Raw genomic sequence first — 72,089 nt, forward strand, 5'->3', positions numbered from 1 at the left:
CCCTCTCTCTCATCCGCCCCCCCCCCCCTTTCTCTTTCTCTCTTTTCTTCTTCTTCTTCAAGCATCCAAACACCCCATCCATGGCTGCCCTTCCCCCACCTCTTCTCCTTCACATACACACACACACCCCCGCGCCCCCTCGGGTGCGGAAAAAGGAGGTGTGACAGCTCTGGCGACTCCGCTGGGGAAAACGACCTAGAACCACTAGTTCAGGGTTCAAGAATTCGAGCTTAGAATAATTGTTATATTTGGCTTTATTATCTGATATATATTGTATGTTCTGACATAACATACTAAATGTTGTCTTTTACCGCTTTGATATTATCTGAACTGTATATAAACTGTGCCGAAACCCTTCTCTTCTTACCTCCGGGAGAAGCTCGCTGGTCGAGGCTCCCTATTATGTTAGTGTCAATACCTGAAATAAGAAAGAGGACGGATAAGTTATGAAGCCGGATGGCATTTTGGTTCCCGGTAAGTTGCCCCCTCCTCGACTCGAGTTGTCTGCTCGGGTACACAGTCTAGAACATATACCCAGGTTATAAAACTAGTATAACGAAACCTCATGCAGGATCCCTAATAGGAACGATTATTTGCATCACGTTACATTTGACTTAGGGGACTCAACACAGGGGTTGGGTCCGTCTAGGACTAGCAACCTGAAATGAAAAGACCATTCTGATGCATCCTACTTGCTCTGTACATATATTTGTTCCGAACTTGCATGTTGACCGGTTTCTGAATCTCGGGAATGTTGGAAAATTGAAAAAAAAAAGGGAAAAAGAATATATCAGTTAGGGAGTTAATTGATTATTTTAGAAAAAATCAATGACCAATTACTGGCGAAACTCTGCCGAAATTTGAAAAAAAAAAGGAAAATATTTTATTTTGTTTTACTAAAAAATATATATAAAAAAAGTCTTTTATTTTTTTTCCGGAAAAATAGATTGTTTTATTGTTTGTTGAAAATGAAAAAAAAATCGTTATTTTGTCTTTTTCAAAAATAGAAAAGGAAAATAGATTGTCTTGCCAGGAAAAAAATAAAAATGAAAAAGAGTCATGTTTTAAAATAGTTCGGTTAATTTGCCCGAACTACGCGGGTTTGATTCTCACCGGATGTGAGATACGTAGGCAACCCTCATCGGGTCCAACCCCCTTTTTGCTAAAAAAAACAAATAAATAAAAAAAAAACATGTCAAGAATTTTAATTTTGCCATAAATAAGTCGGGTGTTTGCAATATTGAGTTTCCTAATTTGAAAAACGATAAAAAAAGAGTCATAAATAAGTCAGGTGATGTTGTTATGTCATAAATAGCCAAATATTCCCAAACGGGGCACCGGAGGGCTGACTTTGCATAAACAACCACCTTTGGTCGTATTTTGATTTTTGACCTTCACAGCCTTAAAATTTTTGCCCCTGAGGCGCAGGAAGGCCGTGTCGCAATATCGGGTCTTTTATCTAAAAATATTAGAATTAAGAATTGAGTTCTTCATTTAAAATATAGGGTTAATTTTGAGTCGATAATATAGATAGTAGTTTTTGGAGTTAAATAAAAGTTTTCTTTTGCTTAAACGCTTTAATAAATGTGCAGGATGAGCACAACAATAAATGAGCCTTTTTCAATAATGACCAAAATCCCTTTTGAGCTGCAATTGTGGTGGAATGATTTGGGCAAAGAAGGGCAAGACGAAGTGAGAAAATATTTGAAAGACCTTCCGGATTTATTAGACATTCAGCCTCGGGGGGATATCATCAGGGCATTGGTCGCCCATTGGGATTCGGCACATAATGTGTTTCATTTTTCAGACTTTGAACTCACCCCAACAATAGAAGAAATAGCGGGGTACATTGGAAGTGACCAAGCTCCATTGAGATTCAAATACTTGATTGCTCCTAGAGCCATTACCATACATCGATTCCTGGATTCCTTGAAAGTACCCCGGACAGTTCATCACCCAGATTTTGCAAAGGGTTTCTGCAGTTTCCGCTTCGTGTATGATAGATATGGACATGTGGGCGGGTTCAATAATCCAGACTTTAAGCTTTGCAGCAGAAATAGCCGACAAAAATGGGAGAAACACAGGCGAGTGGCATTTATGGTAGCTTTTTTGGGTCTCGTAATATTCCCAAGGAAAGATGGTAATATTGATTTGAAAATAGCAGGCGTCGTCAGTACTTTGCAAACCATGGGGAAAAGCACTTTAGCACCTATGATTGTGGCTGATATCTTCAGAGCTCTCACTGCGTGCAAAGCTGGGGGCAAATTTTTTGAGGGATGTAACTTATTGTTACAAATATAGATGATTGAGCATTTGTGCCCGCGCTCTCAGTTATTAAGTTATGGCTCGGCTGAGAAAACTTGTATAGGGGAATTTTGTACGAGAATCAAAGGGGTTGGTCTACCTGAAGGAGTCACAGCTTGGGCATTATTATTTCGGAACCTCGAGGCTAGCCAGATACAGTGGGTGCTTGGATGGTTGTCTGTCGAGGAAGTCATATATATGCCAGCAGCCCGACCGCATTTTTTGTTAATGGGACTCAAAAGCATACAACCTTATGCACCATATCGGGTTCTGAGGCAACTCGGTAGATATCAAGTAATACCGAGAGATGAAGATTTAAGTACCCAAGTGATCGAAATTAGTCCTGACGGTCGATTCCCCGAGGAAGAGGTTCGTCAAATTTGGAGTGAGTGTCAATATCTGATGGCAAACACTTGTGTGTCTGATAGGGTCAGAGGGGAAATTGCTCCAGGGTATCACGAATGGTTCAGAGGTGACGTGGCATATGGAAGACCGGCTAAAAGACCTCATCTCGAAGATTTCGCCAAGTCGTCCCAAGAGCAGTGGGATTGGTTAGCAAAGGAAGAAAGCTATCGGGTTGAGATTGGTAAATTAAAGCAACAAGTCGAGAGTCTGAAATTCGAGAGCAGTGTACAGGTTGCCGAGGATCAAGGTGAAAAGAATAGACTAGCCAGAGAAAATGACGCTCTTAAAGCCCAAGTCCGACAGTTGAAGATAACCATCGATAAGCAACCGAGGAGCCGATCCGATGAACAATTGGTAAAAAGATTGGAAAGCGAAGTCAGAGAATGGCGGGATGAGCTAGGAAAAGCTGAAAATGTCATGGCAGAACTCAAAGCACAATGGGCGACAAGAACCGAAGAGCGTCGCCAATACTTGAATCAGTTGAAGAGGGACCATGAGAAAATTGTTGCCAATTTAAAGAGAAAAGTAGTTGCCCTTGAAGGTAGAGCGGTTAGGCAGGCTAGAGACTTCGAAACTGAGAGCGGACATTGTTACAACTTGTTAGCCCAAATGGAGGCAGAAGTGCAACAGCTGCAAGACCAGCACTTGCAAGACTCCCGAGCTTTAAAGACGTGCAGCGATCAGATAAGACGCTTGCTCATAGAAAAGAAGCAAACAAAAGACAGGATTAGAGCCATTGCTCATGCTATTGTCAGGAGATGCCGGGTTTGTGAAGACATGACCCGTACTACTTTTATCTCAGCAGTGATGATCTATGTGAAGCGAACCATGAATGAGTTAGAGCAGCTTGAAAGGGATTTGGATCCTAGACCCGCGGCGAGGCCGAACGACGCCCCGCGGATACCTAAGTTTGAAGCACTAGAATATGCATAGTCCGTGTCTTTGAGTGTCTACCATGTCGAGTCAGTCTTTTGTACGTCCGGATTGAGTATGTTTGCAGCTTAGAGTTTTTGTTTGCTTTCAGATTGCGTTTGTTAGTTTCTTTCCAAAACAAAAGATGTCGAGTTTGTAAGAGTCTGTTTATTAATGAAAGTTGAGCATTTTATTTCCACCCATATTTTTACATTTATCTGCACGAACTACGCTTGGTCTGATTCGTGCGGGGTCACGATACGTAGGCAATCTCTATAGGATTCGACCGTAATTTTAAAAAAAAAAAAGAAGAAGAAGAATATATATTTGTTAGAGCAAAAATAAGCTGGGATGATGCATGAGGTCAGAGCAAAAGCATGTTAGAAATGATTAAATGCCTAGGAGCATTGCATCCCCCTAACGTGCAATTACAATATCTGTTAAGACTCTAACACTGACAAGTTTGTTGTTTTTCCAATATCAGTTAGTTGTTAGAGCGTACTGGCACCGTACCATTATCAAACAAGATCAAAAGGTCCTATACCAGAAAGCATGACTGGGTCAGACAACAGCGTTGAGTCAGAAAAAACGGCCAATCAGATGCTGAAGGAAGCCCTGGAGAAAATGGAAAAAATGAGGCTAGAAATGAATGAAATGCAGATAGCCTTAGCTAGAGCCCAGAAGGGGCAAGAACTACCCGTTACTCCTACCCTCCAACCAGTACACACGCCGGAATACCCCTCTCCCGGTCCTTCAACAAGTTTCCCAAGCCATCACTATTATCAGGGAAGAGAGGCTTATGATTCCCAAGCTCCACCTCCCACTCAAAACCCTCCTCCACCAAATGTTCCCGTCTTTGTGGCACCTCCCCCAGCTCCACTACATAGATCATCCAGTGAGCCGCTATTCCAAGCTCACGACACCCAATATTACCCTCCCGAACCCACTTTCAAAGCGCCTGAGCCATATACCTCCTCTCCCCATTTTGAAATCCCGGGAGAAGTTGAGAAACCGGTTAAGAATGCAGAACAAGAGGAGGTGATTCGTAAAGTCAAAAGCCTGGAGCAATCCTTCAGGAACATGCATGGTTTAGGAAACCAAGTTAGTGTCGCATACAAAGATTTGTGCCCTTTTCCTGATGTACAGTTGCCTGCGGGGTTTAAAATGCCGAAGTTTGACTTATATGAGGGGCACGGTGACCCAGTAGCCCATCTGCGTGGTTTTTGTAGCAAAATGAGAGGGGCTGGGGGAAAAGATGAGTTGTTGATAGCATATTTCGGGCAAAGCCTGAGCGGGTCAGCGCTAGAATGGTACACGAGGCAAGACCCCGGCCGATGGTATACATGGGATGATTTGGCCCAGGCATTCATCGGCCATTTTCAATATAACCTCGAAATAGTCCCTGATCGTCTGTCATTGTTGAAACTAGAAAAGAAGCCTGGGGAAAGTTTTAGAGAGTTTGGTTTCCGCTGGAGGGAACAAGCTGCAAGGGTTGATCCTCCCATGCGGGAAAGTGAGATGGTAGATTACTTCTTGCAAACATTGGAACCTACCTATTTTGGTCATCTAGTGACATCTGTCGGGAAGTCGTTTAATGAAGTGGTAAAGATGGGAGCCATGATTGAAGAAGGATTGAAATCTAACAAGATCTTGAGCTACTCGGCTTTGAAAGCAACCACCCAGGCCATCCAAAGCGGTACTGGTGGTGTGCTGGGAAAGAAGAAGAAAGAAGAAGTTGCTGCAGTTGAAGCTAATGTTTGGTCCAGGCACAATAACCGTCCACTCTACTACAACCAACCCAGACCCCATCACCCAAACTATCAATATACCTCATATGGTCCACCGCAACACTATTATCCACCACCAGAACCACAATTTTCTATTCACCACGCCCAGACCTACACTCAACCCCCAGTGCACTCGCAATGGCGTACACCAAGTCCCCAAAATACACAGCCACACCCACAAAACACCTATCCACCTCCCAGGGCTAACAGACCAGGAACCAGCTTCCGCCCAAACCAAGCTTTTAGAAATGAGAAGGCCCCAAACAAAAAAACATTTACCCCGCTGGGAGAATCTTACACTTCTCTTTTCCACAGATTGAAACAGTTGGGGATGTTGACCCCAGTTGAATCCAAAGCACCAAATCCTCTTCCCAGAAACCTGGACCACTCTGTTAGCTGCGAGTATTGCTCAGGGATGCCGGGGCACGATACTGAAAAATGTTGGAAGTTGAAAAACGCAATCCAAGAGCTCATTGATAATCGTCGTATTGAGGTACAGGCTCCAGAGGCCCCGAACATCAATCAAAATCCGTTACCAGCGCATTATGAGGCCAACATGATCGAACTGATACATAAGGGGGCAGAGCCTAAGAAACCTTCGCAGGTGGTTATGGTGATTCGTTCTACGGAAACCAAAGAAAAGACAGTGAGTGCAAGGCCAGTGGTTCAGTTAAAAGCAGTAGAAGACAAGCCAGTGCTAGTAATGGGAAAGGGATCGTTTGTGGCCGAGAAAAAGCAGGAGCCAGTCAAGATAGTGGTACCAAGGTCAGTATCCATGCCCGTGGTGGTCGTGAAGGGAGTCTATATAGAGCCGGTTGTCATAAAACCGGTAGTCCAGTTACCCATGGTTGATAGCAAAGCCGTACCCTGGAAATATGACAAAGTAGTGGTGACATACAAAGGAAAGGAAATTGAGGAAGAAAGTTGTGAAGCACAGGGACTGACCCGGTCAGGACGTTGTTTCGCCCCTGAAGAGTTGAGAAAAGCTAAGGGCGCAAAAGACAATCCAGTGCCAGTTAAAAAAGCTGTAACGGAAGAGGAAGCAGAAGAGTTTCTGAAAAAGATGAAAGGACAAGATTATTCCATTGTTGATCAACTGAGAAAAACACCGGCCCAAATCTCGTTGTTGTCATTATTAATTCACTCTGATGAGCATTGCCGAGCTTTAATGAAGATATTGAATGAGGCTCATGTGCCTGACAAAATCTCAGTAAACCATTTAGAGACAATTGCCAACAAGATCTTTGAAGTGAACAGGATAGCATTTTCTGATGATGAATTGCCTATGGAAGGCACAGAACACAACAAGGCTCTCTATTTGACGGTCAAATGTGAAGGTTCAATGGTTACTCGGGCACTAATCGATAACGGGTCGAGCGCTAATATTTGCACGTTATCCACATTGAACAAGTTAAAGATTGATGAGGATAGAATCCGCAAAAATAGCATTTGTGTTCGAGGGTTCGATGGAGGGGGAACAAACACAGTAGGGGATATTGTACTCGAATTGACTATTGGCCCAGTCGAGTTCACGATGGAATTTCAGGTGTTGGATGCTGCAGTATCCTATAATCTTTTGTTGGGTCGACCGTGGATTCATGCGGCAAAAGCCGTGCCCTCCACACTGCACCAAATGATCAAATTCGAGTGGGACAGACAAGAAATTGTGTTACATGGGGAAGATCCCACATGCGCCGTGAATGATGCCATTGTACCCTTTATAGAGACCGAAGATGATAAGGGGCCATGGGTGTATCAGATCCTCGACACGGTTCCGGTGAGCAGGTTGCCTGAGGGTAAAAGTATGCCATGTCCCAGGGTGTCAGCTACTACCGTCATGGTAGTATCAGAAATGTTGAATAACGGGTTCGTGCCCGGGAAGGGTTTGGGGGTTGAACTGCAGGGCATTACTCAACCTGTGTCTTTGCCCAAAAATCTGGACACCTTCGGGTTAGGGTTCAAACCAACAGCGGCAGATGTCAGAAAGGCCCGTAAATTGAAGAAGAAAGCTTGGGTGCTCCCTAAACCAATTCCTCGATTGTCCAGGTCCTTCGTCAGACCGAGTATTAAGAAACAATCATTGGCAAAGATGTCAGGTTCGTTAATTGAGGCGGATGGGAATTTGGATAAGGTGTTTGAGAAAGTATTTGCTGAAGTAAACATGGTTGAGGCCGGGGAAGGGTCAAGCAGAGCAGACATACAGTACATCGGACCACGTGCTAACATCAGCAATTGGGAAGCTACTCCTCTTCCAGTTCGGAGGGAGTCGTGGTAGTGGGTTTTGTTTTCCTTTTTGTCACCTGGATTATTCCAGGGTTTGTAATCCAGTTGTTATGTTCCGTCCGTTTGGATGAGTTAAAACCTTGTTGTCTTTACGTTTAATGAAATGCAATTTTCTTCGTCCCTAATTCTCTTTCCATTTTCGTTTCTTTTCTTTGTACAGTTCTCTTTATGCTGATATCAATGACATGACATGCATGAGGAATCTTCGGCCCAGCTTTAAAAGCCAATCTAATTCAGAAGTAATAATACAAGAGGTCGAGTGTGATGATGGGATGGATTGTAATAATGATGAAGCTTATGAGGAAATTAGTAAAGAATTAAGCCACTTTGAAGAAAAACCCAAACCTAACCTAAATGACACAGAAGCAGTTAATCTAGGGGACCAAGATAATGTACGGGAAACTAAAATAAGTGTTCATTTGGATCCACAACTCAAGGAGGAGATAATTAAAGTATTGCATGAGTACAAAGACGTTTTTGCATGGTCATATGATGATATGCCGGGTCTAAGCACCGATTTGGTGGTTCATAAATTGCCCACTGATCCAGCACTCCTCCCTGTCAAGCAGAAGTTGAGAAAGTTCAAAACAGACATAAGTGTGAAGATCAAAGAAGAGATCTCCAAGCAGTTTGAGGCAAGGGTCATTCAGGTTACACGGTACCCCACTTGGTTAGCCAATGTCGTGCCTGTGCCAAAGAAAGATGGCAAGACCAGGGTGTGCGTCGATTATCGAGACCTTAACAAAGCAAGCCCAAAAGATAATTTCCCACTGCCCAACATCCATATACTGATCGACAATTGTGCCAAACATGATATTGGCTCTTTTGTGGATTGTTATGCGGGTTATCATCAGATTCTAATGGATAAGGAAGATGCAGAAAAGACGGCATTCATCACGCCGTGGGGAACGTATTGTTATCGGGTCATGCCGTTTGGTTTGAAAAATGCTGGGGCAACTTATATGAGGGCCATGACAACTATCTTCCATGATATGATACATAAAGAAATTGAGGTATACGTGGATGATGTGATCGTTAAGTCTAGACAGCAATCTGACCATGCCAGAGATTTGAGAAAATTCTTTCAAAGGCTTCGCAGATACAATCTTAAGCTCAATCCTGCGAAATGTGCTTTCGGGGTGCCATCTGGGAAGTTGTTGGGATTTATAGTTAGCCGGAGGGGTATTGAATTAGACCCGTCAAAGATCAAAGCTATTCAGGAGTTGACACCTCCAAGAAACAAAACCGAGGTGATGAGTTTGTTGGGAAGACTGAACTATATCAGCAGGTTCATTGCTCAGCTCACGGCAACGTGTGAACCAATTTTCAAATTGTTAAAGAAAGATGCCGCGGTCAAATGGACTGATGAATGCCAGGAGGCTTTTGATAAGATAAAGAGGTATTTGTCAAACCCACCCGTGCTGGTCCCACCAGAACCAGGGAGACCTTTGATTCTATATCTGACAGTTGTGGACAGTTCATTCGGCTGTGTACTGGGGCAGCATGATGTTACGGGCAGAAAGGAGCAGGCTATCTACTATCTCAGTAAGAAGTTCACATCTTACGAGGTCAAATATACTCATCTGGAAAGGACATGTTGTGCCCTAACTTGGGTGGCACAGAAATTGAAACATTACTTGTCATCTTACACCACTTACCTTATATCTCGCTTGGACCCGTTGAAGTATATTTTTCAGAAACCCATGCCCACAGGAAGGCTTGCAAAGTGGCAGATCTTACTTACAGAGTTCGACATTGTCTATGTGACACGGACTGCCATGAAAGCACAGGCATTAGCCGATCACTTGGCTGAGAACCCCGTTGATGAAGATTATGAGCCTTTGAAAACTTATTTCCCTGATGAAGAGGTAATGCACATTGATGAATTAGAACAAGCTGAGAAGTCGGGATGGAAACTTTTCTTTGATGGGGCTGCAAATATGAAGGGTGTGGGAATAGGAGCAGTACTTATTTCGGAAACAGGTCAGCATTACCCCGTTACAGCTCGGCTTCGTTTCTACTGTACAAACAACATGGCAGAATATGAGGCGTGTATATTGGGATTGAGATTAGCTGTGGATATGGGTGTACGGGAAGTCTTGGTCATGGGTGACTCGGACTTACTGGTACACCAGATTCAAGGGGAATGGGAAACACGGGACTTGAAGCTTATACCGTATCGGCAGTGTCTGCATGAGCTTTGCCAGCGTTTTCAGGCCATAGAATTCAGACACATTCCAAGGATTCATAATGAGGTTGCTGACGCTTTGGCTACTTTGGCGTCAATGTTGCACCATCCAGATAAGGCCTATGTTGATCCATTGCAGATTCAAGTCCGTGATCAGCATGCTTACTGCAATGTGATAGAAGAGGAAATCGATGGAGAGCCATGGTTCCATGATATCAGAGAGTACATCAAAGCGGGAGTATATCCAACGCAAGCCACCGGTGATCAGAAAAGAACAATTCGACGGTTGGCAAGTGGGTTTTTCCTTAGTGGAGGAGTATTGTACAAAAGAACGCCAGAGCTCGGTTTGTTGAGATGTATAGATGCACGGCAGGCCACAACTATCATGACTGAGGTGCATTCCGGAGTTTGCGGACCGCATATGAGTGGGTATGTTCTAGCAAAGAAGATTCTCCGAGCAGGTTATTATTGGCTCACGATGGAGCGAGATTGTATCAGTTTTGTGCGTAAGTGTCATCAATGCCAAATACATGGAGATTTGATTCATGCTCCACCATCAGAATTACATGCGATGTCTGCGCCATGGCCTTTTGTCGCATGGGGCATGGATGTTATTGGGCCAATTGATCCAGCAGCGTCAAATGGGCACAGATTTATCTTGGTAGCTATAGATTATTTTACCAAATGGGTGGAAGCGAAGACCTTCAAGTCTGTGACCAAGAAGGCTGTAGTTGACTTCGTGCATGCAAATATCATATGTCGGTTTGGGATCCCAAAGGTAATCATCACAGATAATGGGGCTAATCTTAATAGTCATTTGATGAAGGAGACATGTGAGCAGTTTAAGATTGCTCACAGGCACTCTACTCCGTACCGTCCCAAGGCAAATGGTGCGGTTGAAGCGGCCAATAAGAACATAAAGAAAATACTCCGGAAGATGGTTGAAGGATCTAGACAATGGCACGAGAAATTGCCTTTTGCATTGTTAGGATATCGCACCACCATGCGTACCTCGGTAGGGGCGACTCCTTACTCATTGGTATATGGTACCGAGGCAGTAATACCCGCAGAAGTGGAAATCCCATCTCTGCGAATCATTGCAGAGGCTGAGATCGATGATGATGAATGGGTGAAAAGCCGTCTTGAGCAGTTGAGTTTGATCGATGAGAAAAGATTGGCATCAGTGTGTCATGGCCAACTGTACCAACGAAGAATGGCAAGAGCATACAACAAAAAGGTACGTCCAAGGAAATTTGAAGTCGGGCAATTAGTACTGAGGCGGATCTTGCCTCATTGGGCTGAGGCAAAAGGAAAATTTGCCCCAAACTGGCAGGGACCATTTGTGGTAACCAGAGTGTTGTCTAATGGAGCATTGTATTTGACAGATGTGGAAGGAAAATGTGTAGAAATGACCATCAATTCCGATGCGGTCAAGAGATATTATGTATGATTTCTTTATGTTCTGAATGTATCTTTTCATATTTGGCATATCTTAAAGATTGAAATGATGAAGGCATTTTGTTCTGCTATCCAAACACTCATATCCCTTGTTATCCCTTTCGAGCCTTACTTATTTTTCATACACCTCTTTCGGAATCAGCAGCATTATCAGAGAACACAAGAGAAGGAAAAATGAAAAAAAAGGGAAAGAAGAGAAAACATAACAACGTAGTCTCTATGAAGTGAACTACGTTTGACTTGATCCCGAAAGGGTACGTAGGCAGCCTTACTCCAAGGTTCAGTCATACCAAATAGAAATCCAAAAATCCCCAAGCAAGAAACTGGGGCAGAAGTGGTGATTGTTATGAAAGTTGGATTCCGAAAGTTGTAATTTGAACCCATTGGAATTGTTTTGAGCCTTTTATACCTTTCTTTCTAAATCAATCCAAAAGCCTACATTACGGACCGAAGAAAGACCTTATGATCAGTTTTGAGAAATGCCAAGATGAACAGGTAGGAATAACCCACGACAGGGGCAACACTCTGGTTCGAGCAAGAAGAACAAAAATAAATGAGAGAGTCTTATGGGTGAAAACCCTCACGGGCACCGTAAGGCGACGGGAGCTGAGAGAAAAATAAATGAGAGAGTCTTGTTGGTGAAAACCTTTACGGGCACCTCAAGGCGAAGGTGAGATAAGAAATGGAAAACTGAGAAAGGTATGTTGATAGAAACCGTTTCGCGGTACCGCAGGGAAACAAGGTTAAGGTCTAGATAAATCAAACAAGTGATGGAAGTTCTGGGCAATGAGGTACGGCAATTGAGAGTTGTTTGTTTGGACAGATTGGGCTGATTAATCCAAAATGCATGTCTTGACCATTGGTACTAGTTGTCTCGTTCAGATAAGTTTCTTTTCTTTCTCTTTTCAAACAGTCATCTGGTTTTGGATTCTTCTTATCCTTAACTCAAAAATCATTTCATTTTTCTTTTGAGGGTTTTTATCTAGCTGAGATGTTTCAGTGCCAGTTTTGTTCGATGCAAGCAGAAAGGACTTCAAAGTTCACTACCAGCTTCTAGAATTGTAAAGCACAACGTGGTCAGAGCATGTCAAAAACAACTTAATGTCAAGTGGAATACAGGGAATTAACGGAAGTTTCATCGGTGAAATGATTGGGAAATGTCGTGGGAAAGGCGAAAGCTCAAATAAAAGGTCAGAAAAGTGAAATAACAGCAGGGGTGTAAAGCATTTAGGTCGCCAGAGGTTGGGAAATTTAAAAGTTGGTCAGAAAGTCAAGCGGTTCAGGGTCAGTGCGTGGAAATTAGTCAACACAAAGCAAGGCAGTGGAAGGATTTTTCAGCAAGAATGCCATCAACTAACCACTGTTTTAAACTGACGAAATTTTCTTTGATTAAGCAGGGGGAGAAAAATTAGTTGTTGAAGAGGAATTCTCCAGGAGGGAAAAACAAGCACTAATTAGGATAAATGCAAGTTGTCAGGAGTCCGCCTGGAGAACAGAGACGTATTTTTCAAGTTTGACGTCAGGAGTCCGCTTGGAGAACAGAGACGTATTTTTCAAGTTTGACGTCAGGAGTCCGCCTGGAGAACAGAGACGTATTTTTCAAGTTTGACGTCAGGAGTCCGCCTGAAGAACGGAGACACATAGTTTAAATTTTAAAAGTCAGAAGTCTTCCTGGAGAATAGAGATATTACATTTCAAGCGTTGAAGTTGGGAGCCCGCCCAGATAGCAGAGGCATACATTCAGTCTTTTTATTTCAAGTGTTGAAGTTGGGAGCCCGCCCATAGAACAGAGGAATATATTTCAGTCTTTACATTCCAAGCGTTGAAGTTGGGAGCCCGCCCAGATAGCAGAGGCATACATTCAATCTTTTTATTTCAAGTGTTGAAGTTGGGAGCCCACCCATAGAACAGAGGAATACATTTCAGTCTTTATATTTCAAGCGTTGAAGTTGGGAGCCCGCCCAGATAACAGAGGCATACATTTCAGTCTTTTCATTTCAAGTGTTGAAGTTGGGAGCCCGCCCATATAACAGAGGAACACATTCAGCATTAATTTTCAAGTATTAAAGTTGGGAGCCCGCCCATCGAACAGAGGCATACATTTCAAGATCAAGTCACAGGACAATAAAACAGAGGGTTACAACAGGAATCCCCAGCAGAAAACAATAAAAATCCCCAGCATCAGGAAGCAGAAGGTTGCAATAAGAGGTCCCAGCAAAAACTCAAGTGCATGTGTCGAAAGGAAGAAAAGCATCGGAAGAAAAGCACCGGAAAAAATGCAAGCAGACAAGAAAGCAAGGCAACAAGAAAAATTGCAGTATAGCCTAGCTTCTTGTTTTCTTTTAAGCAAGGTGTAACAAGGAGATCGGTAAGCAGTAGTAATAGCATGCAACAACAGTAACAATGCAGTCCCACGGTAGTCCCAGCTACCAAAAACTTCCCGAACTACATTGACCTGATTCCTGTTTAGCCCAGGATATGTAGGAAACCTTTGAAGCAAAGGTTCGGTCAAATCTTTTTCAAAAAATGCTTCACACGGAGTACTCGGATGGGCAAAAATCGCTCGCTTTATCTTTGCACGAAAACCCTACGTGTCTTCGGGCAAAGAGGGGCAGCTGTAAGCACGTGATTTTTGCCCAATATGAGAATTACTCCCAAAAATTCAAAAATAAAATAATTTTCCTTGGTGTGCAATTTTGTGATATTTTGTGATATTTTGAATAATTATTTGTATTTGTCTGTGCATGTTTATTTGCTAAATTAATAAAAAATACAAAAATATGTCGCATTTTGTATGTAGGATTTAATTCTATAATTTGTTAGTAATTAAGTTTGTTTACAAAAAAATAAAAATTTACAAAAATAGGCATCGTTTGCATTTTTAGCATTTAATGTCCAAATATACAATTTTATGCTTAATTATTACTTAATTGTGCGTTAATTGTTATTGGAAGTTAATTTGCGCTTTTATAACTTAATTTAGTTCTTAATAATAATTTAAGTATTTTTATAATTTAGTTTTAGAGAAATAAAAAGAAGAAAAGAGAGCGAAAATATAAAGAAAGTCGGAATTGGGCCTCTTCTTCGATTTCAAGCCACAGGCCCAAAAAATGGCCCAATCTTCCCAAACGACCCAATCCATTTCAAACCGGGTCAACCCAGTCCATAACCCAACACCCCCTATCTTGCATTTCAAAAAAAAAAAAAAAAAAAAAAAAAAAAAAAAAGGAAGAAAACCCTAAAAAATCCCTCTCTCTCATCCCCCCCCCCCTTTCTCTTTCTCTCAGTTCATATTCGTATAAAATCAGATAATCAAGCCAAATATAACAGTTGAGCGACCGTGCTAGAACCACGGAACTCGGGAATGCCTAACACCTTCTCCCGGGTTAACAGAATTCCTTATCCGGATTTCTGGTACGCAGACTGTAATATGGAGTCATTCTTTTCCTCGATTCGGGATTAAAATTGGTGACTTGGGACACCCTAAATCTCCCAAGTGGCGACTCTGAAATAATTAAACCAATCCCGTTTCGATTGTCCTTTAATTGGAAAAAACTCCCTTGCACCCCATCGGGTGCGGAAAAAGGAGGTGTGACAGTCATACCCCCACATAACTTCGCTGCGATGTGCGATCTTATCCAAACACTGCTCCATAGGAAACACCTCAGGTCACTATGCTCGAAATCGACAACCACACGCAATCTGATGTCTAGATCCAAAGAAAATCATCATACCCACGGTGAAGCAAATAACATACACCACACAAACCCGAAAGGGCATAACCGATACGCCATTCACCGAGCAACACCCAAATACCCTTCCCGCTCGACTTCCACTATGAAACCCCAATAGAACCACACCATATGTGCATGTAACCAACAAATCATTACACCTCGCAACACAGAAAGGTAACTCATAGATCTCCCCAAATTACTAATAAGCTCAATAACAATCGAATCAACACATCCCTCAACAATACAATACAGAGTCAACCAAGCCGACTCAAGTTAGAACACGCATCCACATTGACCTGCCAACGAACTCCTTACCAAGGAAATCCTAAAGCTACTCCTTCAACTCATTTAACTCTGCCAGTGCCATACGATACGGTGCCCGACATTAAATCAATACCAAAATCAATAACCTTGCCCAGTAACATGCCCGACCACAAGAAACACATCCGAAAAGTCCTTCACCGCCGGAACTGAATCAATGGTAGGAGTCTATACACTGACATCCATCAAGAAAGCCCAAATAAGAAAGGCAATCCTTCCCAGCCGTCCACTGGGTCTTCGAAATATAAAACCACTCTACTAGGACATAATCCGTCGAACCTCGCTACTCAATCCGTGGCATTTCCGGCATAGCCACCAGCACTGCCTTAGCGCAATAGTCCAGAATGATACAACACGGAGACAACCAGACTGAATTCAATATCATATCCAAAATCTAACATACCAAGCAACAAAAGATCCGCTCAGGTCTCCAAACCCCCAATAGTCACTAAGCAGTGCTGATTCACGTGACCCACAACCACAACATAGTCTTAATATGAGAACTCCCCATCTCCAAATCCATATGGCACATGAATCACCATATCCGATCCCATTTTCACCGTCCGAATACATACCACACCTCTAATATCCAATCATTCCACGAGAGATACTCTAATATTCTTCTGTGCCACCAAGCAAACTCGAATATCTGCAATCGATCTAACAAGAAAGTGTCGTAATACTACCAAAGTACCATCAACTTAATCACATTGCCTTTTTTGAAACATATACCCTCGTCAAATCACTTCAAATTAGCAATACCATTTCCTTAATCCTCCAAAGACCCTTTATCTAATTATCTGAAGCTCATTTCTCTAATTGTCTGAAATTGCCCGCTGCCTAAGAGTTGTGACCTTCCTTTTAGAACTGATCTGTGACCTTACACATGCAAATTTAAGTCTTGCACAACACACCACATATACTATACCATCCTAAGGTAAACATGAGAACTTCATATTCATTCCGAGCCACACGCAACTACGTACTCAACTAGCCAAGAACTTTTCTATTGGGCCTCAGCTGGGAGAAAATCACTATACATCCCATGCTCTTCATGCCCGTGGAAAAATGCACACCTCTAACCGTGGTAGAATCATCAAGAACTTGTCGAATTCCATTCGTACAAAACTAAACCGTCATAACTGAATCCTTCTAACTCAACCAAGCTATGCAGCCCACTAAAACCCAAGAGCATTATCGCAAAACACCTATATAAACTCATTACCTCATAAGCATCTAAAGAACTAATCATATCCTTAACATATCGTTCTGGACTGCTACCAAGTTGTCCCATCTATTCGAGCTCCCTTCTGATTTACCTTCAACTTGATACTCCTTCTTGCTATAACATCACAATTCCTCAACCCAGACTTACCGCACGAGACCCAAGTATAAAACCACACTGTCCTATGTCCTTAAGCCGCTGATAGTCCCAACAGCATCGCGTTCAAAATACTTACCCTGAAGAGACTTCCTACGAATCCAGAGCCATTACCTTTATCTTCATGATACTGATATATAGAATCCCATAATTAATATAGAAAATACCACAAGTCTTGACATCTCCCAATAAAAACTCAATTTCTAGCCACATATACAACTTGAAGATACCCAATTGTTAGATGAAAAATCCTGAACCTATTAGAACCATTCTCGAGAGTCATCCATTCTACTCAAACTGCAATTAGCCTGATCAAATGAACCGAACAACCCATGCCTTATTAGCACTTGACACCGCAGAATGTGACACCATTCTATTACAACCAATCAACTTCCTGCTCTATGCACCGAGCATCCTTTACCAACAACAATTCAAGACATTCCGTGATTCTCACACACCTATGAAACATACTATATCCTTTGTTAAGAATTTTGCTTTACTCAAGCCATCCTCGGTCTCAATATTCGTATGCCATAAGTGATTTACCCGAACCCCTCGAACTGGGACCAACATAGCACATAACCGTGCAATCAACTAATCAATAGCATACTCCCCTACTTGGTTCGAAGCCATAGATCAAAACGCACTCAATAACTCATAACGCATATACTTTATTGCTGCCATAATACCATAGTGAGATTAAACTCAAATCCTTCGTAAGCTTGGGAAAACACAGATCATCAGGTACATTAAATCTTCTGCAAATCTCGCATTCACTCTCGCAACAGTTAAACCCACTCTCTTAAGCTACCCAATTTAAATTACAGCATATATCTTTCACTTGCAAATGGGATCTTCTATCAGACAACATAAAGATCGCACAAACTTCCGAACACTCCGCAGGAGATAACCCACCTGCTTTGCCTCGAACTAACCTTTCCGCATACCTTCCACGGTCATAAACTTTACACAGTCACTTAGTCTTCCTGAGTCTGAACTCATAGCACAACATGAAATTTACTTCACTCCCATTTGGGAAACATGAAAAGATTCTTCACACGCCCATAACTCGGGACTATACCTCGAATCAAGATGGAAATCAAACGCATAATACTTCTTCTATCCTCCAGCAGACCCTTCTCGTCACTTCCAATCATATGGATACATCTCGCAGTACTAATATACTCATCACATAACCATCCAGTCGTCACTTCCACTAATAGGGACAATACCAACCATATAAGTTCAAAAACACTTGCTCGCACAATCAGCACCTCGGTGCTCAAGCTATAGGCAAATTCCGGCCTCAAGTCCTCCAGACTGGCCCAACATCAACTCACAGAGATCACATCTTGCCCCTCGATCAGGGAATCACAAGCCATCGATGCACATCTGATACTGAGCGCTCATGCGCGCATACGAACGCGTGGAGGAATTCAAAGAGTTACTTTTCAAGCTTAACCAAGGGTGCACGATAAGAATTCAAGAATGTGAAGTTTTCCTAAATGTTCCGCAGCTTCCCGAGGATAAATACAGACGCCTCCATACTGATCCGTGAGACTCTACTAAACCTGTCCATGCCTCGTGAGACCTATGTAACCTAGGCTCTGATACCAACTTGTCACGACCCTAAACCCGGACCCGGTCGTGATGGCGCCTCTCGTGAAGACAAGGCCAGCCAACTAGTCCCAGTTCAATATTTAAAACAGTTAAACATCTATAAACAGTCTAAGCATGAGTAAATAAGCCAAAGACTAAGCAAAAGATTTTATAATGTGCGGAATACAGCGCAAACACAGCCCGATACCAGGGTGTCACAAGTTACGAGCATCTACTTAGGTCTAAAATACAACTAAGTTCTGAAATAGGCTAAATACAGTCCAAGGACATCAAGAGGGAGAAAAGCAGTGTTGCGAATGCCGGCAGCTACCTTGCTAAACTCCAATGACTCGGCCTCCGATCAGCCAATACCCGCTACCGAGTTTAAAAATACTTAATCTGCACACAAGGTGCAGGGAGTAAAGTGAGTACTCCAACTCAGTGTGTAACAATCATAACTAAAGTTTGAATGGTCAGAAATCACGAAAAGTGCATCAACATGTTGTATAGAAGCAGTTCAAAAACCAGTAAGAAAGCAATGAAGCTGTAAAATCTCTTTAAATATCTTAGCTCAGTTTAAACTTCTTTGAAAATGACTTTTTCAACAGTTGCGCAAATGAATGCAAAACAACTAGTGCAGATAAGCATAGAAATCTGCCCTTCTGGCACAAATACACAAATTAACGAGTACATGACAGGCAAATAAGAAAGATAAGCACATAAGGTTCGCCCCTCGGGCACAATGTCAACAAATCCGCCCCTCGAGGAATATCTCAGAACAATACAAGCCCTTTGGGCAATCACGTAGAGCAATACCAGCCCCTCGGGCTATATCTCACATCACAATGGGTACCCGCGCTCACTGGGGGTATGTAGACTCCTGGAGGGGCCCCTTACGGCCCAAGCGCAATATCAAGCCATCTTGTGGAATCATCTCTAGGCTCTCGGCCTCATATTAACAAGCCACCTCGTGACGTACATATCTCAGGCCCTCGGCCTCATAATCAAAATCTGTGTATCACTACTGCGGCGTGCAGCCCGACCCAAAAGATATCCTCACAACAGAGGCCCTCGGCCTTACTCAGTCAAAATCACATAAGCCACTCGGACAACAATAAAACATGATGCTCACCCAAAATATTATTTGAAATATTATTTCAAGTGTTAAAGCAAAGTAAACATAGCTGCGTTTTGAAAAAAGTGGAAAATAACATGATTGAGTTTAAGCATAAAATCAAAACAGTGAGGAAACATAAAAAAAATCTCCGAAGGGTTCAAATAGTTGGCACGAAGCCCAAATATAGCATTCCGCCCAAATAATGATGATAGTAAATAGATTTCAGTCAAATACGCGGTAAGATCATCTATCGGGATGGACCAAGTCACAATCCCCAATAGTGCACGACCTCACGCTCGTCATCAAGCATGTGTCTCACATCAATATAGCACTACGATATGCAATCCGGGGTTTCAAACCCTCAGAACATCATTTACAATCATTACGCACCTCGATCTGGTCCGAACTCGAGCCTGCGATGCCTTGCCCGCACGAATCGACCTCCGGTTGATCCAAATCTAGCCACAATCAGTACATAACTATTAAAATATGCTAAGGGAACAAAGCCCACTCGAAAATATCCAATTTATATCAAAAATCTCGAAATTGCTCAAACCCGCCCCCCGGGCCCACGTCTCGGAATCCGATAAAAGTCACATCGGTAAAATTCTCATCCTCTCGCGAGTCTATACATACCAAGAACATCAAAATGGGACCTCAAATGGCCCCTCAAATCCTAATTTCTAGGTCTCCAATTACAAGCCCTAATTCCCCAATTTTAGGTAATTTCCACATATTTCATGATTAAACAAATAGGAATCAACATAGGATCGAGTATAGAGTTCAAAAATCTTACCTCCAAGTGTTACCCTTCGATTCCCTTTTCAATCTTTCTCAAAAGCTCCAAAAATCGCTCAACAATGGAGAAAATAGACCAAAGCTCGCGAAACTCATTTTTAAACATTCTGCCCTAGATAAAATTTCCTTCTTCGCAAACGCGATCAAAGCCTCGCGTTCGCGAAGCACAAAATAACCTTGACCAGAATTTCCTCTTCGCGATCGCGACCTTCCCATCACTAACGCGATGCTTCCTCGGACTAAACCTTCGCGATCGCGTTACACTACTCGCGAACGCGATGAATAAATTGCCTCAAGCTCAGCTGATCAAATTACTCTACGCGAACGTGATGCACAAAGCTCTAGCCCTTCGCGAATGCGAAGCCTTCATCACAAACGCGAAAGCTAATTCCTCAACCTCATCAGCTAACCCTTCGCGAACGCGAGGACCTACTCGCGAACGCGAAGGTCAAATTTCCTGAAATCCTTCAGCAGTTTTCTGCAAGTTTAAAAACATGAAATGGCCCAATTGATCACCCGAAACTCACCTGAGGCCCTCGGGACCTCAACCAAACATTCCAACACATCCCCTAACATCATTGAAACTTGTTCCAGCCTTCGGAACACTCAAAACAACATTAAAACACCAAATTTGCATCGAATTCAAGCCTAAGAATTTCAAAATCTTCTGAATTACGCTTTTGATCAAAAACCCGACCAAACCACGTCCGAATGACTTGAAATTTTGCACACACATCGCAAATGACACAACGAAGCTACTGCAACTTCCGGAATTCCATTCCGACCCCTATATCAAAATCTCACCTATTAACCGCAAAATGCCAAAATCTCAATTTCGCTAATTCAAGCCTAAACCTTCCACGGACTTCCAAAATGTATTCCGATCACGCTCCTAAGTCACAAATATCCTAACGGAGCTAACCAAATCATAAAAATTCTGATCCGAGATCATATACCAACAAGTCAAATCTTGGTCAAACCTTTCAAATTTTAATCTTTAAACTAAGAACTGTTCTTCCAAATTCGTTCTGATTACCCTAAAAATCAAAACCAACGATTTACATAAGTCATAATCCTTCACATGGGGCAAGTCATGCCCGAGAACTGACGAGCAAGGTGCAAAAGCTCAAAACGACCGGTCGGATCGTTACAATGTATGACCTGAATGTTGAAGAACTACCATTAGAAGAAAAGGGAGTTGTAAGGCACACTAATTGTAGAAATTATTTATAAGACATAGTTTGTGCAAACCTTTAGTTGGAACTGTGCTTAAGGTCAAAACACAGTGGTCAGATGTACCCGATCTGCATCCTTATATGCAAGCAGTCAGAGATAACAGTAATGTGCAACCATTATGGCACGCTGGGAAAAAAAATATAAAGGGTAAGCTTACCTATTTCGTGAATGACAAGAGGATTGCATATATCTTTTCCTTTTTCCATATTATCGCGGGATGTAGTTGCACAAAGTTGATGGCTAGCAGCTGTTAGAGAAATAGGCAAGAGCTTTAAATGTGTACACTAAACCTTTACTTACAGAAAAATAGAGCATAAGAGCACAGAATATTACCAATGTTTTATTGATACACACATGTAAGACAACTAAGGTGTCAAACACATTCTACTAAGGAGAGAAAAAAAGACTACTTTATCAATATGTATGGTACAATGAGTACAACATTGTAACCTTTTTCAAGAAGAGCATGAGGTTCTCGTATGGCAAGCGCAGTTTGTTTTGGAATCCTACTTTGTATAAAGATGATGTTGGCTGCTCCGAGACAGCAACATCTGCATTTTCAGCAAGGTTATGCCTTGCAGTGTCTTGTTTTCTCATACGCCGTGATAACAATAACGCATCCCTTCTAACAGGAGATATTTGGTTGTAAGTATCGCGACGTTTGAGTTGCATTGCAGCCTTCTTTTTTTCTCCATGTAGAAAGTCATCTGTTTTTTTCGAATCCATCTGTTATGCAAGTTTAAGTTCCTTTTATACCTATAGATATTTGTAGCAGCAGTACTTCATGATATGTTTGAAAAACACATATTATATTTTATGGTTAAAAAGGTGACAGAAGATGCAAATGTAATTTCATGGGCAAGACTAAATGTTAACCTTTATAACGAGTACTCTATTATAAAAATTTTAAAAAACAATTCCACAGGTAATGGCTATCAACAGTTATAGTAGCTAAAATCACAAAAAAAAACGTGCTTAAACTTGTATCATATAAGCATATCTCTTGTTGAGGAGAATGGCTAAAGACTCGTTCAGCCAAAAATGGAATTTCTAGAACAAAGCTGGGAATTATCTCGTGGGTACAATTTTCAGAAGTGGTTATACCCAAAAAAAATTATCCCGGTCAAGAATCCTTGGTTATCCTATTTCCTCTACCCAATATTTGGTTGGAATACTCCATCTTTCGCTTGTTCAATTCAACACTAATTGCCAAATGAAAACAATGGTATTATAAAATGTCAAACACATATAAGACCTTTATTATCAGGGAAGTACACAAAAGTTGGGTAAAAAGAATCGAAATTCCAGGTAAAAACATACTTTATTGTTGACATTTGGATTAAGACCCTTATTATCAGGGAAGTACACAAAAGTTGGGTAAAAAGAATCGAAATTCCAGGTAAAACATAACTAACCTGATAACTATGTCCGGGAAACGCAGAAATTGAGCCGTAAGAGGAAGATCGGAAGAGAGATTTGAGGAAAATAGGAGATGAGTTAAGAAAGTAATCAAAATCGAGAAACAGTAGTAGGGTGGACCTTCTTCGGAATTCCGTGGCTTTGGGCTTTGCATAGCGGCAGCTGTACCTCTGCTAAAACGTAGCAGAAATGGAACAATCAGAGATAGCACGTGTCACACAAAATGAAACCGAAAAGACAATTATACCCTCAAGCGTACAGGCAGGCATGTTGACCTGTTGTGTGCTTATGCCGCTTTATTAGATAGTAGAAAAGATCGGAAGAGAGATTTGAGGAAAATAGGAGATGAGTTAAGAAAGTAATCAAAATCGAGAAACAATAGTAGTGTGGACCTTCTTCGGAATTCCGTGGCTTTGGGCTTTGCATAGCGGCAGCTGTACCTCTGCTAAAACGTGGCAGAAATGGAAAAATCAGAGATAGCACGTGTCACACAAAATGAAACCGAAAAGACAATTATGCCCTCAAGCATACAAGCAGGCATGTTGACCTGTTGTGTGCTTATGCCGCTTTATTAGATAGTAGAATGTATCTAATCGTCATAATTGATATTTTTATATATAGGATATATACAAATATTATTTAAAGACTTAACCATGAAATCCAATTTGGAATTGGATTGTTAAACGATACGGCAAGCTGCTTACTTATAGGATTTGTAATTTTCAATTAGAAAGTTATTAATATAAAAAGTTTATAAATTAGAATCCAATTTAGAATTGGATATGCAAAGTCTATAAAGTTTCGGCAGTCCTCACGTTACCAAATAAGTGGGAATTCGAAATTTCCATAGAAATTCCATGAAGTTTATTTTTGAATAAATTTTTACCTGAAGTAAACCATTACCTCAACCAAATAGGAAAAGGTTTTATAGGTGATGATATAAAAAGGCTGATGGAGAAAATTTGCCGCATAATTTTCTTAAAAAGAAAAAACACTTTTTGAAAGTAAAATTGCAATACAAAGCCAAGAGAAAATACAATTACAAGAAAAGTGTTTCTTGTTCTTCTAATTTGAGTTGAGATTTTTGAGAAAAGTTTCAGCACAAGTTTTTCAATCAATTTGTTCGCGTGTTTCATTATTCAAAGAGTTGATAGCAAGGGTCAGTCTCGGTGTGGATACGCATAGAGTCTTCGCACTATCGAAGAATTTGAAACGACACTTTCTTCGCCAGGTACATCTTAAATCCAATCTATTGACATGTTGTTATTGTCTTCCGATGCGTGTTATGAACATCTATATGCAATCCTTCACACTTTACTTGAAAAAGTTTTTTATTCTATTTGAAAAATCTGAGTATTGAACTATCTTTTTGTGGGTTTTTGTAAGTTTAGTTATTTTTAATAATTTATTAATCCCTTTGGCTGCTCAGATCAAGTTATAATTTCATCCTACAGTTCCCTGGCTATAATAGAATAGCTTGGGCCATCTATTACTAGGGGTGGACATTCGGTCGGTTCGGTTCGGTTTGAAGAAATTCGGTTCGGTTATTCGATTTTCGGTTTTGTAAAAATAGTAACCGAAACCGAACTGAAATAAGTTCGGTTATTCTAATTTCGGTTCGGCTGTTTCGGTTCGGTTTTCGGTTTGAACATTATCATATTGGACTCCTTCTATGTAATAATACGACCGGTGAATTTGTTGATTTTTCCCAAAACTTCGAAATTGTTGGAAATATTGTGTTTATAGAGAAAAAAATAGACTAAACTTTGCACACTTTATGGATCATAAAATTCAAACATAGTGTAAATTACAACTCTGTGTGAAATTCTCCCGGTATCTATCACATATGCTATGGAAGTTTTAATAGACTGAAAGTCTTTAAGATTGGAAAGTTGATGGACTTACTTAATTGGGTTGAGTCTTTGATAGATTGGACCTAATAGTATTAATTTATTACCTATGGGCTTAGCATATATATAACTTAAAGAACATATATGTTAATAATTCGATTTTTCGGTTAACTGAACTAAAAAACTTAATAACCGAAAAACCGAAATTTTAAAATTTTAAACCGAAACCGACCGAACAAATCGAATAACCGAAACCGAAATAAAAAAAAAAATCGATTCGGTCGGTTTATTCGGTTCCGACCGAAATATGCCCACCCCTGTCTATTACCATAGAAAGTGGGGTCCATGAAATGGTAGGACAAAGGGGTAAATTGGTCAGTTGGCTCAAAAGTTTTAACGGCAGCTATAGTAAAGTAATTTTTCGACCAATAAGATTGTTCAATTTTTGAACAATTAAGCAACCAATGAAGCAATTTGATTAAGATGACAAATATGCCCTGAAAAGTAACTATAATGACAGCAAGCACACAAGTTGACCTCTTGTATGCTTATACATATTCCCCTTTTTATATAGTAGAATTATTAATTAATAGTATATAAATGTAGAATATCAACTCGTTGAAACAACAATTAAAATATGCCAAATGCAATTCTACCATTTCAAATTCAGATAGATAAAACTTATCATTTTCGTATGCGTGATGCAAGCACACGTCCCCGTAAAGATCTTAAGCTTATTTTGCCAATGATGTTAAAAATCCTTAAATATATCATTACTAGTACTAATTTTAGGTAGAAATTAATTTTTTATCTTCACAAAATTAAAGGGCAAAGAACTGTCTTTCAAAAGAAATAATCCACAAGCCAGTACCGTTTACCATAATGACAAACAAAGGATTCAGATATACTCAAATGGCCAAGGCAAATGGACCCGAAATGGTTATAGATTTATTAGTTCATTCTTCCTCTGCCAAATCAATTCTATTTATGTGACTTCGTCCTAACTTTGTTATTCTCGTTGGTACATCTTCGTGTAACTTCCATTTAATTCCTTCTGCTAATCATCTCCTATCTAATTAAAATAATAAGAGAAAACATCACGTCACGGTTCAAGATTATGCTAAGCATACAAGACTAAGAAAAACTCACAACCATATTTAGCTTCTAAAAACCTTCTTTTGTTTTTCTTTTTTTCTTTTTTGGGAGGAGAAAAATTTAGCTTCTAAAGCTTATAAAGAGCTGCTATTTGATTCCACGTTTGCACCAGTTTTTACCAAAATTGACAAATTCCTAGACCCTTGTGGTCTGACCCTTTCCCGGACCCCGACAGAGCGTGAGCTTAGTGCACCGGGCTGCCCTTCTATGTCTCCAAATATCCAGTCATTTTCTCTTCCAGGGTTACATGCTTCTCTAGGCCTTCAACACATTGTTAAGACACATTATTAAAAGAGCCACCAAAATTCACATGACTAATGGAATGCTTAACCCCTAATACTTTCCCAATACCAAAATTCACATTACGATGAGTCAATATCTTTGATGAAACACCTAAAATAGCAACACGTTCTTGGCCTTGAGGTAGGTGCTCTAATATTCTATCCTACAAAGTAAAACATGGTGGTTATAACAACATACCCAAGTATAATCCCACAAGCGGGGTCTGGGAGGATAGAAAGTACACAACCATACCCCTACCTTGTGCAGGCAGAGATGTTGTTTCCAATAGACCCTTGGCTCAAAGCAAGCATGCATAATCACAACAGTATGGAGAAAGAAATGCAGTAGTGAAAAAGTCAAAGAAGCAGTAATTACAAATTTACAATGACCACAAGCAATCAGAAAAACAAATGACAAATTTTAAAGCACCTCTATCCAGTTCATTTCATACGGTGTTGACTGGAAAAAATATTTCTGGATAAAACCAATAATTTAAATTACGACCAAGATGGATGACAAATAGGGCGGTGCGGATGCAGTGCGGTTTTAAGGCTATGCAGGGCAGGGTGGGTTTAAAGTTATGCGGGGTGGGGAGGGTGTAAGGCAGGTTAAAATAATATTTTTAAAAATTGATGTGGGGCAGGTTGCGGGTCTATGCCGGTTTAAACAAGTTTTATGCGGCAGGTTGCAGGTTATACGGTGCATCTTGCATATATGTTTGTGATGACCTTAAACTAAGTCCCAAATGAGAAATCAAGAAAACATGTACTTTATGACGAGCCATCAAAGAACACACCTGCTTGTTGGCTACAACACTCGAATACATGCAAGACTTATCATTCTTTTTCAACATCCTAGAAAGCAAGATCATTAAAATCGTTTGCTGCAGAGCAATTGATTCATCAGATTGGCGCACCAAATCAAAAAAGACCAGAAAACAGATTGTGGTTGAAGTATGCCTCCAAGAAGTTATCCAGCTAGTTTGAGCTATAAGGCATGAATGCATGAATGCATGAATATCAACAGACATGTCTCTCAAAGCTCAAAGACAACTTAAATATGAGAAACTATATACTTAAACGTATATATGATACTCGAGGAGGCTGATATAACTATAGCAAATATAGAATTTTGCATTACCACAACAGGCAGAGTTGACATCTTTCCGGTATTAAAGTTTAGATCTCAGTGAAGTAAACAAATCTATATTAACCTCAGTGAGTATGTGACCACCATTGAAGCAGCAAGCATATTATCCTAACAAGAAGCTAGACTTGTACTCAAGCAACTATATAAATATCATGATACTTCATCATTTATAGAATCAAATCAAACAGTTTTTTAACGTTTCGAATAAGTATCCCTCCGAACTATTGACAATACCTACAACAAACCAACAAAGTGACCTATCTTATGATCCTTGTTACACCCACCTCATAATTTCCTTCTTTTGGCCTACCATCTCATAGATAATTATGTTTGCTTCAAATGCTAACTATCTCCTTGAGCCATTTTTCACCACCCAAAAAAAAAAAAAAAAAATCCACACCTCAATAAAGAGATTGAGCTCACCCTGATATGGATGGCAATTTGCCAAAACAACTGGGCTGAATGCAGCAAAAAGGACTTCCTTTTGTTTCAGATAAGATAACATAATTGAAGCATACATCAGTCATCAATTTCTTTCTGGAACTAGCATTACTAATTAATTAAACGGTTTGCAGACATTAAATTAATGGTCTAAAAAGTGGCAAAACATTTGAAAGAGCATACTTTTCATCTAGTAAATTGCAGCTCGCTATCTAAAGAGTGCGTACACTAGTTGATGCTTACTGTCAGAATAAAGGGAGTGCATTAGTTAAGTCTCCTTCACTCCCAGATTGTATATTTTTCTGAAGTAACATTTTCAGACAATAGACTAATTTTTTTGGGGGAGTAGAAAGGGAAAGTACATTATGTATTAAACAGTCAATACATCTACTATCTAGTTTGGTAACTAGACAATAGACTAGTCTTTTTTTGGCACTAATGGTTTTTTGATATCCGTATTCAGCAATTAAAATTGAAACAGTGATTAGAAATTTTGCACATTGGGTAACGATAGTAATAGCCTGTTTGGCCAAGCTTTTTTTTTGGCCAAAAGTGCTTTTTGTTTTGCCAAAAGCACTTTTGGCAAAAAATTGAAGTGTTTGGCCAAGCTTTTGGAAGGAAAAAAAGTGTTTGAGAAGCAGAAGCAGTTTTGGAAAAGCGGAAAAAAGTAGTCTCTCTCCAAAAACACTTTTCTGAGAAGCACTTTTGAGAAAAATACACTTAAAAGCAGTTTTCAAAAGCTTGGCCAAACACTAATTACTGCTCAAAAGTGTTTTTCAAATTAATTAGCCAAACACAAACTGCTTCTCACCAAAAGCACTTTTTAAAAAAATACTTTTGAGAAAAACACTTCTCAAAATAAGCTGATTTTAGAAGCTTGGCCAAACGGGCTATAAGTCTGATCAATAAATTAGAAAAAATTAAAAAGCTCCAAACATTGAAGTTAGTAACAATCTTTAATCAATGATTAATGAAGTAGTTAATAGAACAATATAATTGTACAACACTACAATATAAATTAAAGAAAGATAATTAACTTGCAGCTAAAATCTTCACTTCAACAGACAGGCCTTTCCCAATTTTTGCTGCTAAAATCATTAATAAAATATTATGAAACTAACAAGTGTCAAATGCAACACACTTCATTTGCTACAATACAATGATTCCCTAAATATAATCCACGATAACGAAACTCACCATTTGACGATCTCTACTTGCATTCCTCTTACTACCACCAGCATGCGAGACTTTAAGCTTCATAAAATTTCATGTGTTTTGTAAACGTTATGCCATATAATAATCAAACATGATATAAGTAAATACTAGATATCATTAGATATGAATAAAGTGAGTTGATTTCCTAGAAAGAACGGTTCTTAATCTTCCCTTGCTTATAGTGATGCAACAAAATCCAGATATTAACAAAGATTAGCAAATACCTCTTCTTTACTTTATTAAAGTAGAAATGCTCATGTCTAACCTTATACTTGTGAGTCCCCCATCTTTTTCCTAAGGTACGCGTTGTCCATTTAATTCCAGTAGCACAATCAAACCCAAAATACCTCAAAATATGGCCAATGTTGACAGCTATAGACAAATGTCATCCTATGCCATCTTTTAACTGATATAGGACAAGTTATGGAATTTGGAGAAAGTTTAACAAGCGAACACACAAGGAAGTTTGAACAATTATCATTGCGTTGTCCATTACCATTTAAGTCCCATAATATTTTTCCATTCTTTTTCCAAATGCCAAACTTAGATTTGGTCGCATATTTCATGTTGTGATTTTCTCTTTTTGGCAAATATATTCTCTCTTTTTTTATGAAGTAAGGCAAATTTATTATGGCATCAGAAAGATGCATAGCAAAAGTTACAACAAAAAGGGAGTGCCCACTGATACACTTTTGGCAATACATTCTCTAATAAAGTGATACATTGTGCCAATATGTTTGTTTCGATCATAATATAACCGGATTCTTGGCAAGTGTTGTACGGATTTGTTGTCAATACAAATTTTCTGCTTAAATTTATGGCAAGTTGAGCTCCTTCAACTTTCTTCTCGGCTGACTAACAGGACATGTACAAGATGTTGATGCCACATTCAAATTTACAAGTTGAGAGAGTAACAATAGATTGTTTCTTTGAGCTCAAAGAAATACACAATTACCCAAAAAAAATACAAAGACGATGGTGCTTTTTCTATCATCAATATCTCCCACAAAATCACTACCGCAAAATCCTACAAAGTTAAGTTACTAGAAGAAGAAGAAGAAAATAGCCCAGAGTCGATCATACTTTTTAGGTAATGAAAAGTTCTTCTAGAAACTCTCAAGTGAGCAGAGATGGGAGCTTCCATGAAGAAACTTATTACTCCAACAAGCCAAGTATCTTAAGTTTCCCACAAGGCTTTTGAAAAGAGTGGAATCTACTTTTTCTCCATTATCAAACTTTGACAACTTTGTTCCATTCTCCATTGGTGTATTCAAAGGGTTTGCAATCATTGAACTTCTTCAAGACCTCCTTTGAATATTTTTCTTGAGAAATAAAAACCTCTTTCTCCATTTGCTTCATTTTTAAGCCCAAGTAGTATGGCATGAGCCATATGTTTATCATCTCGAACTCAAAGGACATAACTTTTTTGAAGACTTCTAACAAACTTAGGTTATTGCCCGTGAAAATAATATCGTCAACATGAAGACAAACGAGCAAGATATCTTTATTACCATGGTTATCTTGAAGATGAAGTTTATGTTGCGTTGTAAATATAATTTAAAACTTTCTAATTGTTGGAAAATGTGGATGTTCACCTTTAGTGGTTAGGTTTAGTAAGTTATCTTTCTCTCTGCAGTTGGTTAGTCGATCACTGAAAGGTCATAGTCCTTAGGTATTATCAAAAGTCACTAGATCCTTTGTTTTGTTGAGAGGTCAACTTAACCCTTGAAGAAATGAAGAGCAACTTGATCTTTGACTCTTATAGAAATGAAGAGCCGCTTGACCTTTGACTCTCGAAGAAATGAAGAGCCAATTGGCTTTTGACCCTTCTAAAAGAGCAAGTCATTTGCCTATAAATAGGAACTTTTGTATTAAATGAATAAAGCAAGAAAGTTTAAGAGATTCTCCCCTAGTAAATGTCTTCTTCCTTCTCTCCTATAATCTTCCTATGTATTCCTCTTTGTCCAACATAATTTTGTTCCCCTTCATTTTGGATTTCCTTTTCAAACTTGAGAGGCTTTGTCTCTAATTGCATGAGTCTAAGTGTAAGTCTTTAGACTTCTCAATCGCTCATACCACATAATCAAATTTATGTTAAAGAGCGAAGGTGTTAAATTAAAAAGCCAAGGAACTTTTCTATCACATTGACATCTTCTATTTCTCCTCATACCTTTTTAATTATTTCACAACCTTCATTTTTGAACAATAATCCAAAATGGATTTGGATTACTTGTTTTTGGAGCTTCAAAATCCACTCGTAGAGTTTGAAGATTTACTTTCTCCACTTTATCAACTCCTTCGAGAGGATTTTGTAAAACCTCTCAAGTTTCCCTTGAGGTGGTTGCATCTGTCACCTTCTCAATCGGATCATCCAAGTATTGGTGAATGAGTATGAGGACTTACTGATCCTTCTTCATCATCTTTGCCAAAGCATCTTTTTCAATTTGAGGCAAAACTTCCTCATTGCGGGTTTTACATACCCTCAATCTACAATCTCCTACACATCTTTCAAGCCAAAAATGACTTTCTTTCGTAGACGCTATTTTTCATAAGTTTCTTATGTGAGACAAGGAAATTGAAAAGAGAGTGAATCATTGTTTTCCATGATTCTGATACAACTATGGTGGACAAAGACGAATACTTAAGAAGATTGTAGGAGAAGAGAAGAAGAGGAAGACAAGATTTTTATTAAGATACGCTCTTTTTTTATCTAGTAAAGGAAGATAAGACTTTTATTAAGAAAAGCTCTTAAACTATCTTGCTTCATTCATTCTATAAAAGGATCCTATTTATAGGATATGTCTCCTCTCCATTTCTTGTCGGCTCCATTTCCTCAAGTTCTTACTTGGATGTGTGACGCATGCCAAATGTTAATAGCAATAATTTAGATTTACTTAATTAAAGTTGGGTCTTAACCATAGTTAGAATTATAAATATTTCAATATATTTGCTCCCTAAGATTTGGCAATCCCACATTTATGGCAGCTTAATATCATTAACTAATATGTATAGGATTTTAAACTAACAAGTAATCTAGCTATAGGTAATACTGTAGACAGAAAAACAACAAACTTATATAATTCAAAACTATTTTCTTTATAATATGACAGATTTTTATATTCATATATAAACAAGTTCAACTTTTCAAAAATTGGTTAAAATCTTTGCCAAGGACGCAAATAAGTTCCGAGGAAATTAATATGAATTTCTAGATTAGCAATAGAAATTGATCCACCATGTGGCATGGAATCAAAAACTACTTTATACAATGGAAAATATGGCGACGATAGAAGAAATGATAAATCCATTGTCATTGATTGCTTACATATTTCCACCTTCCCTGATTTTTATGAAAAGCTGTAATTAGCTTAGTTTTGTGAATTGATATAGCAAGGAATGATTCTGGTTCAGTGGTAAAAAAAATGAAGGCAGAAAACAAGTTCTTTACATTTGGATGGCTTAATTGCTAATATTATGTTATTAAGAAAATATTAGTTAATGATCATCCAAAATTGCTGCAATAATTATGGAAATATTTAATATCTTAACTATAGTTAAGATTCAATTTAAGTTAATTAAATCTAAACCAATATTAATATGTAATATGTGTTATCCATTCCAGCAAGAACTTTGAGAAACAGAGACAACCAAAACTGGAGAGGAGTCAGATCCTCATTTATAGGCAAGTGACTTGCCCTTTCAGAAAGGTCACGAGCCAGGTGGCTATTCATTTCTCTAAGAGCCAAAAGTCAAGTAACTCTTTATTTCTCTCGGATTCAAAGGTCAAGTGGCTCTTCATTTCTTCAAGAGTTAGGGTAACTTTTCAACAAAACAAGGAGTTAGTGACTTTTGAGAATACCAAAAGGCCATGACCCTTCAGTGAGTTTAGTGATCTTTCAGAATACCAAAGGCCATGACCTTTTCAGTAATCGACTAATCAACTACAAAGAAGAAAATAACTTATTGATCTTTATCATATTAAGAATGGACATCCACCTTTTACAATACCTAGAAAATTCTAAGTTATTACAACACATTGACAGTAAAACATTGCTTTTGGAATACTATCTCTTAGTCTTTCCTTTCTTGTCAAAACAGTTGTTAACAAGAAGTACTTAGATAGGTTATCCTAAGGCAAATACTGAAGAATGGATACTATGCAGCATCTAATCTATCACAAACTCATAGAAGTATTCTCTGAGACTGACAACGAAATAAACATGACCATAAGCTACTCAATGCTGCAGAATATTTTTTAGTCAATACATTTTTCTCTTTACCCGCACAAGGTAGGGGTAAGGTTGCATACTCACTACTCTCCCCAGATCCGACTTGTGAAATTACACTCGGTATGTTGTTGTATGTTTTCCAAGATCTACAACAACAACAACAACAATGACCCAGTATAATCCCACAAGTGGGGTCTGGGGAAGGTAATATGTACGCAGACCTTACCCCTACCCCGAAGGGTAGAGAGGTTGTTTCCAGGAGACCCTCGGCTCAAAAAAGCAATAGGAGATGATATATTAGTACCATAAAAATGCGTAATAAAAATAACAACAATATATAAGAGATATGAAATATGAAATACAGAATACGAAATACGAAATACGAAATAGATGGCTGGTATAGTACAACTAGAAGGTAAAGCCCTGCATCAATAGACGACCAATGACATTTCTAGTCTAACTCCTAACTGGATAGTCTCCCTTTATTGTGCTGTAGAAATATTCACACTCTCCCCTAACCTACAACCTTAATGTTCGACCTCCATAATTCCCTATCAAGGGCCATGTCCTCAGTAATCCTAAGCCGCGCCATGTCCTGTCTGATCACCTCTCCCCAATACTTCTTAGGTCTTCCTCTACCTCTCCGCGTGCCCACTACAGCCAGTCGCTCACACCTCCTCACCGGTGCATCAGTGCTCCTCCTCTGAATGTGCCCGAACCATCTGAGTCTTACTTCCCGCATCTTGTCCTCCATGGGGGCCACACCCACCTTCTCTCGAATATCTTCATTCCTAATCTTATCCATCCTTGTATGCCCGCACATCCACCTCAACATCCTCATCTCTGCTACTTTCATCTTCTGGATGTGTGAGTTCTTTACCGGCCAACATTCAGTTCCATACAACATGGCAGGCCTAACCACTGCTCTATAAAACTTACCTTTTAGTAACGGTGACACTTTCTTGTCACACAAGACTCCCGACGCTAACCTCCACTTCATCCACCCCACCCTTATACGGTGTGTAACATCCTCGTCAATCTCCCCGATCCCCTGAATAACCGATCCAAGGTACTTGAAACTACCTCTCTTGGGAATGACTTGAGAGTCAAGCCTCACTTCAACTCCCGCTTCCGTCGGCTCAACTCCAAATTTGCACTCGAGGTATTCCGTCTTCGTCCTACTCAACTTGAAACCTTTAGACTCAAGAGCATGTCTCCAAATCTCTAGCCTCTCGTTGACGCCGCCTCTTGTCTCGTCAATTAGAATAATGTCATCAGCAAATAGCATGCACCATGGAACCTCCCCTTGAATATGATGAGTCAGTGCATCCATCACCAGGGCAAATAGGAATGGGCTGAGCGCAGACCCTTGGTGCAACCCCGTAATAACTGGAAAGTGTTCAGAGTCGCCTCCTACTGTCCTAACCCGAGTCTTAGCTCCATCATACATGTCTTTAATCACCCTAATATAGTTACTCGGGACCCCTTTATCCTCTAAGCAGCTCCATAAGACCTTCCTAGGAACCTTATCGTACGCTTTCTCCAGATCAATAAACACCATGTGGAGATCCTTCTTCTTATCTCTGTACTGTTCCACCATCCTCCTAATAAGGTGGATAGCTTCTGTGGTAGATCGTCCCGGCATGAACCCGAACTGGTTGTCTGAAATAGACACCGTCCTTCGCACTCTCATTTCTACCACTCTCTCCCAAACTTTCATGGTATGACTTAGTAATTTGATGCCCCTATAGTTGTTACAGCTCTGGACATCACCTTTGTTCTTATACAACGGGACCATTGTACTCCACCTCCACTCTTCAGGCATTCTATTAGTCTTGAATATAACACTAAACAATGCAGTAAGCCATTCCAAGCCTGCTCTACCCACACACCTCCACAGTTCAACCGGAATTTCGTCTGGCCCGGTAGCTCTGCCCCTTCTCATCTTACGCATTGCCTCCATGACTTCATCGATCTCAATGTCCCTACAATTACTTACTTCATGGTGACTGTCGGCATTCCTCGATTCCCCAAGTATAATATCCTGATCCCCTTCTTCACTTAGAAGTTTATGAAAGTAGGTCTGCCACCTCCTCTTAATCTGGTCATCTCCCATCAAAACTTTGCCGTCATCATCTTTTATGCACCTCACTTGGTCCAGATCCCGAGTTGTCCTCTCTCTCGCCTTAGCGAGTCGGAATAACTTCTTCTCCCCACCTTTGTTCCTTAGTTCCTCATACAGACGAGCAAAAGCTGTCGTCTTAGCCTCCGTCACTGCCATCTTCGCCTCCTTCCTAGCTACCTTATACCTTTGACTGTTCTCTCTCTTCTCCTCCTCGTCAGTGCTCCCTACTAACCTTAGGTAAGCCGCCTTCTTTGCTTCCACTTTACCTTGGACAACTGCATTCCACCACCAAGATTGTATAGTAGAAATATTCTATAGCATCTTTTAAGCTGTCACGAACTCCTTAGCATCTTTTCTCACTTGAAAAAGAAAAATGTTTCGTCAAATCGTAGAAATATTTCTACTACAAAGAGGCACAGAGTATGTCATACAGAGGCCAAATACAATATTCTTAACCTTGTGCAGTGCACAATCTGCTAAAACTTTTTTATAGTAATTCTTAGTAATGCCTATGAATCAGCCATTCAAATCTTTAAGAAAATAGATATCAGCAAAGAGAGATTGCAAATAGGATAAAGAGTGAGTGATGATTTGGTACCGGTAACGGATGAAATTGCAGGTGATCGAAGGCCCAAGCGAAGAAGAAAATCGGATATTCGCCGAAACTGCAGGTGATACGAAAATCTTAGCGAGATTTGGTACCGGCGATGGATTAATTTTGCGGGTGCGGCAGGGAGTGATGCTGATGTATTTGAGAGGGCGGCTGGGACGAAACTGAGGTTTTCTTTTGGTTTTTGATTCTTGGGAAAAGGCCAAAAATACAAATAGAATGGGCGATTTGGTGCGGTACCTATTTTTATGCCACATTTTAATATATACTCTATTTTTAAAAATTATTGATTTTGTAAGCAACTAACAAAAAATTCGTAATAATATGACCATTATACCCCTTCCAAAACATATAAAAGATACATCAAGCATACCCAGAATCAAATTCCAGATCTTCTTCGTATCTCCTCCATCAGTCCAGTCTCTCCTGAGATCGCCTCTCGCAAATCAGATTTGAACCATATTCAAATTCCAAATTCAAAATTACAAAATACATTATAAGTATTCAAATTCATCTTCAGAATTCAAAATAGTTTTTGAATTACATGTTTTTTGATTGATTGATTGAAGTTGTTTGACGAACTTCACTGATATGCTGAATTTGCATTCTAAATCTATTTGACGATGAATTTTAACATTCTAATCCTACAAATATGTTGAAACAAGTTGAAGTTATTTAGTTCATATCTAAAAAAATCAGCAAAACGAGCAGGCAAATAACACAACGAAGAAAAAATTATATTAAAACATTATATGAGTGTTTGAATATTTAAAACACCTATGCGCAAAAAACTTCGGCACTATGCCGAACTTTTTTAGTTAATATATAAAAACTTCAACAGGAGGAGCTGAAGTTTTTCTATTATACTGGGTAAAAAGAAATATCAATTAAAATTTCATATTGCACAAAAAACTTCGGCATAGGTGCTGAAGTTTTTTAGTTAATATTTACAAACTTCAGCAGGAGGAGTTGAAGTTTTCCTCCTACACTGGGTAAAAAATAAACATAAATTAAAATTTCATATTGCACAAAAAACTTCAACGCAGGTGCTAAAGTTCTTTAGTTAATCTGTAAAAATTTCAGCTGATGGAGCTGAAGTTTTCCTCCCGCACTATGTATTTTATTATCATTTTTTGGAAAAATTTCATACCAAAAAATGCTTATGTTTTCAGGAATATGTAAATCATTTTTCATATAATTTTTTGTATGCTGAAGTTTTTTTAGTTCGTCTGCTAAAAATGCTTAATATTTTGTCGTGCAATATGTAATTTTCAGATAAGTTTTTGTTAATTGTTCTGTTATTTTCTAATTTTAAAAAGAATTTTTAGTTCATGCTTGAAGTTTTCATCAAGCACTGTGTATTTTATTATGATTTTTTGAAAAAACTTCATACCAAAAAATGCTTAATATTCGGATTAGTTTTTGTTAATTCCTGCTGAACTTATATAGTTCATTTCCTCTGCTATTTTTCGACTTTGAATAGAATTAATATTAGAAAAACGCAGAAAAAACTTAAAACAAAAACTGAATATTTCATTAAACATCAAAAAAAGATACATTAAACTACATAAATAACAAAAAGAAAAACTAATCGTCCATATCATCATCATCGTCGTCACTACCAAATGGACGAGCATCTTCATCAGCAAGATTGTCAAATCTTGCATACATCACAAGCGTATCAAGCTTGTTGTTAATTTCTTCCAGCTCCCTGTCGTACTTGTGTATGAGCTCATCCAGTTTCAGCTCACAAGCCTCTATAATGTCTTGCTTGATTTCTTCCACTATTTGCCTGATGACAACATCCATTTTTTCCTTTTTATATTTTATTATGTCTTCTAAAATATATGTGTTTGAGTGAATAAACTTACAAGGAATAGCGTGCTTATATAGGGGAAAAAACTTATGCATAGTATATGAAAAGGCAAAGAGGAATTTTAAACGTTTCTAACGAAAAGCATGCATGAATGTGATAAGAATGTAATTATTACACTAACACATACCCCCAACGCAATATAATTACTACTTTAATTGTGTAGGTTACTCCTGTATACTATGCAATTAATGCTGAAACATGCTCAAGTTTGTTGAATTCATTTGCTAAAACTTCAGCCCAATGTGCTGAAGTTCTTTAGTTCATTTCTAAAATCTTCAGCACCTAATGAGCTGAAGTTGTTTTCCCTGCATTCATGAATCCCTGTCATACAGCTTTTTCAAAAAAACTTCAGCTGATATGCTGAAGTTATTAAGCTTATTTCTAAAAACTTATGTACTTAATAAGCTGAACTTTTCTGTGCAGCATTCATTATTTATGTCATACATCTTTTTCCAAAAAAATTCAGCAGAAGATGCCTAAGTGATTTAGTTCATTTGTAAGAACTTCAGCACAAACAACCTAAAAATTCTTCTATTCATTTTCCTAATACTTGCCACTAACATGAATATGCAGGATGAGTTCAATTTGCGTTGTTATAACTTTCAATGGGAGTTGGACTCCTGATTTCAAATACTTGGATCATGATACAAAACTTATTCTACTTAATAAGCACATACCATTCAATACTTTCCTGAAGAAAATTAGTGAAGTTGCAAATATTGATTCAATCAGATATGTACTAAAAGTATGATTTGATATCAAACTAAATACAAGCAAAGGAATGCTTGTAACTTCAGATGAAGAACTCAGTACATGTATACATTTGCTTACAACTGATTCAACAACAACAACAACAACAACAACCCAGTATAATCCCACTTGGTGGGGTCTGGGGAGGGTAGTGTGTACGCAGACCTTACCCCTACCCTAGGGTAGAGAGACTGTTTCCAAATAGACCCCCGACATCCTTCCCTCCAAGAACTTCCCACCTTGCTCTTGGGGAGACTCGAACTCACAACCTCTCGGTTGGAAGTGGGGGTTGCTTACCATCAGAGCAACCCCTCTTGTCATTTCATCATCGAAAAAATACATCCTTCAGAATCTGTAGCATTCAAACAATCGTTTGCATATGCGATAGATTCAGAACCTTTTGCTGATTATCAACATGAAGTAGGATAACCCATAATGGAAGTAGACAACGAGCAACAACCTTCTAACGTTACTGCTGCTTCAGAATATATAATGCTGCAACAATTACCCCCTCCTCCAATAAATTCATACCAGTTTGTCGATGACCAAGAAGAAGAAGGACAACTAATAATGCAAATTGACAACCAACACACAATCCAACGAAGCTTTTTGTTACCTTTTGCAATGATAAGCAACAACGAAGATGAAGTAAACGTGGAGCTTATACCGATAACATCAGATAGAATTGAAGAAATTGCTTAAAGTTCTTGTGCTTCTCAGAAATCAAGAAAAAGAGTGAGGAGAAAGCTGAAAGAATCTCCACCATATAAAATACTTAGGCACGATGCGTTGCCTGAGGAAGTAAGAGTTGGATCAATTTTTGAGAATAAACAAAACATGACTAAATTTTTCTGCAGCTTGGAGATAAACCAGAAAGTTGAATTCATTGTTGTTAGATCATGTTCAAAGAGATACGAGCTGAAATACATTGTGGACAAATGTGGTAATGTACGTGCTACCAGAATAAAAAATTCCACACTATTCAAGGTGATAAAGTATCATAACATCCATGAATTCTCGGTTGATACAAGAAAATCAGATCAGAAGCATGCTACATCAAATTTTATAAGTGAACAAATTATAGAACATGTTCGAGACAAAAAGATAGAGGTTACACCAGCCTTTGTAGAAAATGAAATGAAAAAGAAATTTGGAATTGACATTGGTTATCACAAGGCATGGCGTGTTATTCAAAAAGTTGTTGATTGCATAAGGGGAACACCTGAAGAGAACTACCAGATTCTTCCTTCATATCTACACATGATGGTGGGCAAAAACCCAGGAACGTACACTAGCATAAAAAGAGATGCGCAGAATAGGTAAGCAAAACAATGCTAACCATCAGCCTGAAGTTTCAAATGTTCCTATTTGAAAAACTTCACATCTTATGATTTATTTTTTTGTGTTTCACTGTACAGATTTTCTTACATGTTCTTTGCTCCCGTGGCATCAATAGCTGGTTGGTCCTACTGTAGACCCGTTATTGCAGTAGATGCAACGTTTTTAAAGTCCAAAAATATTGTGGTGTTCTATTCGTTGTTGTATCAAAGGATGCAAACAATCAAATCTTTCCTCTATGTTTTGGTGAAGTAGATTCAGAAAACAATGAGGCATATATTTGGTTCTTCGGGGAAATGAGAAAAGCAATTCAAGTCCGTCGTGAACTGGTTTTCTTGTCAGATAGAAACCAATCGATCGCAAATGGGATTAGAAAAGTTTTCCTGAAGCTCACTATGGTATCTCCCTCTATCACTTTGAGAAAAATTTAAAGCAAAGACATGCAAAAGCCACGGTAATAAATCTTTTTCAAAGGGTTGCAAGGTTATACAAACGTGAAGATTTTAATCAGTTAATGTCCCAACTCAAAAGTATTGACAAGAAAACATACAATTACATAATGGAAGAGACTCCCGAGAGATGGGCTCGATCGTGGTTCCCACGGCGACGTTATGATATGCTAACAACAAACATGATAGAATCAATGAATTCTGTTTTACCAAAAGGGAGAGAAATGCCTATTTTAAGAATGTTAGATTTCATCCAAGAAAAGTTGGGAGAGTGGTTTTACGAACGGAGAAAAAAAGCAAATGAAACTTTTCATAGAGTATCAATATGGACAGAAGAAGAGATGACTAGGAAGATGGACTTGGCTTGCAAAATGTTTGTGAGTATATCCCATGACTTGGCTTGCAAAATGTTTGTCTTAATTTTTTTATTCCTTGTTAGGTGTTCAACCTTGACTCAATTAGAATAAATAGTGAAGGAATCGAATTCATTGTGGACTTAAAGAAAAGAACTTATGACTGCCTGGAATTCCAACTTGATGAATTGCCTTGTCCACATGCAATTGCTGCTATAAATAAGAGATATTTGCAGAAATCTGATTACTGCTCAAATTGGTATTCAAGGGAAACATGGTTGAAAACATATGAAGGACATGTGAATATCGTGGGAGATCAAAAATCATGGGATATACCACAAAATGTACAATCTGAGATCACAAAACCTCCCGATATAGAGATTTTACAAGGAAGAAGACAAAAGAATAGGCATATACCTGCGACTGAATCAGTACCATTCAAGTCTACCAAATGCAGTCGATGTAAACAAGCTGGGCATAACAGAACAACTTGCTTGTCTTCTCCAGCACCTCATCCATATTCTAAGAAACACACTGAAAAATACTCCAACCTTCAATAATCCTTGGTCTGAATTTAGACTTTCTTTATTGTATGACATAATTGAAATGTAATTTTTTCCATAGGAATAAAAAAATAAGCTCTTGGACTATTTTATATACTGCTAAAGTACAAATCACTCATTTTTGTTGCGCATGCTTACAGGCTTGGTTGCATTTTAAAAAAGTACGCAATGACTTCTGTGACAAAAAAACATCAGCTTACAGTATGTGAAATACATATCCTTAAACAAATACACACACACACACACATATACACACACTCTCTCACACACACACATACGCGTACAACACACAAAAGAAATGCATGTACAAATAAAAGCTACATCATCTCTAATCTAAAGTTATAGAAAAAGAACTTAATAAAAACTAAGAACCATACTGCAACTAAGAAATATAAAGCAAATACCAAAAAATAACAAGTATAATGCAATAGAAAGCTAAGAACAAAGAGGATGACAATTACATTGATATAAAAAGAGATGAGAACAACAAACAAAGTACAAACAAAACTTCAGCTCTCTGGGCTGAAGTTATACAAAATGAACCTAAAAACTTCAACTCTATGAGCTGACGTAAACAAAAAAACATAGCATTAAAACATAAAAAAGGATTACAAATACTAACAATCATCACCATCACCATCACCACCACCACCACCACCATCATCATCATCATCATCATCACAATACTCCTTAATTTCTCTATATATCTCATCATTATTAGTATCGGAGATAACTATAGGGTAGTCGGGCAAATGACCACTGAATCTAAGAAGATCAATCTTCAACTTATTGAATTCATCATGCAACTGACTTGGTTCGACGATTACTCTGTCCATAACAGTAAGAAGAGTCTTCAGGTCTTTTTACAGCTTGGAATAGTCGTTCCAGCTGGGAAACTAAAAACTATCAAACTGCTCCACAACCTTGTCGAACGAGGTTGAATAACCTCCACAACTACATTCCAGGTTAAGCCTGTTCTGGAATGATTCATTCGCAAAGAGTTTTGGTCTGATTCTCTCCCAATCAGCCTTTATTTGATCCCATAAAAGCATAAGATTAGCCATCGCTTTGTTATTGTACCACTCACACTTCAAACTCTCCCACTTCTGCATAATTTCATCCATATTAGGCATCCTACTTCCACTTGCACCAGACATTTTTTCTTTAACAAAAGCTGAAAGACTAAGGATGAATATAAATTTAAAGAAATATAATTGAAGTCTATGAATGACTATTAAATTTTCAAGTGAAGAGATTGTTAATATAGACAAAGAGTTCACCTAATCAATTTAATATCTATAAATGTAAAAGTAACTTTTCAGCTGTTTTTACTGCTTTACGTTTAGAGAAATTGAATGAAACAAGATAAGTAGGTGGTAAAAACAAGTATGTGGTAAATGCAAAAAGAAATGTAACTTCAGCCGTAATAAAGCCCATAATTTTTCTATAGTAAAAAAATAACTTCAGCCTGAAAAATATCTTTTCTGATTATTTACTATATTGTCAAACAAATGTAAATGAAAGATGAAATAGGTGACAAAAGACAAAAAGTAGACAGTAAATGCAAAAAAGATAAGTATCAACTTAAAAAAATACCAAAACATGCCGAAGTTTTTGTCATAAGCTTTTCCAAAATCTTCAGCCCAATGTGCTGAAGTTATTTAGTTCATTTCTAAAAACTTCAGCACATCATAAGCTGAAGCTTTTCATCGTGGATTCAATAGTTTTGTCGTAAAGCTTTTTCAAGAACTTCAGCACCTGGTAAGCTGAAGTTATTGTCCTGGACTCGATAATATTTGTCGTAAAACTTTTTCAAATAACTTACGCAGAAACTGCTTTAGTGTATTTAGTGATGAGCTGAAGTTTTTGTCGTACATTTGACACTTTTGTTATGATTTTTAACCAAAACTTCAGCTTAAAAAACAAAAGTTATTTACTTCATGCTCAAGTTTAGCATGCTGAATTTCAACAAAAATATACTTGAAATTCATGGAAAAACACACAAACATAATTGAATCAATCCAAGTCACATAATTCACAAAAAATAATGTATATTCACAAAATCCAATTTTGTTTTCACTTACATCCTTGGAAAAAAAGAAAAAATTAGTTTTTTGTTTACAAGTTATTCTCTATTCAAAAAATTCACAGAGTGTCTTCATATTCTCAATAGTCATATCCTAGTTGCTCTTCTTGGTTTTGTTAACCACATTCCATGAACCTTCACTATGTCTTCAACTGATTCACAGAAGCAGCAATACGAGCACCTGACATAGGTTGACGAAGTTTAGTACTATGATTTTTTTAGTAACTACCGTCTTCTTTCACAAGAAAAAAAATAAGAAAATATTGGCCAAAGACATGCTTACTGGTGTGCATCTGGGAATTCGTGGGAAGCAAAGATAGTGAAGGAGAAGTCCAAATACTTCATATGTGATGGAGAGTGGCCACATCAAAAACTCGAGCCCCAGGAAAATTGCTCTTTTTCCTAAAAGTTAAATTTATCAACTAGTAAAAAGAGCAAATTGTCCTGGAGCTCGAGTTTTTGATCTGGCCACTCTCCTTCACATATCAAGTATTTCGACTTCTCTTTCACTATCTTTGCTCCCCACGAACTCCCTGCTACACCCAATAAGCATGTCTTAGCCAACATTTTCTTGTTTTTCTTTGAATACAAATTTAAAGAAATATGATGGAAGTCTATGGATGACTATGAAATTTTGAAGTGAAGAGATTGTTAATATAGCCAATTTAATATCTATAAATGCTGAAGAGATTGTTAACTATTTTTTGTTCACAGAAATTGAATGTAACAAGATAAGTAGTTGGCAAAACAAATAAGTGCTAAATGCTATTAGTTGGTAAATGCAATAAAAAATAGTAAAAAATAAGGCCACAAAAAATAGTAAAACTTCGGCCCAATGTCCTGAAGTTTTTTGTATATTTCTAAAGACTTCAGTACCTGATAAGCTGAAGTTTTTGTGTTGGATTCAATAGTTTTTGTCGTAAAGCTTTTTCAAAAAATTTCGGCCCAATGTGCTGATGTTTTTAGTATATTTCTAAAGACTTCAGCACCCGATAAGCTGAAGCTTTTGTGTTGGATTCAATAGTTTTTGTCGTAAAGCTTTTTCAAAAAACTTCGGCCCAATGTGCTGAAGTTTTTTAGTATATTTCTAAAGACTTCAGCACCCGATAAGCTGAAGTTTTTGTATTGGATTCAATAGTTTTTGTCGTAAAACTTTTTCAAAAAACTTCGGCCCAATGTCCTAAAGTTTTTAGTATATTTCTAAAGACTTCAACACCCGATAAGCTGAAGTTTTTGTGTTGGATTCAATAGTTTTGTTATGACTTTTAACCAAAACTTCAGCTTAAAAAGCAGAAGTCATTACTTCATGCTTAAGTTTTTTGAAACAAAAATGTACTTAAAATTCATGATAAAAGACACAAACATATTTGTATGACACAAAAGTGAACTAAAAAAAATAATTAATGTATATTCACAAAACCAAATTATGTTCAACCAATCCTCTAATCAAAAAATTCACACAGAGTCTCTTTAAAATCTCCATAATCATGTTCTTCTTGTTCTTCTGGAGTTTCATAGCCGCTATCTTTTTTCCACTTTCCATGAGCCCAAAGATTGGCAGCCAATTCTCTCCTAAATGTCAATGACTGACTTTGATTGAAATTGAAGACATCTTTTTTCTTCAACCGCATATCAATAAACTTAAGAGCAAATATACCACAATCAACACTACAAAAAACACATGAAAAAGAAATTGAAGAATCGTTAACACAAGGGCAAAAAATAATAAACATAAGATGCATGGTAAAACATATGCGAAACACGTAATGTTAGTCTGTTGCGGTGTCTTCATCCACATAATTTGAAATTTTTCCACAGGACTTTCCCCATAAAATTTATTGTGTGCCCCAAAATCCAAGCATTTGAGATAGTGTAGTAGGGTTGTGCATTTGGATCGGATATCCGAAATCCGATCCGATCCACTCTATTTCGGATTTTCGGATTTCAAATTTCGGATTTTCGGATTGGATACGGATTGTGTTTTATGAAATTTCGGATTTTCGGATTGGATTCGGATTGGTATGATTTTAATCCGATCCGATCCGATATCCGAAATTATATGTACCTATATAAATACACACTAAAATTTTAGGGTTATGCTTATTCATTTTTCACACACCCCCTCACTCACTTAGATTTTTCCGCCTCTCTTGCACCTCTCTTCTCTTCAGTGAAGACTAAAAGAGTCTCAATGACTCAAACTTCCGATTTTACTTTGATTTTATGTCTCTTTCTTCCGCCTCTCTTCTCTTCTCTTCTGTCTTTTATGTCTATTTCATGTTCTATTCTTCAACTTTTGATTTTATTTTGATTTTTTTGTTTGTTTTGGTAGATGGAAGATGAGATAGAGACACCGAATGAACTTTAAATTGTTGAAAATTTTTGTGACAATCCGATCCGACAATCCGAAAAATTATCCGATCCAAAGTTTAAAATTCGATCCAATCCAATGTTAATTCGGATCGGATTCGGATTGCCCTTTTCAGAATCCGAAATCCGAAATCCAAATCCGAAATAGGCTAAATCCGATCCAATCCGATCCGTGCACAGCCCTACAGTGTAGGATCAACCGGGCATAAATTCTGACATATTCAAGTGCACGATCGTATGTTACACTGCCCATGGAATCATACACATATATAATTTTATCTTTAAAGTCCAAAATTCCAAAAAAGTAGTGCATAGATGTTTGGCCTGTCCTTGGCTTAAGTCAAAATGGAAAGAATACTTTTCTCGTAGATGCCCATGAGATACCACAGGAAAGGTCGAGGACTTTTACGTAGTTGGCCACCTTTTCATTCGTTGATTCTTCCTTAAACCAACTAAAGTCCGTAAGTGGCTGAATAACCGTTTCTTCTTCTTCTTCTTCAGCTTGTTGTTTGGATATCCTCTTTCTCTTTGATTTGCTCTTTTTTTATCCTGCATTTTCTTTTTCTTCCTTTTGTTAATTATCTTCATCTTTTCTTCTGAAGGATGAATATTATCCAGCTTAGTCATATACTGATCGAAAAGTAAATTTGTTACTGCACATCTTGATTTTGGATAATGTGGAAGGTGATAGCAATATTATTTGCGTAAGTAATATATGCCCACATCAATATGCATCAAATGAACAACAACAAATGATAACATGTGAAAATACCACTATGATGTTTAGAAAAAACGCATTACAAAACTACAAATAGCATGACAAAAACTTAAGCATATTCAGTTTGAAGTGTTAGGCTGAAGTTTTAGCAAATAAGCCAAAGTCAGGATCCATAAGCTCGGTAAAGAATGATTTTGCAATATCAAATCCAGCTAATCTGAATCGATTGGAATCATATTCACTGGCATCCATCTCCAACCACTCTGTAAATCGTTCGATCAATCCACTGTCTTGATTAACATAATGGAAGGGACACCTTCTTGTATTCTATCCTACTTTCCAATTTTTCCCCCTTTGCTTTTTTTGTTATAAACTACATAAGGAAATCTCAACCAAATACTCTCCATACGAATCATTTTCCCTTTTTTATCTGGTTTTCCTTTTGCTTGCTCTTCCTGCTGTTCCGTCACAACTAACTGCTGTTGTTCAGCAGCAGGGGGAAAAACTACAGCCATCATGGCAGATGCTTGACCAACTCCCTGCTGTTCACGACGTTCTTGTGTATCTTCACAAACAACAACAGCAAGCAGAATTACCTTCTAAATCAGTCCCTTGTGTACTACCAAGTGAAAATGAACATAAACTGAAGTTGGGGATATCACTGATGTCACACATAGGAGAACTGGAAATCTTCCTTCTCTTAGATTTTGGAAGAAGTTCCGATGCATCAGATGAGATCTGTAAAAGCAAGGAAAATATAAACATAAATAAAACTGATAGAAAACACACATTAGGCAAAAAAATAGCTTGTAACTGAATTTGCAGAAAATAACTACCTGGTCTAAGTGTTGCGACACAGATGGTGTTTGCATTCCAATAGATCCTGTATCTTCATGCAAAAAAAAAACTAAATAATACGGACTAAAGTTTATAAAATAATACCAACACACTTCACACCTGTTTGTGAGGCAACATGTGTGAATATATGTATTTCTCCTTTTTCATATAGCTGCATAAGCTCACCAAATTCTTTTTGAGTTGCCTCGAGTCTTTCTGAAAAATCATTCAAAAACATAGAAAAGAAAATAAAGTATGTAAAATTTCAAACTTTAAAAAATATACTTCAATAAAATATAATAAATTTATGATATATAGAATACCTTGACGTTTGTCTTCCGCAGTGGTTTCCCCAAGCTGCATGCCTTTGTCAATATCAACATTTACAGCTTCATTCATTTGTGAACCAACGTCGAGGAGCATTGGAGTATTCTATGGAAGGTTTTTCTCAACTCTACCTTCATTCAATTCAGCATCATCAGAGAGTTTTTGAGTTGTGTCAATTGAAGCACAACTAGTTTCAACTTCCACTGTATATTCATAAAGAGGGTGAATAGATCAACTAGTTTTTCTATATATATAACATAGAAAAAATTTATACCTGTAGTGAAAATTTCACTACAGGATATTATAAAAAAATAGTTAAAACTTCAACTCTAAGAAGGCTGAAGTTAGACAGTCACAAACAAAAACTTCGATAGTTACAAAAAAAACTTGACAGTTACAAAAATAAAAACTTCAGCTCTAGAGCTAAAGTTCACTAGTTACAAAACAAAACATTCAGCAAAAAAACATGTTGTAGTTTTTACAAAAAACACAAACACATGAAACAAAACTTCAGCTCCAATCTAAGGTATCATTGAAATATTATAAACTTCACACTTTGTACCTGTTGTAACAATTTCCTGTGTATCACCACCTAGAAGTTCTTTGCAAATTGCTAGTGATCCTGCATACCGATCATCTTTCCTAATAGTGCTAGACACATCACTTGCTTTCAGTTCTAAAGTACAAACAGGTGCTTGATCTACATCGCCAAACAAATTGCCTTTTCCAATATCACTTTCCAAAGGACAACTCGGTGCATGTTTTTCAGTGCCAACAACTTGATCATCTGAACCTTTCTAAGTTGTTAACTCTTCATCATTTCCATCTTTACTCTGTCTACAAATACTGGATTGTTCCTCTACACCTTGTTGTTGAACATGTTCATCGACTTTAACAGTCGCTTCCTTATGTGTAGCATTATCATCTGCGACTTTACACCATGTATCATGAGCATTATGTTCTTCAGTTTCAACAACTTGATTATCTGCACCTTGATTGCTTCCAATATTCTCAGTTGATAATTGTGGTTCATCATTTCCATCTCTACTCAATCTATCAGCACTGGGACATTCCTCTTCAAATTGTTCTTGAACATGTTGATCGCCTACAAAAGCCGTTTCCTCACATGAAGCATTTACATCTGCGACTTTATCTAATACATCATCAACAACATTAATATTCGATGGTTGTTCGTAACAGTCGTTCCCCCTATCATATTCTCGATGGTTACTCAAATCAAAATTGCCATCATCCATTCCATTTGATTTGTTAACAATCTTAAACAACTGTTCAAACTTCTCATCCAAATATTCCTAGAAAAAAATTACTAACAATGATTAATCTGAATAACATCAGCAGAAATAAAAAGACTTCTCTATAAATTAGCTTACCTGCACTTTTACAAAAACCGCATCCACAAAAGCAGATCGCTCCTCCTTTTTAAACTTATCAAAAACTTCTTTCACAATTGTGCTTCTTTCTTTTCCTGCATGCCTTTGAACGTCCATCGTTAATCACTATAATAGACACACAACAAAAATTCAGATATAGAACAAAACTTCAGCTCAAAAACATGTTGTACTTTTACAAAACACAAAACCAAAAAACTTCAGATCAAAACTTACAGAACATATTGTGTCGAGTAATTCATTATCATCAAAGTCACTTGTAGAACGGTAAGAACGACTTTGGGTACGAGATGATTCGCCAATAAAAGGAGTTCGATTCACTTCTTTTGATCGACTCCGACTACGTGGTGATTCACCAATAACTGGAGTTCGATTCGATTCTTTTGATCGACTCAGAGTACGTGGTGATTCACCAGTTGAAGGACCCGCGTTAAGTACCTTTGAACGAATCCGACTGCATGGTAATTGGCCAATTTAAGGCATTGAATTCAATTCCTCTTCTGTAGGAATTATATCCAATACCCTAAAGCTGCGATATTTCTGTTTAATACAAAAAAGTATATTATGATAAGAAGAAAACTAATACGCCAACATATTAACACAAAGACAAAAAAAAGTAACTTACTTTATGACTATTGAACATCTCAAAAAGTTCGGGAAATTTAGGCTCTCCCACACATACATAACGTAACATCCTGGGAACCTGAGGGGTATCAAGGTACTCATCCTCTCTTATATACTTCTCCCGAATATCTGGGAAGCGCTCATAGAACCAAGCACATAATAAATAAGGAACTCCACCAAGTTTATACTCAGTTGCATGGAATTTGTTCTGCTTGTCCAACACAAGTTTCAGTGAGTAAATGAGCTTCTCATGAGCCACATTACCCCAAGGATATTCAGCACAAACCTTATCATCTTCAACAATAGATGCATACTCCTCTATCATAGATGACTCGGTCTTTTTCCCAAACAAAATAGACTCTACAACAAGAATTTCCATAAGCTTCACAGCATCATCATCACTCTCGCATACGTTTATGTGATTCACAACATTCTTTGGAATTTCATTACGAGTAATAAAATTTCGAATATCCTTCAAAGTCACACCCTTGGACTTACCAAAATAGCACTTCAGAATATTGCTCTCTCGATTAATTGGTTTTTCAACATTATGTGTTATGATCCGCAAACCACACATAATGTGAAAGTCTTCAAAGGTGAAGGAAACATCATGGCCAAAAATATTGAAACTAATCGAGTCTTGATCATTCGTGAATATTCGAGAAAGACACAGACAATGAACCAACTTCATGCTGCATTTGAAATTCTCCATAGCCATAATGTATCGAAATGTACCATTATGAAGCTTATCCCGTTGTGTAGGAGTCAAGAAAGTTGCAATTAATTTCTTCAAATCGTGGTTCCCCTTCCAGTAACCCTTAGAGTTAAACCAATCATGAAACTCAAAATATCTTTGACCTGGTCTTGTAGGTGGAGGAGCAGGGACATAAGGACCTGGGGGTATTACAGGTAGTCTAGGTGTTTTAGGTGCATTAGCTGCTTTGCGTACTTTAGCTGCATTAGGATCTTTAGGTGCTTTAGGTGCCATCTGTTCAAAAAAAGTAAAACATACAAAAAATAACATCAGGACATTATCAAAAAGATCAGTTAAAACTTCCATCTCTAAGAAGGCTGAAGTTCGACAGTTACAAAACAAAACTTCAGCTCTAAAATTGAAGTTCGCCAGTTACAAAAACAAAATCTTCAGCTCTAGAGCTGAAGTTCGACAGTTACAAAAACAAACCTTCAGCTCTAGAGCTGAAGTTCTGTCAGGACCCGAATTCCCCACCGTCGGGAGTCGTGATGGCGCCTACTGTCGGAGCTAGGCAAGCCAACCTTAACCTACCTTTTCAACTAATTTTCAACAAGATAATAATAAAAACAATAAATTCAAGCGGAAGCCTTAATTTAATATTAAATGAACAAAAATGCGGAAAAATTAACATCATCCTCTACCCAAGATTTAGTGTCACAATACTCACGGACTACTATAAGATACTACAAATAAGAGTTTGAAAGAAAATACATAAGGAGTCTGCTTCGATACAATGAAAACAAACAGAAATGAAATAGATGAGACTCAGGGCCCACGCACGCCAGCGAACTACCTAGGAGTCTCTGGACTGAATGCACGCTCCCAATCTACTGCTACTGCGGTCCGTAAGCTACTCCCGAATCTGTGCACAAAAGGGGCACAGAAGTGTAGCATCAGCACAACCGACCCCATGTGCTGGTAAGTGCCTGGCTTAACCCCGGCGAGGTAGTGACGAGGCTAGACCGGACCTACCTCAAATAACCTGTACAGATATATGTGCAACAACGGAAAGATATACAGAATTTAAATAGATAATAGGGAGGGGACATGCTGTGGGGTGTAACAATTTAGATATAAGACCAACGAACAGAGAGATGGAAATTGCATAATTAGCATCTATGAAAGAGAGCAAGTGAATCAACAACTGCACGGCACCAATCTTCGTGCTTTTACTCTCAATTCTCACCAAAACTGTCAAATATAGTGCACGGCATCACCCTTCGTGCTTTTCCTCACATAACTCTCACATCAAGGCACGGAATGACCCTTCGTGCTCAAATAATTAGAGACATGGCACGGAAAGACCCTTCGTGCATAATTATCAAAACATGGCACGGAAAGACCCTTCGTGCATAATCGCTCTTCCTCACCCAATCATCAGTCACAACCAATCGGGGAAGGGAATATACAACAAGATTAAACATCCCGGCAAGGGAGAACAAATCAACAATAAGTCCCCGCAAGGGAAAAATACCACACTTCCTTCTTTAACTCATCGGCTTCTCAACTATCACTTCATAATTATATTAGCAAGTAATTAGCTCAACTGTTTCACATCTTTCGAATTTAAAAGCAACTACGACTCACGGTCATGCTAGACTCCGGTGCATAGATAACCGTCACCATGCCTATACACCGTACTCCACAGTTAACACGTAGCAAATAACATCCAAATCCTAATCCCTCAAGCCAAAGTTAGAACAAACACTTACCTCGAATGCTCCAAACTCAACTCACGCTTCTAGTATAGCTTTACCTCTTGATTCCACCACCAATCTGCTCGAATCTAGTCATAAGTTACTTAATCACATTAATAATTACTAAATGAATCATCCCCAATGCATGAAAATAGATTTTTCAAGGTTTTTCCCAAAAAGGTCAAAAATACCCCCGGACCCACGTGGTCGAAACTCGAGGTTCGGACCAAAACCCGGTTACCCATTCCCCCATGAATCCAAATATATGATTTGTTTTTAAATCGGACCCCAAATTGAGGTCCAACTTCTCAATTTGTAGAAAACCTAGGTTCTACCCAAAACACCCAATTTTCCCCATGAAAATCTTTGATTTGAAGTTGAAATTATGTTAAAAGATGTTAAGGAATAAAGAAATTAAGTTAGAAATCACTTACCAATCGTTTTGGAGAAGAAAAGTTGTTTGGAAAATCGCCTCTTAGGTTTTGGGTTTTTGAAAAGTGAAAAATGACTGAGATTTTCCGAACTTGTATACCTTTCTGAGGACCTGGCGCGGACCGCACAAAAATGTGTTGCGGCTGCGCCGAGTGGGAGAAAAATTGGGGCTTCTCTGAACCCTTCCAGCGCGGACCACACTGTTTTGGTGCGCGGCCGCGCTGGTTGACCTGAAACCCTAGCCTTCAGACTCATCCACGCAGACCGCACAAAAATGCATCGTGGCCGCGCGGCTCCAGCGCGGACCGCGCGGAAATGACCACGGCCGCGCTGGTGTCTGCAACACTTGAACCCGCATTTTCTTAAGTCCAAGACCTCCCGGGCCCCATTCAAAACTCACCCGAGCCCTCGGGGCTCCAAACCAAACATGCACATAACCTTAAAAACATCTTACGGACTTACTCGTGCGATCAAATCACCAAAATAACATCATATACATAGGATCAAGCCTCAAACACATGATTTTCTTTCTTCAACTTTCATAACTCAAATTCTCCATTTTTAGTCCGAAACACGTCATATGATGTCCGTTTTTAGCCAAACTTTACAGATAGTGCTTAACACATATTTAAGACTTGTATCGGGCGTCGGAACCAAAATACGAGCCCGATACCTATATTTTCTAACTCCTTTTCATTTCAAATTTTCATATCAAATTTCAAAATAACAATTTCTTTCAAAAATTCATTTCTTGGGCTTGGGACCTCAGAATTTGATTCCGGGCACACGCCCAAGTCCCATATTTTTCTACGGACCCTCCGAGACCGTCGAATCACAGGTCCGGGTCCGTTTACCCAAAATGTTGACCGAAGTCAACATTATGCATATTAATACCAAAATTCATCAAATGTTTCACATAATTGACATATTCTAACATAAAAACTTTCCGGCTACGCACCCGAACTGCGCACACCAATCGAGGTAACCAAAAGCGAGGTTTTCAAGGCCTCGAAAGTGCGGAACAAGGAAGAACTACGGTGATGACCCTTCGGGTCGTCACATTCTCCACCTCTAAAACAACCGTTCGTCCTCGAACGGACAAAAGAAAGAAGTACCTGAGTCGGTAAATAAATGAGGATAACGGCTCTGCATATCGGACTCGGACTCCCAAGTCGATGCCTCAGGAGGCTGACCTCTCCACTGAACAAGCACCGAAGGAAAACTCTTCAACCTCAATTGTCAAACCTGCCGGTCTAGAATAGCCACCGGCTCCTCCTCATATGACAGATCCTTGTCCAATTGGACAATGCTGAAATCTAATACGTGCGATGGATCTCCGCGATACTTTCGGAGCATAGATACATGAAACACGGGATGCACAGCTGACAAGCTAGGTGGCAAGGCAAGTCTATAAGCCACCTCTCCCACACGATCAAGAATCTCAAATGGACCGATGAACCTAGGGCTGAGCTTGCCCTTCTTCCCAAATCTCATCACGCTCTTCATAGGCGATACACGGAGCAATACCCGCTCACCAAACATGAAGGCAACATCTCTGACCTTGCGGTCTGCGTAACTCTTCTATCTGGACTGAGCTGTACGAAGTCTATCCTGAATAATCCTGACCTTGTCCAAGGCTTCCTGAACCAGATCCGTACACAATAATCGAGCCTCTCCCGGCTCAAACCATCCAACTGGAGACCGACATCGCCTACCATACAACGCCTCATACAGAGCCATATGAATGCTGGACTGGTAGCTGTTGTTGTAGGCAAACTCTGCTAAAGGCAAAAACGGGTCCCACAAGCCTCCAAAATCAATGACACAGGCTCGGAGCATGTCCTCAAGAATCTGATTAGTCCTCTCGGACTGACCGTCTGTCTGGGGATGAAATGCTGTACTCAACTCAACCTGGGTGCCCAACTCTCACTGAACCGCTCTCCAGAAATGTGAGGTAAACTGTGTACACCGATCCGAAATGATAGATAGCGGCACCCCATGAAGGCGAACAATCTCCCTGATATAAATCTCGGCTAACCTTTCGGACGAATAAGTGGCTGCAACAGGAACAAAATGCGCTGACTTGGTCAGCCTATCAATAATGACCCAAACTGTCATCGGAAGTCCAGTAACGAAATCCATCGTAATCCTCTCCCACTTCCACTCGGGAAGTTCAATCCTCTGAAATTGACCACCAGGTCTTTGATGCTCGTACTTAACCTGCTGACAATTCAAACACCGAGCCACATGCACAACGATGTCTTTCTTCATCTTACGCCACCAATAGTGCTGCCTCAGATCCTGATACATCTTCGCAGCGCCCGGGTGAATAGAATACCGAGAATTGTGGGCCTCCGCTAAGATCAACTCTCGAATCCCATCAACATTGGGCACACAAACTCGCCCCTACAATCTCAATACACCATCATCATCTAAGGTTACTTTCTTGGCACCTCCACGCAGCACCGTGTCTCTCAAGACACACAAATGGGGATCCTCAAACTGCCGCTCGCGGATACGCTCTAATAGTGAGGAACGAGCAACCGTGCAAGCTAACACTCTGCTAGGCTCAGAAATATCCAACCTCACAAGACGATTGGCCAAGGCCTGAACATCCAAAGCAAGCGATCTCTGGCTGACTGGAATATAAGCAAGACTACCCATGCTGGCGGACTTCCTGCTCAATGCATCGGCCACCACATTGGCCTTCCCCGGGTGGTATAAGATAGTAACATCATAATCCTTTAGCAACTCTAACCACCTCCTCTGCCTCAAATTCAACTCTTTCTGCTTGAACAGATACTGAAGACTCTTGTGATCAGTGTAAACCTCACACGTCACGCCATATAAGTAATGCCTCCAGATCTTTAAGGCATGAACAATGGCTGCCAACTCGAGATCATGAACCAGATAATTCTTCTCGTGGATCTTCAACTGCCTCGAAGCATAGGCAATGACTTTGCCTTCCTGCATCAACACTGCACCAAGCCCAATATGAGACGCATCACAATAGACCGTATATGGCCCTGAACATATGGGCAAAACCAATACCGGTGCCGTAGTCAGAGCCGTCTTGAGCTTCTGAAAGCTCGCCTCATAATCGTCCGACCACCTGAACTGGATACCCTTCTGGGTCAATCTGGTCATAGGGGCTGCAATGGATGAAAACCCCTCCACGAACCGACAGTAGTAACCTGCTAACCCCAGGAAACTCCGAATATCCGTAGTTGAAGCTGGTCGAGGCCAGTTCTTGACTGTCTCTATCTTCTTCGGGTCTATCTGAATACCTGCTGCTGATATGACATGACCCAGGAATGCGACCGAACTCAACCAAAACTCGCACTCTGAGAACTTAGCATACAACTGACTATCCTTTAGGGTCTGAAGGACCACTTTGAGGTGCTGCTCATTCTCTTCCTGACTGCGGGAGTATATAAGAATATAGTCAATGAAGACTATCACGAACAAGTCCAAATAAGGTCTGAACACTCGGTTCATCAACTCCATGAACGCTGCTGAGGCATTAGTCAATCCGAATGACATGACAAAAAACTCATAGTGCCCATACCGAGTGCAAAATGCTGTCTTAGGGACATCAGACGCCCTAATCCTCAACTGGTGGTAGCCAGATCTCAAATCTATCTTTAAAAACACCCTCGCACCCTGAAGCTAGTCGAACAAATCGTCAATCCGCGGAAGTGTATACTTGTTCTTTATCGTCACCTTGTTCAACTGCCGGTAATCAATGCACATCCTCATCGACCCATCCTTTTTCTTCACGAACAACACTGGTGCACCCCAAGGTGATACACTGGGTCTAATAAAACCCTTATCAAGCAAGTCCTGAAGCTGCTCTTTCAACTCTTTCAACTCTGGCGGGGCCATGCGATATGGCGGAATGGAAATAGGCTGAGTGCCCGAAGCCAGATCAATACAGAAATCAATATCCCTGTCGGGCGGCATACCCGGCAGTTTTGAAGGGAAAACCTCGGGGAACTCCCGAACAATAGGAACAGAGTCAATTGATGGAACCTCTGCGCTAGAGTCACGAACATACGCTAGATATGCTAGATACCCCTTCTCGACCATACATCGAGCCTTGACATACGAAATAACACTGCGGGTGGCATGGCCTGGGGTCCCTCTCCACTCAAGTTGGGGCAAATCTGGCAAGGCCAAGGTCACGGTCTTGGCGTGACAATCCAGAATAGCATGATACGGGGACAACCAGTCCATCCCCAATATAGCGTCAAAGTCCACCATATCTAAAAGCAATAAGTCGACACGGGTCTCAAGACCGTCAAATACCACCACACATGAACGATCCACTCCGTCGACCACTATAGATTCACCAACCGGTGTGGACACATATATAGGAATACCCAAAGCCTCACTAGGCATGATCAAATAGGGTGCAAAATAGGACGACACATAAGAATACGTAGATCCTGGGTCAAATAACACAGAAGCACCCTTACCACAGACCAAAATAGTACCTGTAATCACAACATATGATGACTCGGCCTCTGGCCTGGCCGGCAAAGCATAACAACGGGGCTGACCCCTACCTCCCTGAACTGTGTCTCTAGGGCGATCGGCTGCTGGCTGACCCCTGCCTCTGGCGGTCCGAGCTCCACCTCTACAGTCTCTCCCTCCACCCCTATGATCCCTACCCCCGCCTCTAGCTGGATGGGCGGCCTGTGGATCACCTACTACCTAAATCGTAGGGCGAGGACCCTGCTGCTGAGAACTACTCGAGGCTCGGGGGCAAAACCTGACAATGTGACTCGGGTCACCACAACCATAACATGCCCTCGGCTGCTGGGACTGCTGGCCCTGTCGACCTGTATGTCCTCCCCTAAAGCTCTGAAGTGGCGGTGCACTGATGGGGGCTGGTGGTGCGCTGAAGGTCTGCTGACCCGAATAATACTGCTGAGGACCACCACCGCCTGGAGTACCATGAGAAACCTGAAGTGCCGACTGGAAGGGCCTTTGAGAGTGGCCTCTGTCATATGAATCCCTACATCCAGATGAGGTACCACTAAATCTACCGGAATAACGGGGCCTCTTATCAGACCCATGACCACCTCCTTAAGCAAGTGCCATCTCTATCCGGTGGGCACCATCTGCCGCCTCCTGAAATGAAATCTCACCACCGGCACTCATGGCCATCTGAATACGGATCGGCTGGGCCAACCCATCAACAAACCTCTGCACCCTCTCTCTCTCTCGATGGGGAGTATCACAATGGTATGACGAGTGAGATCAATGAACCGGGTCTCATACTGGGTAACCGTCATAGGACCCTGCCGGAGACGCTCAAACTGCCTGCGAAGAGCATCTCGCTGAGTAACTAGAAGGAACTTCCCCAGAAATAACTCTGAAAACTAATCCTAGGTCAATGATGGCGACCCTGCTGGCCTAGCTAAACAGAAATCCCTCCACCAAGTCTTGGCGGATCCTGCCAGGCGGAAAGTGGCGAAGTCGACCCCATTGGTCTCTACAATGCCCATAGTCCGTAGAACCTCATGACAGCTAAATATGAAATCCTGAGCATCCTCTGAGGGGGTGCCACTATATGTGGTTGTGAAGAGCTTGGTGAAATGATCAAGCCTCCACAAAGCATCCGCGGACATAGCCGCACCATCGCTGGACTGAGCCGCAATACCTGGCTGGGCTGCCACAGCTGGCTGAACTGCCACCGCTGGCTGAACTGCTGGAACCTAAGCCTGAGGAGCTACCGGCTCTAGAGTACGAGTATCGGGAGTCTGAACTCCTCTCCCAGCCTGAGATATGGCTAGAGCTACGAGAAGCAAACCCGCTCTAGAAATGCCTTCCATAAAGCCTACCAGTCGGACCAAAGCGTCCTGAAGCACTGGAGTGGCTATGAAACCCTCTGGGACCTGAGCTGGGCCCACTGGAACAGCTGGGGCCGGAACCTCCTCCTCAAAATCGACCTGAGGCTCCGTCGCTAGAAATGCTGCTCGGGGCTGAGCTCTGCCCCGGCCTTGGCCTCTGGCACGGCCTCGGCCTCGCCCTCTGCCCCTAATAGGGGCTGCTGCTGGGGGCTCAGGCTGTTGCGTGGTAGAAGAGGAAGCACGTGTCCTCGCCATCTGCGAAAGAACAGAGTGGAAAGACAATCAGTACTTGAGAAACAGAATCGCACGACAAGAATGAACAAGGTGAAGTTTTCCTAACTCAGTAGCCTCTGCGGGATAAATACAGACGTCTCCGTACCGATCCCTCAGACTCTACTGAGCTTGTCCGTGAGTTGTGAGACCTAAGTAACCTAGTGCTCTGATACCAACTTGTCACGACCCGGATTTCCCACCATCGGGAGTCGTGATGGCGCCTACTGTCGGAGCTAGGCAAGCCAACCTTAACATACCTTTTCAACTAATTTTCAACAAGATAATAATAAAAACAATAAATTCAAGCGGAAGCCTTAATTTAATATTAAATGAACGAAAATGCGGAAAAATTAACATCATCCTCTACCCAAGATTTAGTGTCACAATACTCACGGACTACTATAAGATACTACAAATAAGAGTTTGAAAGAAAATACATAAGGAGTCTGCTTCGATACAATGAAAACAAACAGAAATGAAATAGATGAGACTCAGGGCCCACGCACGCCAGCGAACTACCTAGGAGTCTCTGGACTGAAGGCACGCTCCCAATCTACTGCTACTGCGGTCCGTAAGCTACTCCCGAATCTGTGCACAAAAAGGGCACAAAAGTGTAGCATCAGCACAACCGACCCCATGTGCTGGTAAGTGCCTGGCCTAACCCCGGCGAGGTAGTGACGAGGCTAGACCGGACCTACCTCAAATAACCTGTACAGATATATGTGCAACAACGGAAAGATATACAGAATTGAAACAGATAATAGAGAGGGGATATGCTGTGGGGTGTAACAATTTAGATATAAGACTAACGAACAGAGAGATGGAAACTGAATAATTAGCATCTATGAAAGAGAGCAAGTGAATCAACAACTGCACGGCACCAACCTTCGTGCTTTTACTCTCAATTCTTACCAAAACTGTCAAATATAGTGCACGACATCACCCTTCGTGCTTTTTCTCACATAACTCTCACATCAAGGCACGGAATGACCCTTCGTGCTAAAATAATTAGAGACATGGCACGGAAAGACCCTTCGTGCATAATTATCAAAACATGGCACGGAAAGACCCTTCGTGCATAATCGCTCTTCCTCACCCAATCATCAGTCACAACCAATTGGGGAAGGGAATATACAACAAGATTAAACATCCCGACAAGGGAGAACAAATCAACAATAAGTCCCGACAAGAGAAAAATACCACACTTCCTTCTTTAACTCATCTGCTTCTCAACTATCACTTCATAATTATATTAGCAAGTAATTAGCTCAACTGTTTCACATCTTTCGAATTTAAAAGAAACTACGACTCACGGTCATGCTAGACTCTGGTGTATAGATAACCATCACCATACCTATACACCGTACTCCACAGTTAACACGTAGCAAATAACATCCAAATCCTAATCCCTCAAGCCAAAGTTAGAACAAACACTTACCTCGAATACTCCAAACTCAACTCATGCTTCTAGTATAGCTTTACCTCTTGATTCCACCACCAATCCGCTCGAATCTAGTCATAAGTTACTTAATCACATTAATAATTACTAAATGAATCATCCCCAATGCATGAAAATAGATTTTTCAAGGTTTTTCCCAAAAAGGTCAAAAATACCCCCGGACCCACGTGGTCGAAACTCGAGGTTCGGACCAAAACCCGGTTACCCATTCCCCCATGAATCCAAATATATGATTTGTTTTTAAATCGGACCCCAAATTGAGGTCCAACTTCTCAATTTGTAGAAAACCTAGGTTCTACCCAAAACACCCAATTTTCCCCATGAAAATCTTTGATTTGAAGTTGAAATTATGTTAAAAGATGTTAAGGGATAAACAAATTAAGTTAGAAATCTCTTACCAATCATTTTGGAGAAGAAAAGTTGTTTGGAAAATCGCCTCTTAGGTTTTGGGTTTATGAAAAGTGAAAAATGACTGAGATTTACGAACTTGTATACCTTTCTGAGGACCTAGCGCAGACCGCACAAAAATGTGTTGCGGCTGCGCCGAGTGGGAGAAAAATTGGGGCTTCTCTGAACCCTTCCAGCGCGAACCCCACTGGTTTGGTGCGCAGCCGCGCTGGTTGAATTGAAACCCTAGCCCTCAGACTCAGCCACGCGGACCGCACAAAAATGCATCGCGGTCGTACGGCTCCAGCGCGGACCGTGTGGAAATGACCGCGGCCGCGCTGGTGTCTGCAACACCTGAACCTGCATTTTCTTAAGTCCAAGACCTCCCGGGCCCCATTCAAAACTCACCCGAGCCCTCGGGGCTCCAAACCAAACATGCACACAACCTTAAAAACATCTTACGGACTTACTCGTGCGATCAAATCGCCAAAATAACATCATATACATAGGATCAAGCCTCAAACACATGATTTTCTTTCTTCAACTTTCATAACTCAAATTCTCCATTTTTAGTCCGAAACACGTCATATGACGTCCGTTTTTAGCCAAACTTTACAGATAGTGCTTAACACATATTTAAGACTTGTACCGGGCGTCGGAACCAAAATACGAGCCCGATACCTATATTTTCTAACTCCTTTTCATTTCAAATTTTCATATCAAATTTCAGAAAAACAATTTCTTTCAAAAATTCATTTCTCGGGCTTGGGACCTCAGAATTTGATTCCGGGCACACGCCCAAGTCCCATATTTTTCTACGGACCCTCCGGGACCGTCGAATCACAGGTCCGGGTCCGTTTACCCAAAATGTTGACCGAAGTCAACATTATGCATATTAATACCAAAATTCATCAAATGTTTCACATAATTCACATATTCTAACATAAAAACTTTCCGGCTACGCGCCCGAACTGCGAGGTTTTCACATATTCTTAATACAAAATGGTGATATGTAGATAATGTAAATACGCATAATGCTTTGTGTAGCCTTGTGAAGCCATATGTTGGGCTTAATTACTTGCAAGTTTTGCTAGTGACCATTTTATAGGGGAAAATTGATCGGAAATTTCCATTGGAATCCACGATGATTTAAACTCCCCATAAACCCTTACATTCGAGGACGAATGTTCCTAAGGGGGGAGGGTGTTACAACCCATATCCACATGTGTTAGTTCATGCCATATATTAGTTAACATAAATCCAAGAAGGAATTATCTTTGAGATGATAAGAAGTCAATCCTATTGGTCTTAAGTGATACAAGAGTGTATAAGGGTGATTAACAAGTATTAGAAGTTAAATGAATCAAGGATGTTGTAACTCGTATTTTCAGGTAAATCTAGCGGTGCTTAATACACTCAAGAGGTCATGTATTAAGGTATTTTAATCATATAATATCCGTATCATAAGTCTTGAAGTCAAACGAGTTATGAAACAAAAGTCGACAAAAGTTGTCGCAACTTAGGTTCATAATTTTACTTAAACATTAGGTCAAATATTTCTAATCTTTTCTCCTAATTTACAAGGAATTACGGGGTGATATACCAACCCAATTAAATATCTATGAGTCTAGTTTCCAACACATTAAACCGTTCATCGATACGATCTTGGAGTAGAGAGATATTCGCATTTTCGCGAGACTGCGCCAAACACCTCTCTATGGGGCCCACTAAGGCGGTTTAAGATTTTTGGACCTATATAGGATGCCTCCAACCCGTTTTAAGTCATTGCTTCTCACTATTGTCAGACCTTATAACCCTAGGAACATCCTCTCAAGGTTCTCTCAAGATTCAAGACCCAAAAAAGGGCAAACAACACAAATCAAGTGTCGGGAATTCCGTGGCGCTAGTAAGTCTCTTGTTCTTCTTGTTGTTGCTCATTTTTGTGTCGTTCCAGCTCATGTGGGAGGTTGTTTTAAAGGGTTTATGTTCTGTAAATACTCCCTCATGTTCTTAATATCAATCCTAGGTGATTTCAAGCCTTCTAAAGTGATTCTAGTGCCGAAAAACACTAATTGATCGCTAGTTTCGCTTTTTTGTTGTTGTGGCAGCATTGGAGGGATATTTCATGGAAATTTAAGGTCAAATTGGAGTTGTTATTTCTGTATAAAGGTAAGGAACCTCTTACTCTATATGTATTTAAGATTATCCAAGTTGCGGCTAAGCCATTGAAGCTAGAACTTGTGAAATATATATCGAAAGGCTTGGTAGTAATGTTATTGTTTTGTGGACTGTTTTGCGTTGCTGTTGGGCTGCGTATTTTACTACTGTTTTGTGGAGTTTTGGAAGAGGAAGGGTGTGGAGAAACACATATATATGTAGGGTTTTTGGATGATAGTTATTCGTAATATTTCCGGGTCGTTTGGCACGACTACGGTGGTCGTCGTATGTATGGAGTGATTAGGCTGTGCGTGAACTATTTTGGGAGGCTCAATATGTTTATTATTGATGTTGTTTGGGCTGTTTGGTGACTGTTTTTAATGGTATGAAGTCATATATATAGGGGAGGTTCTGTCCGTTTCATCGTAAAATAGGTTGTGGTCGATACATAATAGTTATGATGCTTAAATGATAACGATAGTATCATTTCTCTTATTGTAGACTAAGGCGTTTTGACAATTGCATAGCTTGAGATTGGGGCAGTATATACAAGGTATGTGAGACTATCCCTTTCCTTCTTTTGCACGACTCCAATTGTACATAATGTAATGAACAAGCTTCCAAGATACTCTACTCTTAGAAGCTAGCAGTACTTACATTGTTTTCCCTCTTATGGAACGATTGATGTTAATGTTGCTTCATTTATTCTTATGTTATCAATGTTATTGGTACTTCCTGATTCTTATAAGGTTCATAGTGAAGAGTTAGTCCTAATAACGTGTACAGAGGATACCGACCTTACGTCACTCCGAAAGGTTTAGAATGTGATTCCATGAGTCGAGCATGAATTATATATATGTGTCTATTTTACTCTACCGAGCCACGCTATAGTTGGCCGGGTACGACACCTATTGTGAAACCACTAATCAGTTGGGTTTTACCGAGCTCCACGTGGCCAAGTACGATTCTACCGAGCCTTATGATGGCCGGGTACGTTTTTACCGAGCCTATTATGGCCGGGTACGATATGATGATGATGATGCCCACAGAGGCGAATGTTTTAAAGGTTTATGTATTTATACATATGTATCATGCATTTCATGTCAGTAGCCCTCAGAGGTACTAAGATGTTACAGGTTGTATATTCTCTATCCTTGCTTACATTACTGATCGTATTTATGGTTCCCTGCCTTACATACTCAGTACTTTATTCGTACTGACGTCCTTTTATTTGTGGACGCTGCATGTCGTGCTGCAGGTCCTGATAGACAGGCAGGTGCAGCTCCCCCACCACAGTAGGCTGTCCAGTTCAGCGGTGATTGGCGAGATCCCTTCTCCGGACTTGCCTTGGTCTTGGTATGCATTTTTGTTATAGACATTATGGGTATGTCGGGGCCCTGTTCCGGCTATGTTGCAGCACTTATGTTCCTTTAGAGGCTCATAGACAGGTGTCGACTCATGTATAGTTTGGTATGCCTTGTCGGCTAGTTTTTGTTGTATAGTCTTTCATGGTAGCGTGGTAGCTCATACCTTATATATAGTTTCTTGATTGTCTGGTCATCCCATATTATATATGTTCATGCCATCAGTTTTTATTGTTGGTTGTCCATGATCCATGTCTACCATTTATATTGATCTCGTCAGCCGTAAAAGATAATAAAGAAGGTTAGATAAAATGTACGTTGGTGCTCGGCAAGTGTGGTCGGGTGCTAGTCATGGCCCTTCAGTTTGGGTCGTGACAAACTTGGTATCAGAGCAAGTTTGTCCTAGGGGTTGTCTATGAGCCGTGTCTAGTAGAGTCTTGATTATGGATGTGTAGCGCGCCACATTTATAATCAGGAGGCTACATGACATCTAGGGTTGTTACCTTCTTCCTGAATCTAGATCGTGCGTAGAGTTGAGTCGTAAGTGTTCGTCTCTAATATTCACCTTGTTTTTTTCAGTGATGCCTTCGACTAGGAAGCAAACGATTAGTAGACGGCTTGATACAGCAGCGGGAGAGGGTACCAGTCAGGTGCCCCAAGTCAGAGCAGGACAAAGTGAGGCTCAAAGTGAGATGCCCTCTCATACCTCATCTACTCCATCTCCTCCAGAGGATATTAGAAGGCACCCAGCGCCTCCAGTTCCTCCGTCTGGCACTCCAGACCAGGATATGCGGAGTGCTTTGCAGTTATTGACTAGCTTGGTAGCTGCTCAGGCTCAGAGGCAGAATACAGGTGCTGCTGAGAAACCAGTTAGTACAAGAGTTCGTGATTTTATTAATTTAGACCCTCCAGTGTTTACCGGATCAGACCCCAAGGAGGACCCACAGACTTTTATTGACCAGGTTCATCGTACACTTCGGGTTATGCATGTTAGTGATACAGAGGCAGTAGAGTTGGCTTCTTATCGGCTACGGGATTTAGCGGTTCTCTAGTATGATAGTTGGGAGAGATCCAGGGGTCTGAACGCTCCTCCAGCTGTGTGGAAGGAATTTTCTGAGGCCTTTCTTCATCACTACTTGCCAGTTGAGATACGACGAGCTAGAGCTGATAAGTTCTTGAACCTTAGACAAGGTAATATGAGTGTGCGAGAGTACAGTATGCAGTTTGATTCTTTGGCAAGGTATGCTCCCCATATGGTGGCCGAGATGAGTGATAGGGTGCATATGTTCGTGAATGGGTTGGGACCACATCTGATAAATGAGTGTACGACAGCCTCCTTGGTGGAGGGCATGGATATTTCCCGTATTCAAGCTTATGCCCAGACCCTAGAGGATCGTAAGCGCCAGCAGAGGGCAGTTAGGGAGCAGGATAGGGGCCAGCATAAGAGGGCGAGATTTGCAGGGTATTCTGATGACTTCAGAGGCCGCATCAGGCCACAGTTTTCGAGGAGTTCGGCGCCACCTGTAGCTAGTGCTCCTCCACAGTTTCAGAGGCCTCGATATGATCGATCCTATTCTGGTCCAGGTCAGAGTTCGCGGGCATCTGGCTCGCAACATCACAGGGATACTAGTCAGATGAGACCCCCAACACCACATTGTGATCAGTGCGGCAAGGCCCACTTTGGACTGTGTCGTCGAGGTTCTGATGCATGCTATTCGTGCGGGCAGCCTGGCCATATGATGCGGGATTGTCCTAATAGAGGAGGTGATGGTATGGCTCAGCCGACTGGATCTGTGTCTGGTTCTTCCTCATCAGTTCGACCTCCAGCACGGGGTTTTCAGCAGTCGACAGGTCGTGGTAGGGGTAGAGGTGCAGTGCCGAGTTCGAGTGGTGCTCAAAATCGAACCTATGCTCTAGTAGGTCGACAGGATCTCGAGTCGTCTCCAGATGTTGTTACAGGTATTATTATCTGTGTTTTCTTATGATGTATATGCGCTGATTGATCCGGGATCTACATTATCATATGTTACACCCTTTGTGGCTAATAAGTTTGGCATTGAACCTGAATTGATAAGTAAACCCCTTGCGGTATCTACTCCGATAGGAGATTCTGTGATTGCTAGAAGGGTATATAGAGGTTGCACTGTGATGATTTGTAGTCGTCAAACCTCGGCAAATTTATTTGAGTTAGAAATGGTTGATTTTGATGTGATAATGGGAATGGACTGGTTGGCCTCATGCTATGCAAATGTTGACTGTCGTACGAAGATGGTTAGGTTCCAATTTCCGGGTGAACCCGTCATTGAATGGAAAGGGAACATTGCTACACCGAAAGGTAGGTTTATTTCCTATCTTAAGGCAAGGAAAATGATCTCAAAAGGTTACATTTATCATCTCGTTCGCGTTAGGGATGCGGAGGCGAAACCGCCTACTTTACAATCAATCCCTGTGGTCAACGAATTCCCAGATGTTTTCCCAGATGAACTCCCAGGCCTTCCTCCTGAAAGGGAGATTGAGTTTAGCATTGATGTGTTGCCTGACACTCAACCGATCTCTATTCCTCCATACAGAATGGCCCCGGCAGAGTTGCGAGAGTTGAAGGTGCAGTTGAAGGACTTGCTGGATAAGGGCTTTATTAGGCCTAGCACTTCACCTTGGGGTGCACCAGTCCTATTCGTGCGGAAGAAAGATGGGTCGTTACGGATGTGTATCGACTATCGACAGTTGAATAAGTCTACTATAAAGAACAAGTATCCACTTCCAAGAATTGATGACCTGTTTGACCAACTCCAGGGTGCCAAGTATTTCTCCAAGATTGATTTACGTTCAGGGTATCATCAGGTGAGGGTTAAGGAGAAGGATATTCCAAAGACGGCCTTCCGGACAAGATACGGGCACTTTGAGTTCTTGGTGATGTCGTTCGGGCTAACAAATGCCCCAGCAGCTTTTATGGATCTCATGAATACTATATTTAGGCCCTATCTTGATGTGTTCGTGATTGTATTCATTGATGACATTCTAGTATATTCTCGTTTGGAGGCGGAACATGCGGGCCACTTGCAGATAGTATTACAGATGCTTCAGGATCGTAAGTTATATGCTAAGCTCTCCAAATGTGAATTCTGGCTGAACTCAGTAGCATTCCTTGGCCATGTGATATCTGATGAGGGTATTAGTGTCGACACTCAGAAGATCGATGCAGTAAAGAATTGGCCGAGACCTACAACACCATCAGAAGTCCGCAGCTTCCTAGGGCTAGCAGGATATTATAGGCGGTTTGTGGAAGGGTTTTCCTCTATATCATCACCATTGACTAAGTTAACACAGAAAGCTACCAAGTTCCAGTGGTCTGACACTTGTGAACGTAGTTTTCAGGAGCTGAAGAATCGATTGACATCCGCACCAGTGCTCACTCTTCCTGAAGGAACAGAAGGTTATGTGGTATATTGTGATGCCTCAGGTATAGGTTTGGGGTGCGTATTGATGCAGCGTGGGAAGGTGATTGCTTATGCATCAAGACAATTGAAGAAGCATGAAAAGAATTATCCAACCCATGATTTGGAATTGGCTGCAGTAATATATGCTTTGAAGATATGGCGACACTACTTATACGGCGTCCATGTTGACATCTACACAGATCACAAGAGTTTACAATACATCTTCAAGCAGAAAGAGTTGAATTTGAGGCAGCGTAGGTGGCTTGAATTATTGAAAGACTACGACGTCGAGATATTGTATCATCCCGGTAAAGCCAATGTTGTGGCAGATGCTCTCAGCCGTAAATCAATGGGAAGCTTAGTACATATTGAGGCAGGTAGATGGGGGTTGATTAAAGAGCTTCATCAGCTAGCCAATATGAGAATCAGATTGTTAGACTCTGATGACGGAGGTGTTACTGTACAGAATACATCAGAATCATCTTTGGTAGCCGAGGTAAAAGCACGACAATATGAAGATCCTATCTTAGTACGATTAAGAGAGAGCATTCAGCAGTGTAAAAGTATGGCTTTTGAGATCGGAAGAGATGGGGCACTGAGATACCAGGGCCGATTATGTGTGCCTAATGTGGCAGGGTTGCGAGAGAAGATTATGAATGAGATTCATCAATCCCGATATTCCATCCATCCCGGCTCGACAAAGATGTATCATGATGTCAAGGAGCAGTATTGGTGGGATAACATGAAGAAGTCTATTGCAGAATTTGTAGCCCAGTGTCCCAATTGTCAACAAGTAAAGATAGAACATCAGAAACCCGGTGGATTGCTTCAGAATATAGAGATTCCGACCTGGAAATGGGAGGTGATTAATATGGACTTCATTATTGGATTACCTCTCTTATCATAAGTTTGACTCCATCTGGGTGATAATTGATCGACTTACAAAATGTGCCCATTTTCTGCCAGTGAAGACAACTTACACGGCTGAAGATTATGCGAAGTTGTATATCAAGGAGATTGTTAGGCTTCATGGTGTGCCCGTATCTATTATATCAGACCGAGGAGCTCAATTTACGGCTAACTTTTGGAGGTCTTTCCAGAAGGGTTTAGGCACACAAGTAAATCTCAGCACTGCATTTCATCCGCAGATTGACGGACAGGCTGAACGTACCATTCAGACACTGGAAGATATGCTACGAGCATGTGTTCTAGATTTTAAGGGGAATTGGGATGATCATCTTCCACTCATAGAATTCGCCTATAATAATAGCTACCATTCCAGTATTAAAATGGCCCCATACGAGGCACTATACGGGAGGAGATGTAGATCACCAGTTGGATGGTTCGAAGTCGGTGAAACAGAATTATATGGGCCAGATTTGATTCACCAAGCTATTGAGAAGGTGAAAGTGATACAGGAGCGATTGAGGACGGCACAAAGCAGGCAAAAATCTTATTCTGATGTCCGACGTCGTGATCTAGAGTTTGAGGTTGGTGATTGGGTTTTCCTGAGGATCTCACCAATGAAGGGTATTATGCGTTTTGGGAAGAAAGGTAAGCTGAGTCCAAGGTATATCGGGCCGTATAAAATTCTTCGACGGATTGGACAGGTTGCTTATGCGTTAGAATTGCCATCCGAATTGGAATTTGTCCACCCGGTATTCCATGTATCTAAATTGAGGAAATGTATTGTCGTCCCTATCAAAGATGTACAAGTTACAGAGGACCTATCATATGAAGAAGTGCCAGTGGCGATATTAGATCGGCAAGTCCGCAAGCTGAGAACAAAAGATGTAGCTTCCGTCAAAGTATTATGGAGGAACAAAAATATGGAAGAAATGACATGGGAAGCAGAAGAGGAGATGAAGTCTAAATACCCTTACTTATTCCAGAATGAAGATAACAAGGATGCTGGTGGAAGACAGGATACATTGGAAGGTGAAACGGCTCTATGAGGTAAGCAATAATTTGAGAATACTCCTCCTTAATACAAAATGGTGATATGTAGATAATGTAAATACGCATAATGCTTTGTGTAGCCTTGTGAAGCCATATGTTGGGCTTAATTACTTGCAAGTTTTGCTAGTGACCATTTTATAGGGGAAAATTGATCGGAAATTTCCATTGGAATCCACGATGATTTAAACTCCCCATAAACCCTTACATTCGAGGACGAATGTTCCTAAGGGGGGAGGGTGTTACAACCCATATCCACATGTGTTAGTTCATGCCATATATTAGTTAACATAAATCCAAGAAGGAATTATCTTTGAGATGATAAGAAGTCAATCCTATTGGTCTTAAGTGATACAAGAGTGTATAAGGGTGATTAACAAGTATTAGAAGTTAAATGAATCAAGGATGTTGTAACTCGTATTTTCAGGTAAATCTAGCGGTGCTTAATACACTCAAGAGGTCATGTATTAAGGTATTTTAATCATATAATATCCGTATCATAAGTCTTGAAGTCAAACGAGTTATGAAACAAAAGTCGACAAAAGTTGTCGCAACTTAGGTTCATAATTTTACTTAAACATTAGGTCAAATGTTTCTAATCTTTTCTACTAATTTACAAGGAATTACGGGTTGATCTACCAACCAAATTAAATATCTATGAGTCTAGTTTCCAATGCATTAAACCGTTCATCGATACGATCTCGTAGTAGAGAGATATTCGCATTTTCGCGAGACTGCGCCAAGCACCTCTCTATGGGCCCCACTAAGGCGGTTTAAGATATTTGGACCTATATAGGATGCCTCCAACCCGTTTTAAGTCATTTCTTCTCACTATTGTCAGACCTTAGAACCCTAGGAACATCCTCTCAAGGTTCTCTCAAGATTCAAGACCCAAAAAAGGGCAAACAACACAAATCAAGTATCGGGAATTCCGTGGCGCTAGTAAGTCTCTTGTTCTTCTTGTTGTTGCTCATTTTTGTGTCGCTCCAGCTCGTATGGGAGGTTGTTTAAAAGGGTTTATGTTATGTAAATACTCCCTCATGTTCTTAATATCAATCCTAGGTGATTTCAGGCCTTCTAAAGTGATTCTAGTGCCGAAAAACACTAATTGATCGCTAATTTCGCTTTTTTGTTGTTGTGGCAGAATTGGAGGGATATTTCATGGAAATTTACGGTAAAATTGGAGTTGTTCTTTCTATATAAAGGTAATGAACCTCTTAATCTATATGTATTTAATATTATCCAAGTTGCGGCTGTGAGCACGTGATTTTTGTTTCACACGACAATCGCTCCAAAAATTGGCCCTGCTGTACAATTTCGGATTTCTGTGCGGCACTTTGTTGATTTATTTATGACTTTGGCCCATTTTTATTTATTTACTTTATTAAAATAAAATTCAAAAAATATGTGTCCTGCATAATTCAAACCGTAATCCGGTCGTTAAATAGAAAATCGTGATTAGGCATTTTCGTCCGTGATTTTATTTGGTTTGACCTTACCTGTTTTGAAATATTTTAGTATGTGTGCAAATAATTGTATTTGAGTGTGTATTTAATTTTAATTTGATTTTTGGCTTAGTTTTGTTTTAAAATAAATAAGAAAAAGAAATAAAAAATAAAAAAAAAAGAAAAGAAAGAAAAGACCCCTTCCGGACTTGGGCCAATTTGTTAAAATTGGCCCAACAAACTCAGCCCAAACGGACAGCCCAAGCCACCAGTCCAAACAGCCCACCCCCCAGGCCATGAAACGACGTAGCTTAACACCAAAACTACGTCGTTTCGATGCCAACCCATCACAACCGTTTAAACCAAGCCGATCCAACGGTCCAAGATCAATCCCCATAACCCATCAACAAACCCGACCCGTTTACACCCGGACCAAACCCAAACCCTCAACACTTGAAACGACACCGTTTCACTTAAGACCATCAGATCCAAACCGTAGATCTAGATTGATCTAACGGTTGAGATCAACCCACCCACTAACTATATAAGCCCAAATCCTTACCCTACCCCCCCTATCCAATACCCCAGCCTCATCGTCTTCACCCAAACCCATCCCCTTCAAACCCTAGCCGCCCCTGCACACTTTCACCAGAAACCCGGCGGCCTGAACGCCGGTGACCTCCACCTGAACACCCTAGAACCCCCTTGCCATCCTGAACATGGATCTGTTAACCATGCAGTTCGAATCATCCCCTAGGTCCTCGAATCTTCATTTGAAGATTCGAGTTAAAACTCGGTTTACACCAACCAACCCCAGCTTCACACCAGACACTCCCCAGACCCCCCTCGTGACCAAACCATACTTGGTTTGGTCCGAATCTGACCAGGGAAGCCTGAATCCCGGATCTGAGTTTTGGAAATTTTTGTATTTCTTCGTCACTGGTTTATACCGGTTCAACCGAAGAGGTTAAGGTCTAATGGACTTTAATCAAAGTGTTTCTCATCTGAGAAACACTTCGATTAAAATCCATTCAGCCTTAAAGAAGGTCTGTCCAAATCCGAGTCAAGGTTTTGATCTTTCAAAGATTTGAGGTGAGTCTTGTTTTCTTTTCCTTATTTTTTTTAGTCCGTGTGATTGGTCTTTAAAAGTTTGTTCATATTTGTTTTAAACT

The 72,089-nt window shown here is 40.0% G+C and overlaps 1 long non-coding RNA gene across 1 annotated transcript; it reads right to left on the reverse strand.

Annotated features, from left to right (window-relative positions):
• Window positions 1-28,756: 28,756 nt before the first annotated feature.
• On the reverse strand, window positions 28,757-36,210 carry LOC104231169 (uncharacterized). The gene is made up of 2 exons (XR_011404392.1): window positions 35,987-36,210; window positions 28,757-29,073 (listed from the first exon to the last, which is right to left on the reverse strand). It is a non-coding gene; the product is annotated as an uncharacterized lncRNA (long non-coding RNA).
• Between the last annotated feature and the right edge of the window lie 35,879 nt (window positions 36,211-72,089).

The sequence above is a fragment of the Nicotiana sylvestris genome, chromosome 12 (genome assembly GCF_000393655.2).
Source record: "Nicotiana sylvestris chromosome 12, ASM39365v2, whole genome shotgun sequence".
NCBI lineage: Eukaryota > Viridiplantae > Streptophyta > Magnoliopsida > Solanales > Solanaceae > Nicotiana > Nicotiana sylvestris.